The 72,089-nt window shown below is 41.6% G+C and overlaps 2 long non-coding RNA genes across 4 annotated transcripts; one reads left to right on the forward strand and one right to left on the reverse strand.

Moving 5' to 3' along the window:
* Positions 1 to 23,076: 23,076 nt before the first annotated feature.
* On the reverse strand, positions 23,077 to 35,730 carry LOC108404204 (uncharacterized). Of its 2 annotated transcripts, XR_012124781.1 has the most exons (4): positions 35,155 to 35,730; positions 27,273 to 27,486; positions 24,591 to 24,647; positions 23,077 to 23,414 (listed from the first exon to the last, which is right to left on the reverse strand). It is a non-coding gene; the product is annotated as an uncharacterized lncRNA (long non-coding RNA). The 2 variants fall into 2 exon arrangements; XR_001854883.3 differs by lacking the exon at positions 24,591 to 24,647.
* On the forward strand, positions 34,161 to 53,345 carry LOC108404205 (uncharacterized). Of its 2 annotated transcripts, none has more exons than XR_001854886.3 (4): positions 34,161 to 34,321; positions 40,691 to 40,747; positions 50,644 to 50,720; positions 51,267 to 53,345. It is a non-coding gene; the product is annotated as an uncharacterized lncRNA (long non-coding RNA). The 2 variants fall into 2 exon arrangements; XR_001854887.3 differs by having other exon boundaries at positions 51,746 to 53,345.
* Positions 53,346 to 72,089: the final 18,744 nt, after the last annotated feature.

Here is a 72,089-nt window from a genome sequence, read left to right on the forward strand (position 1 = left end):
TATTAAAAACCTTTTCAGTAATCTTGTGAAGTGACTCAATTATATTTCCTCATCTTTCAGCTGAGATAATCCAGGCAATATAAGTTAAAGGATCACTTCTAGGATCATGAGACTATCTGGCAGAAAGGTAACTGAAATTCAGAGTACGTCTGCCTATATATTCGTCTTCATGGTCACTCAGTGTGAAAACCAAAATGCGAGAAGAAGGTCATAACAGGAACAGCCACCTCTTCTCTCCTTTGGGACTAGGACTGGCTTAGATGAGCTACCACCAGCCCCTGTTGGATAAGCTACTTTCTGTGAAGACTTATTAGGCAAGTCCCTCTATGGGTCATAAAAAAAAAAAGTGGATGGTCCTGAATTGGTTTTTGTCTTCCTCTGACCTTCCTGAGCAGCTCTGGTGGCCCTTCTACTCAACAAACATTCTGGATTTCAACGTGACCAAAAGGGTCTGAGAGAAGGCATGTGGACTAACTCTGCTGCAAGTTTTAAAGTTATTTACTCAGTAACCCAGTGTCTGGCTAAGGCTGGGATCATGAATGAAAGGAATGTATCAAAGCCCAATGCCAAAGTTTGGTGAAAAGGAAAAAAGAAAAGAAAGGACTTTGCTTTACAAATTAAGGATAAGTCTAACTAAGCCAAATGAGGGTGCCTGACTGAAATCAGAAAGCCAAAATTCAGTTGATGCTTCCACAGCTCTGATGAAAACTGAACATGTATTTCAGATGCAGGCAAAGCCAGCTTTCACAGTCTCATCCACTTGGGTGGATGCAAGGATTTAGCACCACACGCTGCCTTAGAAAGTTTGAAATGTTCGGTTGTGCCTATTTAAGAATAAATTTGGGCATCGTGAATCTTAAAGGAACAGGCCTTGGTGACAAAAGACAGCAAACATCAAACAAATAAACGTTGCTTTCAAGACACTTAGGTCAACAAGTCATTTGATTATATTCTTCTTATCACCAACCAGCTTGATGCCACTTCACAGAGGGTTCAGTCTTCTCTCCTGCAACTCCAAAGCAAAACCTCCCACAAGATCAGAGAAGCCCTAGGAAGGAATCTGAGGCTCTAAGAACAATTGATCATTGATGATTCTTGCACCAGGTTTTCTGATTCTACTGGGGAACCTTATCATTCAGACTGTTGCCACATTCTTCACAGGAGTCAGACAATGACTGACCTATAACTCTGAGCTGAGGGCAGCTTTGTTGCCATGAAAAAAGTCTTTTGGAGCACAAAAATCTTTTTGGCCACTGAACTAATTTGAAAGCATGGTCTTCAACAGTCCACTCACTGGAAGTAAGAGATTCTGCCTCAGTCTTGCCCATGCCCTCAGCTTCCCATCCACAGGCCTGCTCAGTTTCCTAATTGTACTATACCCGCTCAAATCCTTATGGCTTTTCCCACACTGGTCCCTTTGCTTGTGACATCCCGCACTCGCCCACTCTTTACCCGGCTACTTCCCACTTGGGAAGTAACTCTCTGCTGTACACATCACTTTCTTCAGGGAAATTTTCTCCAACCACCTCCAGGGACCAGTGCAATGAGTCTCCCCTGAGCTGCCTACACCCCAGGCATACCTGTGCCATCGCATTTATCACACTGGATTATAATTCCTAAGGTATTTGAAAGCAGGTTCTATTTTTATCTGTGTTCACATAATGCCTAGCACAGTGCCAGCCATGTGATAGCCCATCGAAAGCCATCAGTGAGATGAATTAACCAAGGTCCAGGTGGTAGGAGGGCAGTGCGGCACGGCACAGTATAAATAGCACTGGGCTCATATCAGAAAACATGCCTCAGAAAACAGGGCTCTGTCACTTATTTATCAGATTACTTAGTCTCTTAGACTCAGTTGCCCCATCTGTAAAATGAGAATTATAATCCTAATTCCATTTTTGAAGGATTAAATAAGATAATATAGGTAAAAGCACTTAGCTAGATTTTCTAGTAACCACTTAGAAGATGTCATTTAAATGTTATTTTCCTCATTTGTAAAATAGGGAGTCAGACTAAACTATCACTGACCTGCCTTTGGTTTATGACCCATGCACTTCAAGGTTGCTATAAGTCAAGTCCTTAGGTGTTCTCTGCTGTATCCCCAGGACCTAGAACAGTGAGTGTGTGGCATATACACAGAGTAGGCCTTCCTAATAAATATGAATAAATCTTTCTTGAATGAATATATGCATGAATGGGTGAATTAAGGACGTTTAGAATAAGATAATGGACTTATTTTACCATGTCTTCTATAAATTAATTTATGCCACTCTGGAATAAATAATTTGCTCAGTATACTTTAAATAAGAATCCTTATTGTAATAGCTCTTCAAAAGCAGGAGTAGTTGTTTCATTTGCTCTGCTTAGCTGAGGATAAAATGACTTTAAAAACACGCAAAATTAACGGAAAGGGTCTCCTCACTAGGAACACTACTGCATTTGCCACACCACAGCGAGAAGGTGGACACCTGTTCCCTTGACCTCCTCTAACCACACCACAGAAGACCCAGCTGCCCACAACCTGGGCATGGCATAGTGTTTATGGTACTAAAACAGTCAGGGACCACCAGACATTAACCACTAAGTGACAATCCACAGTGGAGTTTTTGCCGGGCTTGTATGTTGCCTGCTCCCTAGAACAACCCAGATTTGAGAACAAAGAAGCCCGAACCTCCCACCAGAGGCAGGAGATACAGAAAGCAGGATTTCCTTTCCCTTCCTTTCCCTTGGGGTGGGAGGTGGGAGGAAATTTTGAACTCCAGGGAGAAATTGGTCTCTGCCTGCATTCATCAAAGGTGTTCTATAGTTTCAGCCTTGCAATTTAAGAGCCTTTTCTGTTTCATGTTTGTCAAACCCAGAGAAATGAGTTTGAATATAATTGAATAATGTTACACAATGTAATTTTCCTCAATTTTGTGTAGAAGAGTTGGGAATCTCTGAATCTAAGAGGCAAATGAGTATAGCAATGGGCCTCTGCTGCAGCCTAACCCTGTATTCGAGTCTGCATTCACTTCCCCAGAGAAGTGGGGAGCTGTATTTAAATGCTGGTTGATTGTGTTAGAGAATCAAAGTGTTTTAAGGTGCAGTGCTTGGATGAAAGACTATATAAATCCAAGTCCAGAGTCAATACCTCTGCTGGCTCCTTTTCCTGGGCTAAGAACTTGTAAAAGGCTTTTACACCCTCTGAATCATGAACGTACTCCAGTGTACCAATTCATTTCAATGAATGAGTCCTAATCACTCATGTTTCGAAGGGTGTAGCCAAGTCGTTAGATCTGGCTAATGAACCTTTCTAAATCATGCTCACCATTTACTGTAAGCCATGCTAGACCCACACAGTTAAATTACATGTCATTTCATCTCCCAAAGAAGCAGGGATCTTATAAATAGATGGGTTTCAGCTCTGAAGCAATCACTTACAGGTTTAGCCTATAATCTCGGTGTTTAGTTAACATTCTGGAAAGCAAATAGCCAAGCACGTCATTCAGGACTGCCCAGGAGCCTTCCAACTGGTAGGTGTGAATACAAAGCACATGACTTTCATAACTTTAACTGAAATAATTTGCATTTTTCCAACACTGTGACCATTGTGTCTAAATAAAACGCCTTTAATGGCTTCTGGTTATCAAGAATGTAGACAAAACTCTGCCATCTCTGCCTTCATTTTGAAAACAAGCCTACAAATGTATGCTATATGAAATTCATTCTTGTCCAAGTGCAAAGCTGTGGTCAGGCACTGTGGGGCGCACAAAGCTGTGTCCCTCACGGTCCCTTGCTTCTAGGAGTCCACACCCCAGTGGGAGCTGGGCGTGATACAAAGGCATAATGGAATGGGTGCCTACCAAAGAAACTATGTATTTCTGTGGAAAGTAGGAATAAGGAGACCTTAATTATGATTAGCTGATCAGGAAAGATGACAGAGAGGAAATGGACCTAACAGAGAGGGGAACAGTGGGGGATGAGGACTATTACATTCCAAGAGGAAGAAATGATAGTAACAATGGCACAGAGGCATGAAACCCTTACAACCACAGAAACTGTATAATCACATCAACTCCTAGATCCCACTTACATGTCTTGCCTACACTTTGCCCAGAGCACAGGGGTCTTGAGGAAAAATGCATGATACTGCTTGCCCTTCTGTACTCTAAAGGTATATTAAGTATCTCCAAGCACCTTTACCACAGTCACAGTCAGAAGAAACTAAATAATATCTTTATTACACCACACACAGACCCCAGTCAGAGCCCCTAATTGTCCTCCCAGCAATGGGTTCCCAGGTACCCATGTGTTCTTTCTACTTAGGCCTTATTGATCTTGCTAAAAATGTATCTCTACAATTAAGAGGAAAGTCCCAGAGTGGAAGAACCTATAATACTCTTCTAGGCCATCCTAACTTTCATAGCTAAAGCCTAAACTCCTCAGCCTAAACCTCAAATCTTTCCTGGATCTAGTTTTAAATGTTCATTCTGTCTGAATCTGCTCCTCACCATCATACGAAACCACGATGGCATTTCCTCACTAGGAAACTACACAGAACCCAGGGATTAAAAAGGAAGAAAGCTCTGCTATGATTGACCAGAGACAAGGAAGGGGTGAGACTGCTTCTAGTAACAGGACTCTGGATGGTGTGCCAGAGAGAGACAGAGACAGAGAGAGACACTTGCTAGGAAAGAGTTTCTGTTGAAAGAATTTTATCTCAGTGAAAACTGCATTTCAAATTTGAACTTTAAAAGTAAAAATTAAAAAAGAATTTTTAATAAAATGTTAACTCCCATAAATTTGTTTTAGTGAACCTCTTCCATGACTCTTTAAAATGATCACATTTCTTAGTTCAGCAAATGCTGACTGAGTGTCCACACTGTGCCAGGCACTGTTCTAGACTGTTGGGGATACAGGGTAAATGTGACAGAGTTGCCCTCCAGAGTTTAGTAAAAATGAAAATGGTCATACTGAAATGAAGTGGTTAGACTAGAAGATATGTCTATGATGTGCACTCACACACCCACATTGCAGTTCATCAGAGCAGTGACCAGGGACTTCTAGGTAAGAAGATAAAGTAATAAAAGACAGACATTCCTCAATTTCACTGGCAGATTACCCATCTACCATGTTTTGTGTGCCCTTGGAAACCAGTGGTGTCTATAACATGACTAAAATTTCAAATGGAGAACACTAGATCTCTTTATTAATGTACCTATTTTCAACTTTTTTCTGAGATATTTTTAATTGCACCTCTAAGCAAGAGTAACATGGCCAGCCTCCACAAGAACGTCAACTTTACAGACACTGGTTGCCTTAGTTAAGATCCGCTTGGTTGACAGTAGCAGAAGTCAACCTGAGCTAGCTTAACTGAAAGGAAAATTTTATCCTAAGGTTTCAAGGAAAATTCATGAAACCCAGAGGCATGAAGGCAGCCAAGCTTCAGAAGAGCCTGGAACGAAGACTTGGACAGCCATTGAGAACACAGATGGTATTCCTCTCCATTTCTCAGCCTTATTTTCTTCAGTACACCTGTTTCTTGTCCCTCTTCAGGCCATCTTTCCCTGGTGCTTCGCCACCAAAGAAGTTTTCACCACTTCAGTTCCAGCCATAAAGAGTTACTGGCTATCTTTGAATCCTAACACCAAATTCCTGGGAGTGAGAATCCACCTGACACACCTCCAGGGTACTCTGTTCCAGCCAACACCACCAGGGCTGCCAGGCCCCGTCACTATAAAAGGCATTGTGGGCAGGAAAGATCACCAGAAAGGTGTCTGCTACGCAAGGAAAGTGTGTGCAGGGAAAATAACACGGCCACATCATGATAAAAAATTTCTTTCAAGATTTAGTAAAGTACAAATTCCTCTGCTAGAGAGCAATAGAAAGAAAAAGAAAATGAATATGTTTAAAAATGAAATGCAACATTCCTTTCCATCTAAATTTTAAGTTACATTAGAGCAGGAGTTCTCAAACTTTTCGGTGTCAGAGCCCCTTCACTCCGTTTAAGATTATCAACAACCTCACAGATATTTTTGTTTATGTGGGTTCTATCTGCATACAGTAGTCATTTACCATATTAAACATTAAAACAGAAATTTTAAGATATTCACTTATTTAAAAAAATAATAAACCTATTAAATATTAACATAAGTATATTTATGCAAAACAATTACAATTTCCAGAACAAAAATTATTCACTGAGAAGAATGGCATTGTGTTATCTCTCTGTAAATCTCCTTTAATGTCCAGCTTTATAGACTAGATATAGCCTCACATCTCCTGCTTTCAGTCCATTGTGATGTCACACATCATGTACCATAGGATATACAATGGAAAACTCCACTGTGCACTCTTGAGAGAATGAAAAAGAAAGAAAGAAGGAAATAATGACTTGATCTTATTATGAAAATAGTTTCGACCATCATGCCACTGAAAAGGTCTGACCTCCGGGGGTCTCTAGGCCATACCTTGAGAACTGCTACACGACAGATTACCTGCCCTCTGTTTCTGGGGAGGCATTTAAATTAAACAAAGCAGCTTGGTTCATAGGAACAACTTATGTCTCCATATAAACTGACTCATCCAATTTGGCTACCTACATTAATTAAATGTTTTTGATTGTTGAATCCATGAGCCCATTGAATTTGATAGATATCATGGATAAATAAATAGTAGGATATGACAGTAACTAAAAAGGGTTTGGCAGAAAGGCAGACCTAGAATGAAAACCTGGGACCTCTACACATGAGCTATCTGACATTAGGCAAATTCTTCAAGCCTTAGTGTCCCCATTTTTAAATATGCATGATAAAGATATTTACTTCTGGGTGTAAGGATTGAATGTGAGAGTATAGCAAAGTGCTCAGCATAATGCACAATGTTCCATGAATGCTCAAAATGTTGGCTACAGATAAGTAGAAATGATCAAAGAATCAAATGGAAATACTAGAATTAAAAATATAATATATGAAATAAAGAATTCCCTGGTTGAGCTTAATAGTAGATTGGAAATGACAAAAGGCAGAGTTAGTAAATGTGAAGACAGATCAAGAATTATCCAATCTAAAAACAAAGAGAAAAAAAATTTTTTTAAGTAGACAGCTTCAGAGACTTGTGATAGAATTAGGCAATAATAGATACATACACGAAATTGTAGTCCCAGAGGGAGAGAAAACAGAAAGGGGCAGAAAAACTTTTGAAAAAATAGTGACAAAAAAATTTCTAAATTTGGTAAAAGACATACACTTATGGATTCAAGAATCTCAGTGAACCCCAAATAGGATAAATAAAACGAAAACTGTACCAATCTACATCTTAGCCAAAATGACAATATCCAAAGATAAAAAGAAAATCTTGCAAGCATCAGAGAAAAGCAGCACATTATATACAAGGAAATGATACAGATAACAGCTGATTTCTCATCAGAGGAAAAAAAGAGGTCAGAAGAAAGTGGAAAAATATTTTTTAAGTGCTTGAAGGAAGAAGAAGGAAGGAAGGAAGGAAGGAGGGAAGGAGGGAAGGAAAGAAGGACAGATAGTCGGACTAGGATTCTTTATCCCATGGAAATACCCTTTGAGACTGAAGGAAAAATAGACATTTTCATATAAATGAAAACTAAGAAAGTTTGTTTCAGTGTTTAAGAAAGTTCTTCACACCGAAGGGAAACAATGGCAGATAGAAACTTGGATCTACCAGAATGATCTTCAGAAATAGTAAATACATGGGTAAAGAAAAAAAACACTCTTTCTTTTCCTATTTTCTTTAAAATACACATCACTATTTAAAGAAGAAATTCTATAATTGTATGGTGGAGTTTCTTCCCTGAACTTGCCCTTCCTAATAACTCCATAGAATAAAAAAAAAACACCACTTCTTTTCCACTAAAACTCCACATTCCCCAAGAAGCCTGTAAACAGCCACTCTGCCTATGATGGTGTCTAAGGACTTCTAGTTCCAACTCTGTCTGATTTTACAGCCTCGGCAAGTGGGCTTCAAAGCTCTTCCCCAAAGCTACTCCAGCAGCGCTGAGTGCCTGCAGCAGCCAAGGACACCCTTGCTCCAAGTCCCAGAACTCGTTAATGATGATGGTGTTGGCTTTGAGTGGAGGGCTGCTCTGAGGAGATGGAAGGTGGGGGGCGCATCAAGCTCTGAAGATAAGTTAATTAATTATTGCAGTATGTGCAATTACACTAACATCAAAAGCCAGCAGCGTGAAGGGCTCTTTGATCTCTAGTTCAGTACCCTTTCAAGCTGTTCCCTTTATCCTGCCCAGAAAGTTCTTGCTTCTTCCCCCCTTGATTCCTAGAGAGAATTCTAATAAGAGTGACCTCCAGCTGCATCCCCCGGCCCAGTGGTGAGCAGGAGAGGGATTGGAGCACCTTTCTGAGTTAGCTTCCTGCAGCTCAGCATTACCAAAGGCTCCTGTCTCCGGCTACATAAAGTGAGATCACAGCTTTCCTTTTTTTTTTTTTAAGAGGAGCTCGTATGACAGGAGACCTATATAAGAATGTTCTCCGCAGCATTACTGATATGAGACAAAAATTAGACACACCTCAAATGTCCAGCAACAAGAGAATGAATGTATTGTTATGTATCCTAACAATGGAATATTATATATCCATGAAAACGAACAGACGGCAGCTCCCTGTAACCACATGGACACACTCATATAATAATGGGTGAAAAAAGAGTAGTGAAATAATACATACTGTATGATTCCATTTATGTAAATTTCAGAGAATACAACCATCAAGTGTAGTGTTTCTAGATGAATAGTTAGGGAGTGAAAGCAAGGAAACAATTAGCATTAAAATCAGGGAGGAGAGAGGAGTGTGCCTGGGAAGGGGCTATGGAGGAGGGATGTTTCTGGGAGCTAGAAATGGCCTACTTCTTAATCTGGGTGATCCTTACCTGTGTGTTGCCTGCATTATGCTGCACCTATTTTTCTCTGATCTTTTCAGTAACTTCACAGTTTTAACAAAAGGATTTTACAAAGAAAAGAAAAGCCTGTTTAAGTTTAAGACTAGCTGGGAACTGTGGTTTTAAAAAAAAAAGAGAAGAAAAGCCTGTGCAGCTGCTGCAATGCCTAATAAAGCTGCAGGTCCAGCCCAAACGCAGGCTGTCACATTCACGACGTGTGAGTGCAGTGTAGGCAGTGGGGATGGATCACTGAGTTGGTTTCACAAAAAAGAAACCTGTCCTTCAGGCTGCCCACCTTTCACCGAGTCAGCACCAGCCCCAGGCGTTGGCAGTGTGCCTCTCACAGAGGGACTGGGGGGAAGGCCCACCTGTCTCAGGGAAGCATGCCCGGCCCTGCTCCCTTCCCCTCTGGTAGTGCCTGGAACCCGGACAGAAGTAGCAGTCTCCCTGGTGCCAGAAGAGGCTGTAGCGCTGCCTGGAGACAAATCCTTGCAGAGTCTATGTTTCCAAAGGCAAAGTGTTGCCCTCAGAGCCTTCAGGCCCTACAGGGCAGGATGTGCCCCCTGATTCCCGGTGTGTGACAGCGGGGATTCTCCCAATTATCCTCAGGCCCCGAGCTGCGGTGTGTACTTTGTATCAGATCATCCAGCTGAGCTTTCGGCATCACCGATGAAAACAAATGAGATTTTAAGGTCACAGATCCCAAGAGCAGGGTTCCACCGCGCCTGGACCCCACTGGCTGGCCCCTGAGAGTCTCTGACTTCACGGTGAACACGGAGGGAGCCAGGAGTGTCCTCCCCCCAGGTCAGCAGTGTCACTGGGTCATTTGGGTAGACTGCCCTCCTTCTCATAGCAGCAGAAAGGTCGTCTCTGTTTCTTTTTCCTTTCAACACCCAAATGAAAGACTGCAACATGTTGTTAACAGGCGAAGCAGAATGTGCTTTAATCTAGTAACAGGCACAGCCTGCGGAGGCCAAAGTCAGTCCACACCCAGGTACCCGTGGCACACACGTGGCTCTCCTGCCCCACTTTCAGCTCCACCTCTCACAGTACCTCACACTCAGTCTCATGCTGTGACTCTTTGCACACTTATCAGGTATCTTATCTCCTCTGTTACTGGGTTGTAGGCTCCCAGAGGACACGGTCTTTGGGTTTGTCTTTGTTTCCCCCCTGCCTGGCACAGGGCCTTACAGTCATGAGTCCCTCTAAGTGTTTGCAGAGCAGAAGGAAGAGAATTAGCATTCATTAATCTCCAAGCTGTACCAGGTACTACATTAGTTGCTTAATGTATCTGATCATACTTACTCCCCACAACAGTCTCTAAGTGGTTATCACCTCTTAACAGATAAAGAAACTGAGGCTCAAAACTGTTACAGGACTCACCGAAGGTCACTCAGCCAGTGAGAGCCAGAGCCAGATTTGAGTCTGGAACTGTCCCTCTGCAAGGCCCCTGCTCTTCTCTCGCCTGGAACGGGTGGATGAGTGGAGCTGATGACGTCTATGACAGGACTCACCCCAGTCCTGCAGGAGCCACTAACACTGCTTCTCAGCAGCCAGCCCTCACTGAGGTCGCCTGGCTTTTTCAATATTTTGGCTAGTCCCTAGCAGGGCTGGAATTAACCCAAAAGCAATAAAGGAGTGATTTGGGGGCTATTTTGTGAGATACTTTCTCTGCCCTCATAACTATCAGGGCTAAAGTGAAAGCCACTGCATTAGTACACCTCCTCTGTCCCTAAACACAGCCACACCCACGAGCTAACCAGACTCCTGATGTCACCAGGTTCCTTGGCATGTCTGTCTGTCACCAGTCTGACAGATAACCTCTCATCTTTCAGGACCCATGTCCTTCAGGAGGCTCTTCCCGGCTTGCTCAGCAGAACTCCTTACCAGCTCTTCAGTTACTGAGGACTGAGGAGGGGCGTGGCCCTAGGAAGTCTCAGCTAATGACAAGTCCCTCCCCTCAAGGAACAGCCAGTCAAACTGGGCAGACCAGCAAACAGACATGGGAATACAGTATGACAGGACACTATGTGCTTCCTGGTGGGTTGTAGTTGAAGATAAACAACTGTGACATATTCTTGTCAGAAAAATAGAATCTCTAAGCTCCTAGCTCTAACTGCCAATTTAAAGGAATATGGAGGATAGAAGAGCATGGCAAAATACCACAGGGGTGGAATCAGCCAAAGCCTGGCTGTGGAAACAAACTAGTCACCTGATTTCTTCAACAAGTACATAGGAGTGGGGGTGGTGATAGGAACTGTTCATAGATTAAAAAAAAGTTAAAAAACATATCAATCAAATGAAACTATTGATCTGATATTGAGGCAGGTGATAGAGGGACACCTCTGTAAATTTCAAGGCCCTTGTAAGTTTCAAGAAACCTCAGGGCCCTTGTAAGTTTCAAAAAAAAAAACAAAAACTCCAATCCAACTCAACCATTCAATAGGACACTTAGATATACCTTAGCTCTGATTGGTTATGCCCTATGCAAATAAGCATTGTATTTTCAGCCAGTCAAGAGTGGGTTGTGTTGTCATTAATTCAGTTCTCTGTTTGGTCTGGGGAGGGTGGGACTTCCTCCTCTCAGGAGCCAATATAAACCCCCGGCTCCACAGCACAGAGGGCATTCTCTCTTGAGTAGCAAGAGGTTTCTCTTTTTGTTCATTAAAAGAGGTGTGCTTGTTGCTTTGTACTCTTGTCTGCTGGCCTCATTCTTCCAGACACGATCCTGGGAAAAACAGCAGCGTTCTCAGCTGGTAACAATATTAAAAGCAAAAACTAAAAAAAAGACATTTCTGAGACAACTACAGCGAAAATGAACATGAAAAAGATATTAGATGACATTAAGGAATTACTGTTAATTTTGTTAGGTATGATAACAGTTTTGCAGTTATGTTTTTCAAAAGGTCCTTATCTGTTAGAGATATATCCTGAAGTATTAATGAATGAAATGAAATAATTGTCTGGGATTTGCCTTGCATTTAACTGCCAAGAAAAATAACTGAAGGGAATAGATGAAACCGGAATGGCAAAATGTTGGTAATTACTGAAGTGGGGTGGGGAGATCATGATATGATACCCTTCTCTCTAATTGTGTTTATGTTTGAAATTTTCCATACAGAAGCACTAGATTGTTTAAAATACAGATTGCACACAAAGTGCATTAATGGGTAAATGCTGAAGAGACTTGGGAAGAGGAACAGCTCTGAGCTAGCCTGAGGTGGGCAGTGACAGCTGGGCAGTGGAGTCAGGCCCTCAACTATTAAGCTATTTATTCTAACGTCATCATTCTGCATTATCATGAACACAAAAGGGAGGTGGCTGATTCATCTCTGAGATTCCAGCACCCAGCAGAGTATGGCAAACAATAGATGCTAAGTAAAACTCAGAAATTACCCACAACCATCCAAAGACCCCTCTGGCATTTCCATGACAGTGGCAGTAGACACTGTATGTTGTGCTGGATGTGGGGGATACACAGAAACAGCAAAAATCTCTGTGCAAAGGAAGGCAAGCCATGTACGTGAAGAAATGATCTTCTGAAAGGAGCTAAGTACTAAATGAAAGGCATGATGTGCTGAACATTGCATCTCTGGAGGGTTCATCTGAGGATATGCATGCGAATGGCTCACTGAGGTAGGGAGGCCAGCTGGATCCAGAAATGCAGGTATGAGGGCCACCAGGGGTGGTAGCTGCGAGAATATAAAGAAGAAACAGGTGGTGGTAGAAGAATTGACAGCACTATGAGGAAGCGCGCAGGCCAGAATAAAGGTGTCCCCAAAACCCTTCTCAGGGCCATGGTTTCTTCCATCTTCACTGCCCCAGGCATAGTGAAGAGAGAGCTGAGGGGAACACATATGCTCACAGGCAAAAGAAAGCCCTGTGAAGACATTAGTTTGTGCAAATGAAAAGTATGGTCGAAAAGAGGGACACAGGGGGCCAACGCATTCCATTGTTCCTGGGCAACTGTGCCCTCTCTCCTACTCTAACTACTACGCAGTCAGAGTCCCAAAACTTCCATGCCCTCTACCAGTATCCCTAACAACCCTATTCCACCTGAATATTCCTTTGTTTTTCTCTGTATGACCAGAACAAGCCTCATCAAAACTGAGAAGGGACCACTAGCCTGCCTTCCTCAGGATGGCTGGGAGAAGCCACTCCAGGCTCATTACCACAGAGCATTTCTCTGGCCTACCTTTACAAGCTTCGTGGGAGCGGTTTTCCCAGAGTGAACTCCCTAATGCTTTGAAACAACCTTCAAATGGAGAGGGAAACCCCAAGAATAACTCTTACCAACCCAACAGGATGTAGGCCCAAGCACAAAATTAAGTTGATTCATAAAAAATTTTCAACGGTCAAATCTCTTGCACACCTAAATCTATGGACTGAGATTTATAACCACCACATAAGGAATAGATCTTTTATAAGTCAGCTTTAATAGAAAGGGGGCTTATTGGGAGAATACATGGATATCTAGGACTTTGATTTGAGCAGCATGCCCAGCTGTCAAGAGATTAAAACCAGGTACAGTCATCAGGTACCAAGACATCATCTCTGCCTCTGTCTCTGCCTCCATCTTCCTCTGTCTTCCTCTCTCTCCTATTTCTCATCTCTGCTTCTCTCTGCCTTCTCTCTCTTCCCTCTTGCTCTCTAAATACCAGCTTCCTCTATTCACCAGCACAAGCATGGGCCAAACATAGCTGCCTAAGTCTGCTTTGAATTTTTTGGTTTGTTTTCCTAAAAACAAGCCAGAAAATATTAGTGGCACAATAATATTGTTGGACATTTGTGCACATACTTTTAGTGGCTTGCTTAATAGAAGATAGCTGAATTCCTATATTTGCTTCTGCATTCAATCCGTTGCATTATGCTTTTTACTTGAAGGTTATGAAAAAAATTCAGCCTCCCAGAGACATTTAATTAAGAAAGAGTAGAGTATTTTAAGAGGCTTTTCAAATGATTGTGGATTATCTTTGATAATTACACCAAAACTCAACAAGTGGTAGTTTCTTAATGTTGAGATGCAATGTAGAATCTGAAATCATATCAATGAATGTTTCTTACTGTTACCTGAAAATCCATCAGTCTATCCACTTTGAAAAGATCTCTTACCCATGTATTTGTTATTTAGGAAATATGGGTTCAGTGAGTTATGCATATCTTACAAATGTTGGCACATTTCAAATAAATACATTTTTTTATTAAGGTATCCTTGATATACACTTTTTTGAAGGTTTCACATGAAAAACATTGTGGTTACTACATTCACCCCTATTATCAAGTCCTCAGCATACCCTATTGAAGTCACTGTCCATCAGTGTAGTAAGATGCCACAGAGTCACTACTTGTCTTCTCTGTGCTTCACTGTCTTCCCTGTGACACCCACACACACACCATGTGCACCAATCATAATGCCCCTCAATCGCCTTCTCCCTCCCTCCTCACCAACCTTTCCCTTTGGTATGTGCTAGTCCCTTCTTGGAGTCTGTGAGTCTGCTGCTGTTTCGTTCCTTCGATTTTTGCTTTGTTCTTATGCTCCACAAATGAGAGAAATCATTTGGTGCTTGTCTTTCTCCACCTGGCTTAGTTCACTGAGCATAATACCCTCTAGCTACGTCCATGTTGTTGCAAAGGATTTGTTTTCTTCTCATGGCTGAATAGTATACCACAACTTCTTTATCCATTCATCTATTGATGGACACTTAGGTTGTTCCCATATATTGGCTATTGTAAACACTGCTGGTGGGAATGTAAACTAGTTCAACCATTGTGGAAAGCAGTATGGAGGTTCCTCAAAAAACTAAAAATAGAGACACCATTTGACCCAGGAATTCCACTTCTGGGAATTTACCCAAAGAAAGCAAAATCTCAGATTCAAAAAGACCTATGTGTCCCTATTTTATTGCAGCAAATAAATGCATTTTTTTAAATCACACTTATTACCATCACCACTGATCCAATCAGAAAAACCTTTAAGTTTTGAAAAGCTGCCAAGCTCATGGTGGCAGATACAAGTTTTTCAAAATTCTAGTTTTCATTCAGAAACTCAAATTTTATAATTGGCCAAAAATACTGTTGGTTATATTCCTTGAAGTGACAGGAAAACTTCATTTTTTAAGAAAATGTCTGCCAAACGCCCAAGTCTAAGGAACCATCATTTGCTCTTTTCCAAAGCCACTCAAATAATCACATAAGTGGTTTCCCTCAAGACAGTTTCCCACTGCAGTACGCAGCAGAGGTACAGTATGCCTACTTCCCACTTCATCACACAGAATACTAAAAAGATGCGTACTCAGGGTCAAGAGTTAATGAAATTAACAATTTTTAGTGCTTCATCAAGAACATTCCTAAGTGAAATTGGCTTTTGGTTTTTCTTTCCTATTTCTTCTTTTTTTTACTGTGAGTACGTGGTGAAGAAAAATATAATGGCTACAGTGGGTGCCACTGCATGCTAACAAACTAGCTCTTTTTGCTAAAAGCACAGCAAAAAAGCACAGCAAAAGAAACAACCTCTTAGCATTATTATAAAAATGGTTTCAACTTTGTGGAGCCCTGGAAAGATTCTCAGGGACCCCGAGGGACCCAGGGACCACACTTTGAGAACAGTTATTCTAAGTCATTCAAAATTGAGCAACTAATAAACACTGTGTGTCCCAATTTCCAGGTCCAGGGAGAGAAAATATACATGGCCCAACCTGGATTAGTTACGTGCCGCTAGCCCTCAGTGTGGTCAGGCACGTGACCATGTGACCCATTGTCAACTTAGCAAGGATTGTAAGACCAGTCTCAAAAGAGGTAGACAAGGCTTGCAGAGCTGAGATTCAGGATGGGATGGGGTTAAGAGCCCCATAAATTTAAGAAACAGTTGGCATGGCCAGAGAATTCGGCAGGAATATATCTTGGAAGTTCAGCAGAACACTGTTAACAACTGAAGTGTGTACACTTTTACAAACTCCAAAGTGCTTTCACACACATTACGTCATTTAATCTTTCCAACAGCCCTGTAAACATTATTATCGCCACCTTTCAAATGAAGGAACCAAAGCTTAGAGAGGTCAAGTAATTTGCATGAAGTCACAAAAGAACAAATGACAAAACCTGTCACCTGACTTTAGGTGAAGGAGTCATTCGCCTACAGCACAGCTGCTTGCCAGCGCAATTACACTCTATGTGAACAGCAAGATGTGCCCAGCAGTGTGGCTAAGGATTTGGGAACCCGAACCTGCTAAGAGGACAGGTGAGAAAAGAAAGACTTAGAACCTCCTGTCCAGATTTTAAAGTGAAGGAAAGGGGATGGAGCTGGAGAGCAAGAGATTCCTGACTTTCTGGAACTCAGGACAATTGGGTACAGCAAAGACCCTGTGGGCCACCTCCCCTACTCTGTGCTGTTGACCCCCCCATAAACTCTCATGGAGATGAGCATCTACCCTGTGATTGCTGCCAGTGAAGTACTTCTTTATGGGGGGCAAGAACACTGCTTTTGAAAAAGTATAAAAGTCCGTATTATTTATTAAACTATCTGATGTGAATTCCCATGTCCAGACCAGGAATTAAAGTATGGATGTGGCTACATTATAAACATTGTTTTCCACAGTGGACCAGCTGGAGGACCTTCTACCTGGGAATGTAGCATAAGGTCTAAACAGAGTGCCATCCACTTAGGGAGGCTGGCTTTGATCCTTGCCCTGACACAACCCAGTTTTCCTAACCTTTTCACCTAGTATCAACTTTTAGGATATCATTCCCAGTGGGCTGAACCAAGAGGAAATGAAGATTAACGCTAAAAAAGGAAACCAACAGCAAGCTTTTAAAATACACAAAGCCTAAGAAGATCTGGGCTCTGAGTTCTAAAGCAAAGCCCGTGAGACGCCTCCATGGAGGGGAATTGCTGACAGCAGAGTCAGGGTGTCTAATGCGGTGGTCACTAGTAGCTTGCAGATCTGAAATTTGGCTACTCCAAAGTGAGGTTAGGCTGTGCATGGAAGACACACATCAAATTTCAGAGACCAAATATAAAAATAATGCAAAATATCTCATCAATAGTTTCTGTATCGATTACTAGTTGAAATATAATATTTCTGATATGTTGAGTTAAATAAGATATATTCTTCAACTCAATTTCACCTGTTTCTGTTTATATTTTTAATGTGGCTACTAGATACATTAGTTCTGTGTGTGGCTCACATTGCTGATAGCACATCATTGGTGCCTGGAGGGGCCAACCCACAGTGCTCATCACCCGACTGCTCTCAGCAGCTCAGTTTTATTCTGAACTGTGTCAGTTTGTTCTCTTTAATTCTTTAATTCCTTCTCACATTATAGTGATTAAATAAAAATTTGAAGGGCAATTTGGGCAGATCTAGTTGAGCAAGTTATGGTGATAAAGAATTTGAAGAGGAAGGAGGAAATGGTCCAAAGCCCAGCGTTTCCTGGTATATCAAGAACGTAATAAAAAAAAAAATTCTGCTCATCTATTTGCTTTTCTGGCTAAAGATAAGGATGTGTTCTACATGATTAACCGATGTCCCTCTTAGGGAAGAGAGACTAAACAGTATAATGAAAGATTAGTTCCTATTTGATAATAATTGAAAATGAGTCCATTGAATTTGAGGTCTTCCACCGCATATGAGCGCCATCCAATGAGATGCTCAAAAAGCTAGAACAAATTACCAGTTAAAAGCTATACTTTGTGAAAATAAATCTGAGCAAGTTCTGACCCAGAGGGTTAGGCTTCCAGGTGTGGGGATGGTGATGGGCGGGCACAGAGGGCTGCTGCCAAGTTCTCAGGAGAGCGCTACTGTGGGACTACATGGCCACACTTGAACAGTTTAGAAAAGCTGAAGGATATTTGGGACATCTAGGAATTTTGTGTCTTTGCCTCTAGGTATTCAACAAACCCTTACTTCAACAGAACCTAAAGCAGCTTTGAAGGCCAGGATAAAGGAAAAGAAAGACTAAGAAATAGTATGACCGAAAACAAAGGTTTGCAGTGGGGAATAACAACCCTTGCTGTTGTTCCCTAGAGGATCGTGACACTGCATTTCCCGGGATCCCCACTGCCACAGAGATGACCTTCACCGCAGCTCCCAGGAGTGACTCACTGCTTTTCCACGGGCCATCTCTACACTCATCAGAGGCTTGCTAAACAAGTGGTGCAGAAGCTGCAGGCAGCCCATCAAACCCAGCAGTGAGGTGCGACTTCGCCCTCCTCTGCCTCCCTTCCTGCTGATTGGTGCTCTCCGGAATGATCCTGGGGGCCTGGATGGGCTGCTGGGATACTTTACTGAACAAAGCAGTAAGAAAACAAGATTCCAAACAAACAAACAACAAAAAAAGAAAACAAGAATCCAGGCAGGGGTACAAATCTTCAGAAACCAATCCTCCTAGCCTGTTTCTATCCATCCTTCAGCCTATACCTAGAAGGGTTTCTTTCTTTTTTTAATCCTTTGCTAGTACCTACTGGATGTTCTCCAAGGGTGTGAATTGCTGTGAGGTTTGCCCACCTTGTCCATCTTTGGCGGCGCCCATCAGTTTCCCAAGGCCTGACGCTTCGCCTCCTGCCTGTGCCTGTACAGCCCTCCCGGCTGCTGGGAACGACCCTACTTTACAAGTCACCACATGAGAATGGGCTGGAGTTTTGCTAGGATGTTTTGAAATGGTGAAACTGATCCCTCCCCCACGGAGACTGACTCAGCAAAGATCATTACAAATGCTCCGCATCGTGCATAATCGTGGGAAAGGGAAATTCGAGTTGGGATTAGTTTGGAAGACTCCCCTTTTCCATATTATGCAACTGGCTCTAAGATATTCTAGAGACGCCGTTAGAAAAATAGAAAACATTCCTTAAATTTAAATGCATATGCAATGTAAAAATACTTGAGTCTGTACAGACACAAAAGCATAGTGCTTAATCATATGCCTTCAAATTATGCTACACACTTTATAGAATTCATCTTCCACACCCAGGTAGAGAAATCAATATTAGCAATCCTACTACATTTTAAAATAGAGAAACTTGGCCACAGTAAGATTTTAAAAACTGTCCAAAAGAATTAGCATGAATTAGCAGGTGTTTTTTACTGAGAGCTAACATCAGACAAAGGACTATGGAGAGGAAAAAAATGTGGGAAGATACATGGGGAAAAAATCATTCTGAAATCTAGACTGCTCTCTGGAAGTGAATATATGACCAGTTTTTTTTATGGAATATTCTTCCTTAAAATTATTACAGATAATGTATTCCTTCAAATGAAACAAATTGAGCCAGTGTTTTCTAGAAAACAAACTCTCTTGCTTGAGAATACCCTGTATTAGCCCCTATTGCCTTCCCTTCTTCTAAAATGCTCTGGTTTTCTCCTCCTCCTTGCAGTTCTTTGCTTGAACAGCCATGGGAGATATTATAAGCTGCTGGCTAAGAGCATGACTAGGAATTGGTAAAAGTGAGTTCATAAACTGGTTCCACTACTTATTGGTCATATTGAACATGTGAAAAATTCCTGACTTTCTAAAACTGTTTCTTCATCTGTAAGACAAGATGATAATGGTACCTACCTATTAGAATTTCTGGGAGGATTCAGCAACATAACACATACAAAGGATCTAGCATGGTTCCTGACATGTATGTTCTTAGTAAGTGGTAATAATTACTGTAAATCTGTTTTAAAGCAAGAAATTCCAGCTTCTCGGAAAAATCAATGCTAGCAGCTAAAATATACTAGTGAGAGACTTTGAGGGTCAATCTATAGCAGTTTATTTTCCTGTCCCACATTTGGAGCCATCTGAGATAGAGCCACAGAGGTCAAGCAGATGGAGATCAGAACATCAATATGATAACTGGTAAGAGCGGGGATAGAAGAATATGGCTTTGGTGTGTAGTCACAGTAGGCTTGTGTGACTTTACTGAGACTTAGACAAATGCGGCTGGACCACCATGGGCCTTGTTTGCCCTGAAGGGCAGGCCCCTTAAAACAAGGGGGAGCAGAATAGCCTGGGGGCTCTGTAAAAGGGAAAGGGAGAAGCCGCTCAGAGCGTGCTGAGTTTTTCCTGCAAGGGTGAGGAAAGGTCAGGAGCGTAGCTCTAGCTGCAGTTCTTCTGCGTATAAACACAGAAAATCAGGAGAACGTTCTCACCCAACCATGACCCCAGCAAGGCAGTATTTTCCTATGGGGGTTGCTCTACAAAAATATTTCGACCCCCTATTTGCTCCAAGACCTCCTTCCTCACTGACATCCTCTTCTTCAGCCTCTTCCTCCCTCTGTTCTGAGTTTGCTCCCCAGGCTCCGAAGTGCCCTCCTGAGCTCTGCTCCCTGCGTTCTGTCCTACAGCAAAGCCCAATATTGAAGAACGTGGTAGGAGTAAGAAGAGACAAAACAGGAAACTGGGAAAAAATACACTATTTAAGCATTCAGTCTTTATAGAGCACCCAGTGTGTACATTCAGGGTGCTCTGAATATGTTGTAAGACAAAGTCCCAGCTGCCTCCTGTGAGCCTCCACTTGATGTGGACACAGAAGGCCAGGCTGCCCAAAGAGTACCTCTGCATACGTGGAATAAACACCAAAGACCGGAGTTCACTCCCAGGCTCTTCCACTAACTGGCTGCAACAAAATTTTTCCAGGCCTCCTTCAAGTGAGGGGATATTATTAGAAATATAGGATGTTGGCTGAAATTCTCAGAAGTTTCCCACACCCTTGGGTCTTCCTTAAAGAGATCCTTTCACCATCCAGGTGAAATCAAATGCAATCACATCTCACTTGACAGCTGCCTAGGCAGACAGCAATGGGAGGCAAAGAATCCACAAGTCAAATACCATTTACTTTAATTTTAGGCAGAATTCCTTAAAGCTCAGTGATCCTTTTCCTAAAGCCACTGCAGCTACGAAGACGCAATGTGAGAAGATCCACAGATGCCAGCGCAGCAGCACTGGTGATAGACCACAGTTGATTGCCTTCCGTCAATATCCCTAAGATCCTCCCGCAAACGATGGGAAACAAGACAGTTATTCTCATGCCCCATATTTCAGAGATGTGTTTAAATTATGTTCAGTAGACTTTGGGATATACATTAGAAAGATTTCTATTGAAAAGAAGATTAGAAATGCTTGGAGCTTGGAGAAATAGATTTATTCTGAAAAATTAATGTGTATTCCCTTATATGCAATTTACCCACTTAGAGTGGATAAATGCCTATTTCTTTCCAAGTACTTGCAAGCCAAAATGCTTCAGCGATCAAATAAATAACAAATGTGTCAAGTGGCCATAGAGACTTTAGCTCAAAAAGTCCAAACTCAGAATACAATAAAGATTCAAACTTAAAACTATTTGAGAATTGTGACTCTTATCTTAATCAATGTTTAGAGGGAAAGAAAAGTATCCCCTTGAACTTAAAAGTAATGTCACCCTCTGAGAGTTACCCTAGTAAAAATCAGCACGTAATGGGTAAGATGAAAATACGAAAAAAGGAAATGTAATTGCTAGGTTGCCCTTCCAACAGCTATTCCTTTCCACTTCTTCACCTGGTCAGGACTTTCCTCCTAGAATAGACTGTGGAAATGCCAGATACTAACTGTCTAGCCTCTCTTGCTGCTATGGGTGAAAATGTGATAGTCTTCTAGCCGAGAAGGCAACAGTGGGGAAAATTGCTGAAAGTCTGGGCTAAGTTCTTTCTCTGATAATAACAGTAATGATAAAAAAACATCAGAAGAAATCTTATCTCTTTCCTGGGCCTAGAGACTAAAGGGGAACATGGAAACTCTTAAAAGTTAAGTGGCAAAAGTTATCGTAATCTGAACTTCAGAAGGGTTGATATTACAAATCTCTGTTTATTCTTGGAGAACACTTTACAGATCAAAGGGCTGTATCTATCTCTTCAGACATTCTCCAGATCAAACTCAGTTTTGGTTTCTTTAAATAAGAAACCATGTTTTGAAAAAATTCAGATGCTGAGAGTAAACTGTCATGATCACTCAGAACAGAATGGAGAGTGAATAGTTTGCTCTGGGACATCAAAGTTCCCCAGAAAGGTCTAGAACAATTTTTATGGAGAGGCTCCAGCAGGGTTAGACGTCCTGTTTACAACAAACATTTTGATGGATTATGCAACAGCAGTTAGTGGTCTCTGCAAAGAAAGTATTAGGTCAGGGCAAAGTATAATAAAACTTTAACCACCTCTTCAACTTTCTCCACATAAAAGACACCAAGAGATTTCTCCTACTCTGTCATGCACCTCTTACATGTCATTTCAGATTCCATCTCTCAGCCCTTCCTCTGTGGCCTTTGACCTCTTGTTCCAGCTCAAAAGCAACCAACTGTACGTAAACTCAACCAGCTCCACTTGGGCAGACCAATAGCACCTCGCTTCACCCTTGTCTCTCACTTCCTGGCCTGTGACTTTCCTGTTGATGCTGAGGTGTGAGACTCCACAGGACACAGTCTGTGCCTAACATGCACACGCAGGAAGTACAGAAGAATGAATGCCCAGTGGGGCAAAGCTTTGGCCAAAGGATGATGGGAGCTGAGAAATAATTCAAAAATTCTCTTTCTTGTCTAGGAGGACTGTCCTGAGAAGCAACTGTTTGTATGTTTCTCCATAAACAGTGTCTCCAGATGAAGGACTCAGACACTCTTAATAAATACTCTCATGGTGTATTCCCTTTGCCTCACTCCACTTTTCCTTTATTCCTGCTTGCTACCTGGGAATTGCATTCTGTGATGAAATTGTAGCACGTTGTGGAGACAGTGAAGGTTCCTGTGGCCAGGATTCTCACCTGGCCTTGGTCAGCTTGCTCACTACACACGTGTGGGCAATACATCTCTATTGACTCTATGTGAAGAGGTCCACCCAGTGCTCTGGATGGCTGCATGGCTGCATGGCTGCACGGCTGCACGGCTGCAGGAGAGCAGAGAATGGAGTGGTGGCAGCACTGGGGACAGAGACTGAGATGGCTGCGGGGGCGGGGACAAAGGAGGATTACAGGCCTGCAGACTGTTGGATGCAGACGGAATTCTAGTGCTTGACCTATTGCCCAGAGAACAAGCTGGGTAATAAACCTTTTTAATCCAAAAACATTCCATTGCCATTCCTCAGTCTCACTGAATCCATAGTGAACTTGCCAGGGGCTGAAACCCACTGGCAAGACACACATAAACCTCAGGCTCTGCTTTCCAAGCAACACAAGTTCTGTAACTGTTTTTATTACTGTGTAACAAATTACCACAAATTGAGTGACTTAAAACAACACCTATTTCTCAGGACACAAGGCTGTAGGTCAGAAGTCCACCCTGGTATGGCTGGGTTCATTGTTCAGGTTCTCAAAAGACTGAAGAAATCAAGATGCAGACCAAGTTGCATTCTCATTAGGAGCTCAGAGTCCTCTTCCAGGCTTAACTGGTTATAGTAGAATTTAATTCCGCACAATTGTAGGTCTCAGGCTCCATTTCTTTGCTGGCTGTAGGCTGGGGGCTGTTCCCAGCAACTGCAGGCCATCTGCATTCCTTGCCATGTGGCGCTCTCCCTCTGCAAAGCCAGCAACAGCATGTCAGATGATTCTGCTTCAAATCTCTCTGACCCCTGATTCTGATCTCTATACCCAGACTTAGAAGGTTCATATAATTAGGTCAGGCACACCTGGATAATCTTCCTATCTTAAGGTCAACTGATTTGGAACCTTAATTAGCTCTGCAAAATCCCTCTGGCCGTATAACATGACCTGTTCTCAGGTTTTCCCCCAACTCTCAAAGGAATGTGGGTTATACAAAGACAAGGGTTACTAGGAATCATCTTAGAATTCTGCGTGTCACACCGTTGGCTCCAAGAGTGACCCTAGAAAGCAGCCCCTCAGGATGAGATTTTAGTGCAAGATTACTCACTAATCTGAAAGCAAGAGAGCATAAATTATTGGTGGTAGGTGGAGTAGAAATCCCTTGCACTTGGTGGCATCACAAGTACTAAGGATTTCACCTGAATTTAATTGATGTTAGGTGGAGATGGAAGGTAAGGTAATGTATCTGCAGTCACTGTGGCACTTGAAAAACCTGGGAGCAATTATGACCATAAAATTGTGAATTGGCCATATTGCTATTATCATAAATGAAAGCCTTGCAAAAAGAAAATTATAAGACTCCTGTATTTTGAAATACAGAGGGCCTCTGATGTAACTTTTAAGATCCATCTCATCTGTCACCAGAAGGCAGAACTGCTAGGGACACAATTACTCTGCCTCACTCTTAGTAGTAGGAGGTGTGAAGTGCAACATTTTGTTTTTTATCTTAGAAGACCACTGGATCTATAAAAACGTCACCACTGTGGCAAGTCCCTGAATCTTCATGGGATTTTTCTCCCTTTCTTGGCATACATATTTTTACTAGGACATATACAGTACTTGCTACGTTCTGCTCACCATGTTCATTTAGCAAGATGCCATGTGGTGATCTGATAATTGCCAACATGACAGAAGTGCCTGTGATAAAAAGCAGAAGTACTTAGATAGTCCTGGAGCAGGAGCCTGAATGTATACTGCTGTCCTGCTCATGTGAAGGCGAGCAGGATCACCTTTTGATCTCCCCTTTTAATGGGGATTGAGAAGTGTGCATTTACCAGATAAGTAACTGCTTCACAAGTGCAAGAAGCTGTATTGACCTGAACCAGTAAAGATACCACATAAAGGAGAGCAGATGTAATTGGGATTAATACCTGGTTAAGTATATAAGAGTCCACAATTGGCCAGGATCTATCCAGATTTTGCAGGAACTATTCAGGGACAAAGAAAGGGAAAATGATAGCAACCATAACACCTATATCTTTTAAGTCTTTCACAGTGATGTCAGTCTCTGCAATTCCTGACAGCATGCCTTACACTTCTGATTTAATGACTTGACAGAGGGGGTAGAACAGTGGGGGAAGAATAGATTTAGGAGCTTCCAATTGGCCTTTCCTGGTTAGGGAAACAATGTTAGGATTCAGTGCAAAGTATATTTACTTTACCCTCAGGCACTGGGAAATCACAAAGTGATGGGTTTGCAGACCCATTGGATTCATTTGTGAGATAGACTTGGTACAGAAGTCTAACACATGGCTTCCAAAAGCACCCCCTCTTTCTGGAGGTCCATGACAGTGTCTGGGTATCATTGTTAACTGGGATCCCATATCTAAAATTCATTGGCTCTAAGTATTCCATTTTTTCCAAATATAGAGTTACCCTAGCAAATGTCTACAGGTCCCTCCAGGGGAGGAAAGAGAGAAATATTTACCTATACTGCATTGTAAGAGCCTTCCTCAAAAGGACCTGGCCTCCCCTTCAAACAAAGCAATCTGGATATGTGAATTGACTTATATCTGGAAACATAATTTTCTCTTGCAGTGACTAAAATTAGCCTTTGCTTTATCAGCCTTTGCTTTATCAGCTCTCAATTCTTTTTTATATTAGCAAGTTGAATGACATCTTAATCAACTTTCTAACTCTGTCAACTCTTAATAATACCATGATCTATTAGGCTATCACCAGAGATATCTTCAGGTCAAGGCACACTGATTGCCACTCTGGTCTTGCTCTACTATGATAATTAAATGCCCTTTTTCCTCTCACAGTCAAGTATACCATCTGGCCTCCCCCATTCTGGAATACCGTCATCCCCACTGATATTATAAGATACAATTACATGGCAATATGTCCTACAAGGATGATGATCACTGAGTGTCTTAAAATTAGAAACTGTTCCCAGTGAATTCCCTATTACCTTAACAAAGGAGTCTTCACAGGACCCTCTGGACAACATAATCAGGTGATGGATTTCCCAAGTCTTCCCAAGCTTCTGATCCATTCCCCAGTATCATGCCAACGCAGTTCAGTGTCTTCACCTCATTTACTTTTTGTCACTGTGATATCTAACCTTGGTTCAGACTAGTTAGACAGATTTATGGATCCTTCATAGAACATTGAAATCCCATGCTTATAATCCCAGTAAACTTTCTCCTATCTAGATGTCTGTTCTTCTCTCCATGGTCTGATTCCCTCAAGATTTACTCCTTCCTGTGTTCCCCCATTTCCTGCTCATACATGTTAATCAGGTCCAGCAATTTCTCCAGTGCATAAACTGTTTTCTCCTGGAACAAGGATTGTGCTTCCCTGTTTGGGCTGTCCTGACACATAACCCTTATTACGGGCCTCCAGGATTAGATCTTGATGAGAATGGAGGCCCCTGCCTCAGGTAAGGCAAATGTATGTCTCCAAGTAAGTGAAGACTCCTCTCCTCAGCAAGAAGAATGGAACTTTTTTTTTCTTGCTAACCCAGAAGTTGAAGAGGGTTTGAAAGAGTCAAGATTATCAAGCTTGTTCACCTCTCTGAGATCGCAGAGTCACACTTGTTTCATATCAGTATCCTGACTTTGACATAGGAGACCTACCAGAGCTGCACATTCAGTCTCCTTTGTAATTTTGACTCCCTTATAATTACGTTCTGGTCCTAATTTTTAGCACAGTCTTCCCTGCAACTATATTAGATAAACTCTCCTTAAATTATTTCATGGAGGCCTTCTGCCTTGAGTTAATAGTTGGTTGACCCAAACCTATATTATTCTTTTCTTGACACCTCCAAAGCAATCCATAAAAGCTATACAACACCACAATCTTTATTATCATTTTCCTGTACCATTCAAGTGTATAGCCACTACTTAATTTAGTGCTGCCCCCTCCCCTGGTACCTCAACCCAGTCCACCAAGGATGAGTCCCGGTAATTGTGATGCTATCACATGCCGTGGCTTATCACCTTCCACCCACTACTAGCAATGAATGGGGTTCTTATTACCATGTCACTGATGAGTGACCCAGCTCTATAATCTCATGATAAGGAGCTACTTTCTAGTGTCATTTCTAATACATATGTCTTATCCTAGGTCCCTCTGAGAGTTGAAGCCAAAACAGAGTCTATGTGCAAGATGTTATTTGGGGAGCAATCCCAATGACCAGGATTGAGGAACAGGAGTAGTAAAATCTCCTGAGAGGCATCTGTAGAAAAAATGTAAGTTCCTATCACCAGGATTCTCACCTGACCCTGGTCGGCTTAACCACTGCACACAGTGAGTAGTACATTATTATTGACTCTCTAAAAAGAGCTCCACCCAGTGCTCTGGGCTGCATGGCTGCAGGAGAGCAGAGGCTGGCATGGTGGCAGCACCGAAGACAAAAACTGAGAAAACTGCAGGCAAAAGAGAGGCCCGGAAGCAGAGACTGGCTTGCTGCATGCAGACTTGCCCAGGGTGGACTGGATTATAGTGCTTGACCTGCCACCATGAGAATAAACCTGGATGTAACCCCTTTCACCCCAAGAATGTTCCATTATCATGTTTTGGTCTCACTGAATCCACAGTGAACTTACCTGGGGCTGAAACCCACTGACGAGACAGCATCTCAGAACTGTTGGCCAAATACAAAAGAAAGAAGCATTTTTTCATTGGCTACCATCCCACTCGGTCAAGAATGACCCCATGGATATTAACTCCCTGGACTTCCTGTTTTCCCACGCGTGAGTGTCCAGAGAATCCGTGGGTCACTCTTCAGTATCAGAGAAGTTCTAGGGCAGGAACCAGAAGCTGAAATAAAACACTGTCTGTCAGAATAAAACTGCATGCAGCTCAGCTAAACCTGCAAGGAGCTAGTCAACACAGCAGTAGCAGAGAAAGTGGGGGGGTGGGTGCGGAAAAGGATGGGAGGTGTGCACAAGAAATATTGAAAACTATTATGTTTGATAAATCCAAGACCAAGTGATTCACACCAGAGATACTTCTTTATGGAAAGAGGCTGAATCCTAGAACTTAGCATTTTTTGTGACCCAATGAAATAGTTCTGTTATCTGATTGGACACATGTATTTGGCTCTTCTTCCTGCTAAAATCTCACTTAATGAATGTTAAAAAAAAAAAAAATATATATATATATATATATATATATATATATATATATATATAAAAGGCCCCTTGGAACAAAGAGAATGAGAGAGAAAATGAAAGCAGACACCAGATCACAAATTCTGAAAGCTAAAATACAAATGGATAAGTAGCGACTAATTTAGCAAAGTGGAAAAAACTTAATTCTATACTTTTAAGAGGGCACAGAAGGAGTTGACAATGAACATCCCTGATTGCCTTAGAAATTGAAAATACCAGGAACTACCAAAGGCAAGTGGAGAGATAGGGCAGCAAACACAATCAGCATAGTCTGTTTAAGGAATATTTAGAACATCTGACCCCTCTCCCCATTATTCCCTCCTCCCTGTGCAGCCAAACATCACTCTCTCTACCCAGGCAAAAGACAGTTGTTTACTTCTTGCAGAGGTGGAGGCCGACAGAATCTAAGGGTAGAAACTGACAGAATACAGGAGTAACTTTAATTTCTGTCAGCAAGTTTCTGGATGAATTACTGATAGGTAAAGTCAAAGGAAGACTTAGAGACAGAGATATTTGAAAGACAAATGTTATAGCAAATGTTACATTTTATGTCAGACCCAAAAGAACTGGCTCCCAAAATTAAAAACATAAGTCTTTAAAGGAAAAAAACCCACAGAATTACCAAGCTACCAACTTTACATCCATCTGTTCAGGATGGGAAAAATTTTCTCACATCATCAACTGATTCACAAACAAAAATAATGATTTATCTTGGACATCCACATAGTGAAAACCAAGGATAAAATTGCTTTTGTTAGGGAGTCCAGGTTTACGAGAAATATTCAAGGTTGTCTTATTTGGGGGACTAGAAGCAGATGGACCCTATTATTTTTAGATTGTCAATGGGTGAAAAGTGTTTAGTCTTATTGGAATCAGGGCAAAATATCTGTTTTGTTTCTATAGTAGAATAGAAAACTTAGCAAACAAACAGCAACAAAAAAAAGTGAAGCAATTATTAACTTCAGGGAAAACAAAAAAATCATATGTGCTAGCTTTCCTCTGCTCTCTATTATTCTTGGCTTCTGGCAACTGAGCTCTGTAGACTGCCTGACTCTTTCATCTCTGGGCTTCTAGTTGGGTCCAGGCAGGGAGATGTCTCCCTCTCGATTACTGTCTAGAGCAAGAAATCAAAGGGCAGGAGAGCTTGAAATATTGATTCCACCTTCACCCTCATCCATGCCACCAACCCGTGGCATTTAGCGGCAGCTATGTTCTTTGACCTTTGGCCGCAGCTCCTGTCTGGTGACCTCTTCACAACCATGCTCTCTGTAGGTCCCATGTGTGCACTGGGGTAGAATAGGTGGAAAGAAAGCTAACTCCTCATCTTGCAAAGAAGTTTATAGATAGGATCTGAAACTGAAAAAACTAATAGCGATGTATTATTTAGAAATAAATACCAGAAAGTTGCCAGCTTCTTTTAGCTATTTCTGAAGGTGTTTGAAAGTTTCTGCCTCTTAAAAAAGAGAATTAGGAGATGCAGAGAGATGGAATCCAGTAAAAATTATCATACTTTTAAAACTATATACAGGTATTTACTTTTTTTTAATGTTAACATTTCATTTTACCCAGTATACCTAAAATGTTATCATCTCAGGTACATGTATTTACTTTTTAAAAGACAAAAATCCCATTTTGAACAGACTTCCTAAACAGCCAGAAAGAAGTCAGTGCTGGATTCCCCTTTTTTACTCTTTGACCAATACAGAGCAGAAAATCAGTAAATGATGTGAGAAAATTTTTCCCATCCTGAACAGATAGATAAATGTAAAGTTGGTAGCTTGGTAATTCTGTGGGTCTAGATATATTCTAGAGTCATTTTAGACTTAAATACAGGGCCCCACTTGCAATGGCCCCGTTGTCGGATCATTTCCCAAGGCCTTGGCAACTGTGGTTAGGTAGCTGAATGCTTTATCTCAGCATCAAATTCCAGTTGGCTTCCAAATGTTTGTTCATCTTTGAGAGGCCCCAGTATATATGAAACTAAATCCACAAGGCAGTCTTTTTCCTCTAACATTAGTACATTGTTACGAGACGATATTAAACTCTCACATTTGAACTTAATTCAGGGTGATCACCGCAATATTTTGAGAAAGATAAACATTAATGTAACTTGGCCTGGGAAGTTATTAAAGAAAAATTAACCTACCAACATAAAGCCACTGTACGCTGTTTAAAAGCAGCATTTTGAGAGCCACTCTCTGGATGTTCAGACAAAAATTTGGATGTACAATGAAGTCTTACTTTAAGGTTAAGTTCAAATGGTAGCACATATAGAGAAAAGCTCATATAGGCGAATTCCCCTTGACAATCCCTTTGGAAGGCTTGCTGTGGAAGGACCATTACGTGCTCTCAGTAAATTCCACAGAGACAGTCTTTGCTCCATTGTTGGAACAGATTGTTGTCTCTTGAGTTGAGTACCAGATGAAATAACTGACATACATTTGGGGTTGTAAAAGTTAAGTATCTTCAGCAATAGAATCATGGTAAGATTTTCATTCTATGAGAAGCCCTTGGGTATTGAGCAGAGCTTGGGAATGGCTTCTTCGCATGTCTCAGCTCATTCACTCAGGGACATACGCTCACTGAGTGGAATAGTGGATGGACTCTCCTGCACTTAAGAACATTTCTCTCTCTTTTTAATTTTTACAGAGTATTTAATTTACACAATTAAATGCATATATAATGCAAAAGATGTGTAATTTTGGATTAAATGAAGAGTGATCTAAATAGGTATAGTGGTAATAACATCTGCACAAGAAGAGTCCAGATGTGTAAGGGTATTATTTTGTCTACAGCTGAAATTAAATTTAGCTCTCAAGATCCAATCTCCTGAAGCAACAGAACACTTAACTGCTCCAATTCTAGAAACTTAAGTACTTTCATCTTAAAATGTAGTCTCCTTAACTTTCCATTCTTTTCCATTTTCCTTCTCCTCTTCTTCCCAGAATAATCTACATTCCAGTGGGGGAGGAAGGGGAGATTGCATATCATTCTAGCACCAGAGAAAGACATTGGCCCATGTGTCATCTCTGTCCTCACTGGCCTTCCTGAGATGTAGCTTGTCTCACCAAGTCTTGGGCAGCAGCCTCTGTTTCCACTGTGATCAGGCTGAAGTAATCTGTCCTCTTAGCCACTTTGGTGCTCTAGGAAAGCCTGGGGGTGTGGTGGTCTTTTCCACACTGGCTCTCAATGGCACTGCAGATCCTCTGCCACTTGGTCCCATCTTTCATTCCATCCCTTAATGAGCTGTTCTCCCATGACCTCTACTCTAGGTCCCCTTGTTTCACACCATGGTGACTCTTTGGCAGATATATCAACCCTCAGTTATGAACTTCATTTAGGGTCTCACTAAGACATGCAAAATGATTTTTAGATCTTTTCCAGCCCCATGAACCTTGGGACATAGAGAGGGAGAGGGTAAGCAAATCAACTCTTTTACACCCTCTCCATCTAAATGTACTTTGCTTCCCTTTCTTTTGCAACCCACCAATTGGCCCAGAGCACACTTCCCAGAGCTCCAGATGCACTGAGGAATCCTTAGACTTATCTGAGATTTCCATCTACGTGCAACCAGAATTTTCATCTTGAGAGAGAAAGGGTGCAAAGTGCAAAGCCCCACACTAACATCTCAACTCTAATTCTCCTCCTCAAACACTCTGAGCTCCTCCAGCTGCCCCGAAAGGGGTCCTATCTCCTCTCTGTCTCACTCAAAACATCTGAGATCATTATGCATGTTTTCTTATACCATGTGCAAATGGTATGCCTTAAATTAAAATGGAGGGGGGATTTCCTTCCCCTCAATCCCTGACTCCTACAACCTAAAGCTCTTTAATTCACTGTTATCAAATCTGTTATAGACTTTACATTAAATTTAGAATTTTCAAAGATTTCACCAAATATTCTTTCTGCCCCTTTTTCTCTCTTCCTTTTCTTCTCTCCTGGGACTCCCATTATACATATGCATGGTTGACGGTGTCCCACAGGGCTCTGATGTACTGCTCATTTTTCCTCATTTTTTTCTCTTTCTATTCCTCAAACTGAATAATTTCAATTGATTTATTTCCAAGTTTGCCGATTCTTTCTTCTACCTGCTACTGTCTATTGTTGAATCCCTCAAAAAATTTTTCATTTTAGTTATTATACTTTTAAAATCCAGAATTTCTATTTGGTTCTTTTTTATAATTTCTATCTCTTTATTGATTCTCTACTTGGTGAGATATTCTCCTACCTTCCTTTTGTTCTGTAGACATGATTCCCAATTGTTCTCTGCATGTATTGTAAAGCGCTGACAAAGTCTTTATCTGATAAGTCTGAGCTTCTTCGTTTCTGTTGACTTTTTTCTATATATGGGCCATACTTTCTTTTTTTCTTTGAAATCTTGAATTTTTGTTGAAAACTAGACATTTAAAATAATATAATATCTGGAAATCAAATTCTGTCCCCTTCTCAGGGTTTGTTGTCATTGCTACTTGCTGTTGTTTATTTGGTGGCTTTTCTGAACTAATTTTGAAAAGCCTATATTATTTTCATGTGTGGCTGCTGAAGTCCCTGATTGCTTAGCTCAGTGCTCAGCTAGTGATTGAATATCTGGGACCTTAAATATCTGGAATCAATAAGTTCTCAGTCTTTGCTGAAGGGTGCTGTGTGTGTATTGGAACATATGTTCAATATTTAGCCAGACAGTTGACAGCTTTCTCTCAGCCCTCAATTTCTTTGAAGCCTCAAGGTCAGTCAGAGGTGAGAGTAAGACTTTCTCATGTTTTTTCTAGACATATACACAAGTCTTGGCATGCACAGAGCCCTACACATGCACGTGGCCTTCTAAACTCCCAGGAACATGTCAGAGCTTATCAAAAACCCTGTAAATATCTCATCCCTTAGTTTTTCCTTTTAAGCTTTTTGGTTAGCCTATTGTTTGTCCTAACTGTTATCCACCACCTCAGACAGTCACAAAGTTAAACAATTGCCTCTAAATGTTTTCAACAAACACCCTTTCCTAGGGGAAAAGGCCTTTGCAATGGCAGTGGGTGAGATCCAAGTTAAAGTTCTCTAAAGGTCAGATAATGACTGTCCTCTGGGAATGAGTCTTTGAAGGGGCCACAACTCTATTCTACCTTCTCCAGTGGCTACTATACCCCTGGCTTTCACCTGCCTGTGGTCCATTGGTTTGCAGGCTACCATGGAGCTGCAGAGAGGGGTATGGGAATGGAGCAAGTTAAAATGCCATAAACCTCAGTGTTCTTGTTGAGTTTCAGCTGCTTTCTTGAATAAATTCTCCCTGGAGTGCTGCAAGCCTTTGATTCATTTCCAGAGTTTCAAAAAAAGTTGATTCCATCTCTTGCCAGTTTTCTGGCTGCTTTCAAAGAACTTTCTGAGGTCCTTTCTCTCCATTTTTGCTAATGGCAATCAATTATAGATTTTTTTAAGTGTTTTAAAATGCAGTGCTAAGCAGTGACTACTTTGTTTTCAGCTGCGCCTGCTCTCTGGATGATGATGATAGCAATAGTAAAAATAATATAACATCTATTTGAGCCAGTGCCAAGCATATTCTAATAACTTTACATGTATTACCTCAGTTAATCTTCGAAATTATCCTATTAAACAGAGAGTATTATTATCCCAGTCACAGACAAAGAAAGTGTAGCATAGAGAGGTTAAGTAACTTGCCTACCATCAGTAAGAGCTAAATGGTGGAAACTGGATTTGAGACTGTCTAGCTCTAGAATCAAGGGCTCTGAGGCAACATGGAACAATTAGGAATTACCAGAATGAAAAATGTCTCAGTATTTCAAAAACATTAACCCACTACATAAGCTTTTATTTTACTGAACTCTAGATTACTTTAGGTGGAAGAAGCATTCATACTACATATTTCTTGATCATCATAATGTCAAGTAATTTTACTATTTTTTATAAAAGCAAATTATTAATACACAATGGAAGATTCTTTAATTTGTAGTTTCATTACATTTTTTGTATACACAGTTTAACAAATCAAAACCGAAATCTGTTACCAGACATAATTTTTGCCACTTGTTTGAGAAAATATGATCACTATACCTTTGAGATCCCTTCTGGTGTTGAAATCTTTTTGAGGCATTAGTTTCATTTGTTCACTTTCAATTCAAGAAAAATTCTCAAGTGTTTACTTTGTGCCAGACACTGAGCTGATGGTGAACTAAGCAGATTCTGCCATTATGAGGCTCAAAGTAAAGTGGGAAAGAGCCATTAATTAGTAACAGGTGTGATGACTGTTACGAAAGAGGAAGCACAGATATGGGAACATATAAGAGACCTGAGCTACTCTGCAAGATTAGAAAAGGCATTTTTGAGGATGTGACATTTAAAATGAGACCTAAAAGACCAGATGGAGTAATGGGAAGTCTCAACAGAGGAAGCAGACATGTGAAGGCAGAGGCCCAGAAAGAATGTAGTTTATTCAAGAACTGAGAGCAACTTAGAGTGGCCAGAAAACAGAAACTGTAAGTAGAGGCAGACATGGAGATAAAAGAACTTAAATGAAGGATCCTATTTGTTCAAAGCATTTGCTTAGATGGCTAAAAGTCCCCAAAGAACAACTTACTATATTTATATGTAAATAGTCTTCGAGCACGTCATTAAGAAGGTGCCTGACGGCAGCATATATGGCAGGCTTCTGCTTTCTGGTTGATAGTTTTTGGTGAAAGATTGCCTGCACTCTCTAACAGAGCTAAAATCTATCTGAAAGTTGTACAAGGAGAGAGGGATAAAGGGTTTCATGAGCAAACTGGTAAGAGCAAGCCAAAATTTAAAATTAGAGAGAGAGAGAAAAACAGGAAAAAATCGTGCCTGGAGGCAACAGTGCAACTGAAGTTATTCCAAGGTTCTCTAGCCTGACTGTCTTCTCCGGCCAGGCATTTTACAAGCTCTGTGAGGTATTCCATTTTCCTCGTTAATAGGAGGAAACCAAGGTTCAGAAATACAGATGACTTCCTTCAGTTAGCAAGTACTTATTGAGTACCTACTACATGCTGGTTTATCATGAACCCAAGCTAATGGAATTTATATTCGAACAGGACCTTGTTCAAGATCACACACTGATAAACCTAAATCAAGATTTTTCTAACGAGAAAGACTAGAGTCTCCTTTTATTATACCACACTGAATAAGAAAAGGCTTTTTTCTTAGAAGTGAATGGAAGACCCCTGAATGGTTCACTAACAGTAAATTATCTCTTAATGTTAGTTCAACTAAGCTCTCCATTATTTGTTAGCAGTTACAGCAGGCACATTGTTTTCTAGCTAAAGAAAAGATACCCAGGGCAAGGCTGGCTTACCTCCTCCATCAGGTAGTTAGAACCACTCAGACCGCTGGAGACCGAGAAAAACGGATACACCGCAGCTGTGAATTGATGTTGCTTGCTTCTCCGCGGACCCATCTCCCATTTTCCTCCTTCAGTCTCTCTTCTCTCCTTTTCTATTTGGAGCCCTTGGGAAAGAGACTGCAAAACCCAGATCCTGCCTGTCTTGTAGGGACATTAAATATTCTCCAGGGTCCTGTTCCTCATTCTGATGTGTTTGCACCTGTGTCCTAGTTCCAGATCCCTGACTCCAGTCTCAAAAGGACAAGGCAGAGATACTTAACTTTCCTAGATTTTTAGAATTCTTGTGAACTTCCCTTTGCTGCCATCCCAATGCTCTGAATGAGGAGACTGTGAAATGTGACCCCATACAGCCTATCCAGAGAGGCCCCCACCGGACTGCTCCTCTAGCAGTGCCTTCATTTTGAAGACACTGAATCTTTGAGAGAGTAAAGGAGGAAGGGAGCATCAGAAGGATACAGAGAAGGCAGGGTTGCCCTGCAGTTCTTCCTTTTGAAATGTTTTCCTGGATTGTGGGTGGGTTGGGGAGAGGTGACTAGAAAGAAAAAAAGGGGGGGCAGGGTTTGTTGTTTCTTTCTGTTTTTTCTATTCAAAAATATAGCCTCAACCCAACATATATTTTTAAAAAATGACTTCACCCATGCGGCTTCTCTGTTCATATTTAACAAGTTGAAATTCTTTATAGATCTCTCATTTATATCCTTACTTTCAGACCCTTTGAAATCTAAGGTCATCTAAAGCATTGTATTTTTATGTTATTACTAGCTAAATTTTCAAATAAATACCAGCAACCTACTTTGCCAGAAAGAAAGAGTATTTTTTTCTAAGGAGATGCTCTTCTCAAAACACAGGCAGATTCATGAAACATCAGGCAACCCTGGGCAGCCTCTTTCTGGGCTGTTGGTGGGATGTTGGTGCTGTGTGTTGTCTTGATATCAGCTCACATAACATCCCCACTGTCCCTTTGTGACCCTCACACCAAGGAGACACATATCTAGTGAAATTAATCCAGCCTGCGGTTTTATATACAAACAAGTATAACTGGAACTGACAAAAGACTAATGACCGAAACTGAAAGAACATTAGTAAAGCACAAACCTCCTCCAGATTTGACTGCTTACAACTTAATGCACAAACTTGCTGGGATCAGCAAGAGAACACATATAATTTGCTTTCTTTCTTGGTAGATGTTGGCAAGAATTATGAGCATCTTCAGCATCTTTATTGAAACTTTGGCATCAAAACAAAGTTTAAAGTTATAGATTCTCCTCACATTTCATGTCATTTTCAAGTCATTTTCAGAGATGATAGGATGTCATGAAGTCCTGGTGATTCTACCTTGAAATTACTGGATACCCCACATCTACTGCCATCTCTTCACTGTCCTGCCACTTCTCTTTCTGGATGTTATATCTTGCCTGGACTTCTGCAGTAGCCTCTGAACTGGTCGTCCCACTTTCACCTCTCCAATCCACTCTCCGCACAGCAGTCAGAGCTAAAACATCCATTCATTGTGTCATTCTCCTGTTTAACTCTTAATAGCTGCCCTTCCTCCCTTTGAACAGCAGGTAAAATTTGAAATCCCTAACCTGCTTCTTGGCTCAACTGAATCCCAAAAACATACTGGCTTTGCTGATTTCTCTTGAAGCTGCAAGTTCTCTCCTACGTCAAAGATTTCGTATACACTATTCTCCTGGCCTGGAGCACGGTTTCCTTGTGCTTTGCCTGGTTAACTCGTGCTCATCCATCAGACCTCAGCTTAAATATAGTTCCTCAGAGAGGTCTCTCCATTCATCTTAATCTGAATCAGAGCTTTCTATCATCTCTTTCACAGCCCTTGCTTTCCAAATTACATCTTAATTCATGTGTTTATTTTTTCAATGTTTGTCCTTCACTATAATAAATCTCCATGTGTACAGGGATGTTGGTGCCTTGGGCCCTACTCTTCCCAGTGCCCAAAGGGGTACCTAGCAAGTGTTATGTGCTCAGCAGACAATTAGTCAGTGAATGAACAGATAAATGTTTATGGAAGGAAGGGAATCACAAGGCTCCAAAATATCCCCCAGCCTCCATGCCGAAGCCCTCCCACAGACAACATGGGACTTCCAGAGAACCCAGTGCAGCACTCCTAGACACATTTAACTCCATAGCAACCGAGACATTTGGGTGGTAGAACATTCTACCCATATCTCTGCTGCACCCAGTGAATCAGCTCTACAGAGGCCCTTCATGATTCTGCCACCAACAGTCCAGCTCCCTACCTCCACTGTCTCCCACTCTTGACAACTTATTCTGAGGTCAGAGGGATGAGAGATCTTTTTAAAGACCCTGCCCCTTAATAGGATCAAATAAGGCCCTTCATTATCTTCTCCTTCCAGATCCTGTTCTAGTGCGCCACAAAGGTCTGCTATTGCCCCTTGTAGCTGTTTCAGACAAGCCTCAGCCCACCAGCTCAATTCATCCGATGTGCTTGGGCCCAGCTCTGCCGCCACAGTTAGTCTTGACCCTCCTGCATTCCAGTACCCACCTGCTTGCCGAAACTCAGCCTTGTTGCCAGTTCTGGCCCCACTCTCAGTGCCCGCATTCAGTGACTGAAGGAGCAACTCAGTTTGGCCTTCTCCTCAGCTAAGGGCAAAGCCTTAATTCACCCTTTAGATCTCTCACTTTGCTGTCTAGGGAGCCCTCACCCTGGCAGCAGGTCTCCGGCCAGCACTCAGGCCAGGCTGCGACAAGTCTCCCCACAAGACAGGTCAGGGAGCTGTGGCCCTTGCCCACCTCTGAGGCCCCATTTCCCTCCTGTTCTTCCATGAGCATTCCATTTGGTCTGCCGTTCCTGTGATCCTTGGCCCTGAAAATTCCTCCCACCTACCCTACAAACCCATTCTGATTCCTCTGTCAAGCTCCTCTCCAGAACTTCTATGAAGACCTTCCCAGTCCTCCCACCTACTCACCATGACTTGTTCACATCAGCATGAGATTCTCCACAGAACGGTAGAAAAAGAACAGACTCAAATTCAAATTCCATCCTTGTCAGTTACGAGTTGCAGGGCCTTGAGCAAATGACATCTTAAAATCTCATGTTTTAAAAATCTATGAAATGGGAATAATATCCACTCACAACCTTTGGCTGCTAGCACAGATATGTCACATCACAGATATTCAGTAAATGTGCACTGAGGGACATAAAGAATGTATTAATCAGTCACAGCAGCATGGTGCTATGGCTATAGTAAAGAGAGAGAACTCATATTTTTGGCTATATAATTCTCCTAGCTGCTGAGAGAAATCATGAAAGCAGCAGAGTCAGGGAGAGATGTTTGGAAAGGACAGCTTGTGCAATAGGTCTTAAGAATGAGTGCAATATGGATAAGAGAATGAGAAAGGGAAGCTTCCCGAGAGAACCGACATGAGTAAAAGTCTGAGTGCGGGATGGCCATGCAACCCAGGGAGGCAGAGCTGAAGAGAGGAAACAGCGTATGTTGAGGAGAAGCAGAAAATCAGCCTGAATAGACGGAGAAGGGTCAGCTCAGGAAAAATGGGAGCAAAATGAGACCTAGGTTTCCCCTGGCCTCTTGCTTATCTCCATAGCTTTGGTTTTCCATTTTCGGTAAGTGAATGTTTTGGGGTGCACCATCTCTAAACATTTGTTTATTTGTAACTCAATTAACCCAGCTCCCAGGGAGTGACATGGTGCACACCTCAACCAAGTAACTGATGTTTGTAAAATCCAAATGGCACCTAAAGTAATTGTGAGGAGGATGTTGCTGGAGATGTTGCAAATGCCCGGACTTAGCCCTCGACATGGTAATAGAGGCAGCGGCCTCCCACTCTTCTCCTTGACCCGGCATCACTCGGCTTGCTCCTTAAATAGTTGTGAAATGTCCTCACTGAATCCACATTTGCAAAAACTCTTGAAATCTTGACTCTTATATAAAGTGACTCGGTTAGAAAAATAGATTCCGGTAAACTATTTGTACTTACTTTGGGCCTCGTATCTGTAGTTAGGTTATAATAATAACAATAATAATAATACCCATACTAGGTCCAGATAAATAAAATAACTCTCATATTAATGCTGATGGGGTACTACATGCCAAGGATTTTATGTATATCGTGACGTGTATTCCTCACAACAATCCTCAAAAGGAGGTACTCTTACTATCATCATTTTATAGATGTGGAAACTGAGGCACAGAGAGGTGTCAAATAACTTTCCCAAGTCATACAGTTAGGAGTGGTAGGGTTAGAATTCAGACAAGGCAATCCACCTCAGAGCCCATGCTACCAACCCTCTTGCCCCACCACCTGCATAACGTCGGCTTCCTGATTTTACAGAGAGAAACTGAGTTGGGCGACGATGGAGAGAATTGCCTCGGGTCACTGAACAAGCGAATCAGTGGCAAAGTCGGAACACCCAAGAATCCTGGCTCTTTCTCAGCCCAATTATTCCATCAACCAATCCGTATAAAGAGGTTCTTTTTCTCATCATTCTTTTCTTCCATTTTTAATGGCTCCCAAGGCAATGGGACTTGAGCAAGAAGAAACAAAACTCCATTTCAAAAGCAAAGCTGCCCTCTGGCTAAAATTCCATTTTCTAAAGTTCAGGATTTCTAATAAAAATAGAAATCAGTCAACCCCAACCATTCTGGCACACCGTAAAGTGACCTTTCTGTGGTCCAAAGTCCAGAGCAATGGATGGATATTTCTTTCCGCTTAGGAGGCAAGGGATGCGAACATCGACAAGCAAAGACCACAGCCTCTCGGGGTTGTTCAGTGCTAAGGTTACAACATATAAAGATATACAAACTGTTACTTTCAAACATTTGAAGCTTCATGGAATTCTGTTGAAATTCCATGGAGATCCTTTGAACTTCCCCATTCTTCCTCCTTAACTAAGGAGGAGAAAAAGGTTTGTGGAACCAGACTAAGCTTGCCACGTGGGAGCTGCCAAGGGAACTGATTACATTCTTCCTGGTTCTTGAATACATGTTAAAAATACTCAGAAATCTTAAATGCTGCAGTCCTATAAAATGTCATCTAGTTTCTGACTTAAGAGTTCATTGATGCGAATTTTGACACAATTAATTGTAACACAGTTTTGGGAAAGAAAAATTGGGTTGGGCTTGATCTTCCTCCAGAAACAGCGGCTGTTTGGAAGACTATCCTGGGGCCGGTCTCACCCCTCAGAGGTAACGATCCGAGATAGGCGCGGGGGAGGCCCCCAAGTATGAAAGCTACACTCAGTATGACGCGCTGAACGGTGAGGGACAGAAAGCCACCCGTTCTGGGCACTAGCACCAGCCAAGATGGAAGTGATAATAGAAACTTCATGTGGCCTGTTCTGTCTGTGGAAAATAGTCCAAAAGTTTTCCTTCAGCAGCCAACCAGAAGTCCTACTCAGAGCCAAAGGCAACAACTGCAAACAAAGTTGCCAAGCCCTGATTTCCCACTCTGTGTCTTACTATTTTCTGTTTTTTATTTTTCTCTCTAGATGTCAGCTGTGCTTGATAAAAAAGAGCAACGCTTTCCTGTGGCTACCTGTTCAAAGGTAATGTCATTGAAGCCAATGACCCTCTGTATGGGGCAGGGGATGTAATGGGGAAAACAAAGCTTTCCACGTGGGCATAGAGGTTTTTTCAGAAGGATGAAATAATCACTTTGAATTTAGTTTTCAGTTCATGAACAATCTGGTTTAACTTTCCCATTTTGAGGCTATACCAATGGTGTTAGTTTTTACTATGTGCTTGCCACTGCAGACGGGCAGGCCTAATTTAGGTTAATGACCCTTTTAGCAGGGAACAGCTACATGGAAATTAATTAAGTGGAACACCATGTCTTTAGGAAAACTGTCCTGCTATGAAAAATTGGCTACTGGGGAGACTTCCTTTTAAATACAAAACTGTCTTTCACAAATACTTAGGAAACTGAAGCTCAGCTCCTCTTAGATAAGTTTTATGATAAAAAGAGATGCCTTGTTCAAACAAATAAATCATCAGAGTTAACAGTAGAATATAAACATGATTTTGCTCATAAATATTTAACATTTTCTGACCTTCCCATAATTCAGTTTTTACATGGGTTTTTAATTCTAATACAGAGAGTCCAGGCACATGGGAAGTGCACAAAAAAATAGTGAAACGGATGACTTCATCTATATCAAACCAAGCATATTATTATGTATATAATTAATAATAGCATGAGTTGAATTAATAAGACAAGCAGAGAAATGGCCAAAAAATACTAGTACCATAAATGTACTTCATTCCTGAAAGGAAAGATCACCTCTGATTTGAAGAGTCGCTGGGCTTATGATCTCAGTTTTCTTAGCTCATCGCACATATGCAGTGTTTGCCTGCCCTGTGCATTAACTAGCCTTGATGTAACATCCCTATGAGATAAGTGGGGGGTATCATTAGCTCCATATGGTGGATAGGGCAGACCAAACATGTGGAAATCAAATGACTTGCCTAAAGTTACCCAGAAGCCAGCGGAGATTAGAACCCACAAGCCACTGCTCCCCTGCACTGTGAAGCCAAGCACAACCCCAGATTACCACCAAGAAACTGGTCCACCCTAGTCACTGCCAGAGGGCGTCCCTGCTCTGGGTGCCAGGCTAAAGAGAGAAAACACCCACAGCAAGCTGCCATCCCCTCAAAAGAAAGGAATCCAAACACCTTTAAACTTTAGTCTATTTTTGAAGTGCCCTTCTCAGTAGGTAGATATACAACTAGCAATTTGAGGAGCTTTATCTTAAAGAAAAATGAGGTATTAAAAGGGCAATTTCGATGGGCTTTTTCCAGATTAAAAGGATCTAAAACATTTCTGTTCAATGAGGTTGGAATGAAGTTCAAATTCAGTTCATAAGCTTATCTCCAAATTTCATTTTTCAAAGTACCTCAAACATAAACTCCCACTCAACTTGATCAAAAGCCTCTTCTGCTTCAAGAGACAGAGCAACAATCAGCTCTCTTGTTCATTTAGCCAAGTCAGTGTTCTTAATCAACATAAAAAACATCAGGAGCCAAAGAGTGGTTTTTTAATAAAAAGTGGTTTGATGAGGCTCCAGGCTGGTGGCAGCATTCTCAGCCCAGAAAAATATCAGTCGCCTCCTCAAATACGCAAACAGGCCCCAGAACAGGGGCCAGTTGCGGCCAGGAGCATTTCCTGCCAGTCCAAGCCCTCAGCCGTGTTCTCCCCCTTACCCCTCCTCCCCTGCAGCGTGCCACACTGGCCACCCTTGTTTGGGTCGAGGTTTCAGTGCCCCCTCCCTCCTAAGACTAGGTCATTTGGGCTTTTCTTTCCCTTCTCTTCCCTCTCTCAACAATTTGCTCCTAAATCCATTAAGTGGGACAAAGCACTAAGGGGTGCTCAGAGCTGGCCCCTGTTGGATAAGGAGGGTGTCCAGGAGGAGGCCGCTCAGGGTGGGGTGTCAGAGCCTGAGCCGCCGAGGACAGTGTTCCCGCAGGGGGCGGCCTGCTTCGGTGGCGGAGTCTGAGGCGGGTGAGCAGGGCAGCCCTGTGGGCGGGCAGCCAGGCGTAAAGTATCAGAGTCCAGGCAGAGGGGGAGGACATTCCTCCATGGGTAAGAGGAGGAACGTGGAATAGGAAATTGGTTATATAAAGGCAAGAAAAGGAATTAGTAACTTAGTAAGGACAGTGGGAGCCAGGATTCTTACTGTTGGTGAAGGGAATCACAAATACGGGAACAGACGAGCCTGGAATGAGCCCTCTAGTTGGTGGATTGGAATTGGAGGTGTCCAGGTGAATACACGGTTTCCAATATATTTACATAGATAATGAAATAAATGTGTGTATACCTACACACACTGTGGAAGGTAGAATAATGGACCCCCCCCCAAAAAAAAAACTGTCCACATCCTAATGCCTCAAAACTGTGAATTTGTTACCGTCCATGACTAAGGGAACTTTGCAGGTGTGATCGGGTTAAGTATCTTGAGATGGAAAGGTTGTCCTGGATTACCTGGGTGGGTGGGCCCGGTGTAACCACAGGGGCTCTTGTGATTATAAGTATTGGAAGGCAAAAGGATCAGAGTCAGAGACAGAGAGAGGACAGCAGAGGCAGAGGTCAGAAAGAGAGAGACATTTGAGGATGCTATGCTGATGGTTCTGAAAATGGAATGGACCACAAACTAACAAATGCAGGCAGCTTCTAGAAGCTAGAAAAGGTAAGGGAATGGTACTCCTACAGCCTCCAGAAGGAATGTAGCCCTGCGGACATTTTAGGACTTCTGATCTCTAGAACTGAAAGATGATGGGTTCATGTTGTTTTAAAGCCACTATGTTTGTGGTAACCTGTTACAGCAACAGTAGGAAAGTAATACACATATATACTGGTTAGTTCTGTCCAGTGAGAGACCCTGGGATCAGCAATATCACAGTAACAAGGAGCACACCTAGCTCTTAAGTACCACTCTCCACTGAAAGGAAGCAGGTCTCCTTGGAGAAATGACTGATTCAGAGCTGGAGCTGGGAAAGTACAAGATAATTCTGGAATATATTTTGCATCAGAAATCAAGGAAGTGTTCAAAGAATGGTGGGACCCTGTCAAAAGCACACAGGAGTCAGCTTGAAGGGGCTGCTGTTGAACAGGTCTGGGACAATCTGAGCATCAGAATAATGATAGTAACAGATTATAAACCACTGAACAAAATAGAAACATGAGGATAGGAATAAATTAACTAAAAGTTTGGTTAGGAATGGGATATTTGCATCATTTCAAAACACTTCCCTACAAAATCCGAATTAGTTTTTACAGCAGGGAAAAGAGTAGCTTTATGTCAAAGCACCTTGGCAGATAACAGCTTAATCAAATGATCAGAGGGAATGCTATCGATAATGAGACTGATCCAAATAGCTCACCACTTAATAGGATGCAAGAACACAGCATCACCTCTGTGACATTCCTGCTAAAGATGCACAATCTGAATCACATCACAAGGAAACAACTGACAAAACCAAACTAACATACGTTCTACAAAACAACTGGCCCAGATTCTTCAATAATTTTAAGACCATAAAAGTCAACTAGAGACTTGTTTTTCTATAAGGGAACTTGGTAACATTTGAATAGGATCTGAATGTTAGATGCTAGTAATGCATCAGGGTTAATCTCCTAATTTTGATAGCTGTGTTGTGGTTATGTAGGAGAATAAAGTATCATGGAATTATGGGATGCTATTTTAGCAAATTACTCTCACGTGCTGGAACAAAATTCTTTGTGCTGTACTTGTAACCTTTCTGTAAATGAGAGATCATTTCAAAAACTGTAAATGTATATCTGTTGGTCCCTAGTTCTTTTCTTATACTATAATTAAGTCTTCTCCTTCCAACCATTGCTTCAGTACTCTGGGTACCAATGGATATTTCTCATTTTCTCGAGAGTCAGAGCACCTTGAGGCCACACCCGCTAAGAGAGGATGGCCTGCGTCTGGGATGTGGGGTCTGGCAGGACTTGTTGCAAAACTTATTGAATCCAGCTTGGTGAGAGATGGTGAGAAAAGGTGTGGAAAGATGATTTTTGAAAAACAGAATGTTCTTGGTTCTTTTTTTCCCCCCCCTGGCATTTGATTAAAATGCCCAAGTTCACTGTGGGACAGTCAACAAGTTGAGTATCTCTGTTAGCATTTTCATTTTATCATCCATTTCTCCTCTCTGTTCAAAAAAAAGCAGACCAACCTTTCTGAGACACTTGGCCTGAAGGGACGAGGTTCTTAGAATGCCACTGGTCTCTAAATCCCTGCTCCTCTTTTCCTTAGCTTTCCTTAGCAGATGAATCCCATTTCACTTGCACATTCATGTGTACCTATACAAGCCTAAGTGATGTTTCAGACTTTGAAGAAACCAGATAAGGTGCAAAATACATTTAAAGCAGAAATTAGATATGTCCATGTCCAAGAAGTCCAAGATTCTTATGCCATCCATTAAAAAAATATATTTGCCTTATTACAAAAAAAAAGAGCTAGGAAAGATAATTTGGGACAACCAGGAAAAAATAAATACGTATTCAGTACTAGAAATTAGGGAATTATTGTTTATTCTGTTAGGTGTGATACCGGTGTTTGTTTACATAGGAAAATGTTCTTGATTTGGGGGTATGTGTGCAGAGGCATTTCAGTATAAAATATTATGATGTTGGTAGTTATCTTTAAAATAGTTCCAAAAAATACATATATACACACCTATACATACATATGTACATGTAAATCAAATATGGGGAAGTGGAAAAACATTAACACTTGTCCTAGGTGGTAAATATATGTGTGTGCATTATACTGATTATGTGAGCTTCTAAAATTCTTGGGTTAGTTTATCTTCTGTATTCTAACAGCTGTTCTCTGTACCTTACTCCTAAGACTGCCTCACAAAAGACTTTGGGAACTGTGAATGGAATCCCATACTACATACATTTAAGGTCTGAATTTAGCTGTTTTGTAGCTATACCAGGTCCTTTTGGGGGACTCAAAATCATTATGCATCTACTTTTAAGTTCAACATATAATGTTTAAACACCCTACGGAGATATTCCCTTTGTCAGGATATCTGATAGAAATCCGTTCATCTTTGGAGGAAGGTGGGATGTCAAATGAGGTTGTTCCCCATCTCTTTTCCCCCACTGAAAACTTGCTTATCTCTCCCTAGGGACATAGATTGTGCATCCAGACAGGCCAGCACCCTTCATAAAGCCTTTGCTCTTGCCTCTCCCTGCAAAGCCCACACAGATAAACAAATACACAATTGCACACCTTTCTATTTGCCATTCAAGGCCTAGTTCAGTTGTCACTTCCTGGCTCCTCCAGGCACAGTTCGTGCTCTGGGTTCCCACAGTATCTTGTTCAGGTCCTTGCAACAGAACTTACCACTTGGTGATTTATAAATGTGCTTATCTGCTTTCCCATAGGCTTTGAGCTCTTCAAGAGGAGGAACCACATTTTAGTTATTTCTCTTGTACAGTGACTGACACACAGTAAGTGCACAAGAAAAGCCTGTGAGTGAAGGAATGAATGAGTGCATGAAAATGCCTTTGAGTTGGGGTCTAGGCAAGGCCTAATGACTGGTAGCATCATGGGAATCAGCAGCAGCATTTCCATATCACTCATCAGGTCCTGATACCTAATCTTCAGGTCTTGATATTTAATGCCACACAGGCATTAACCAGCCGCCACTGCATGTGAGATTAAAATGAAAGAGCATTAGAGGTATTTAAAGCTTAAGGCTTTTTTCCCTAACAAGTTTCACTTTTTTTCACAGCTTGGAAGTTAGAGCTCTAACAGCCATGCAGAACACCCATCAAACATTTCCACAAGATAAGAAAAGTCACAAAATATTCCCAGGGGAAATACGGATCTGCGGACAGTTGTGGGTGGTGCCCGGGCAACATCACTGAGCTAAGGAAATCCCTCTGAAAAGGGAAAGATCATTAAAATCAAATGTCAGCTAACATTTACACCAGACTCTATTCTAAGGGCTTGAGGTGTATTATTACATTTAGACCTAAACAGCCCTAAAACGGCCATAACACATCCGCATTTTATAGATGAGGATTGGGGCAGTCAGCTTGCCCACCTAAGAGTCACTTTGCACTAAAACAGTCTTGTTCTGGACTCTGTGCTCTATGTCACATTGGACATCATGCTACCCTGTCATGAACAGATGTACAAGACTTGTTAAATAATAGCTACATATCATGAGCCATCTAGTCAACCCACGGAAGGTACAGAGAAGGAGATTGAGACCGTGAGGGTGAATGGCCTGTCCAGGCTTACGAAGAGTGCTTCCAGCAGAGCTGGGCCAGAACTGAGGGCTGGCAGCCTGGTGTGCCTTCTTCCCTGACCCAGGGCCTCTCCTCCTTTCATAGCGCCGCATCTGGTAAACCACATGATGCTTGTCAGATACATTTTCCTGGTTGGCTTCGGGGTAATTGGTGAACTTAGCATTTATTAGCAAACAAACCTCGGGTGCTGGTCTCACACAGACAATTACGTTTACTATGCTCAGGTTAAGTTAATCCACACCAGCAATAACCACTGTGAAGAGACACACAAAAGGAAGTGATATTTAAGGCTGTTTACCCTCTCAGCAAGGTTCAGTTTTTTAAGAACTTGAAACAAAATGGGAGTCTCTGTCAGAAATGTATGTTATCCAGTTTTCTAGCAACCAAACCACTGGACACTTGTCTAAGTGTCACAAAGTCCACTTTGTGCTTCTCTGTGGGTGCAGAGCTTTAATTAAAGGCATGTGATTAAACATTTTCAGTTGACTTAGAAAAGAGAACCACGAGGGAGTGTATGAACTGAAATGATTTTCTTTTTAAACTCTTGATTTTTCTGCATTTACTTTTAAATTCATTTATCATTTCATTTGTTGTCATCAAGGTTTTAGATTTCCTAGATTTAACATTAAATGTGACATTAAATATAACAGTAGCATAAATTCCAGATTTGTCAAAACTCAAGTACTGGGAAACCGGCAACTTGCAGTTTTATTCTCTGCCCTCCACCCTTTCAGGCAACACTCCGACGAGGGAGGTACTAACATGTTTCAGAAATCCGTTTAACAAAGAAAACAGTAATTTGTGCCATCTGCTCCTATGTGAAACACCCTTCTGTCTTCTGTCCCCTCTTAGAAGGGTGTAGGTGTCCTCCCTCAAGAGGGCCCCTGCCACACTCCCCTGGGGAGAAGAGGTTTGCACCTCTTCCAAGCATCTTAAAAGCCTATTCTTTCTTTCAAGTTTGCTGTACTATGTAATTGAGGTGCGCAGAGTGTGAATATGCCTAGGCCTAACGAACACCACCTAGGGAATCCACATTCTCTGACTCTTCTTTCAGAGCCTCTTTGCTCTCCTGCTGGAGAAGTCGTCCAGGATTTTCTTAGTTTAGTTGTCGCCACAGCAGCCAGCCCAGCCAGCATGAGTGCTGTAACCGTGAGAGCAAACCGCCACGGGCTGAGAGCCTACTGTGTGCCAGATGCCATGTACAGGACTTACCGTCTTATCTGACTGAGCATGAATGCATCCCCTTCTCAGAACCAGGAGAGTCCAGTAAAAGCAGGCATTTTTGTCCCATCAAGGCAGTTCTGTCTTCTCAGGTCAGACAGAAAGGAAAGGAGTTGATAAGCATTTACTTTTTCCTTTTGAGATAAATGTGGCCCTTTTCTGTACTGCGCTGGCTATTTTGCTGGTAGCCCTTCCATTATTTTTGTTTAATTTTAATGTGCTGTAATCTTGATTCTTTAATGAGGAACCTCGAGAAAGAACATCCTTGTCAAAGAGAAGGAGGCAGGAGTGTAACCCACATTCCAGACTGCTCGCCTCTTCTCACCCTGCCCCAACCCTGGGCCTATCCCAGGCCCTGGGCGAGTCAAAGCTCTTCTCTCAAACCCAAAGAAATCTGCCCCAGAACACTGCTCAGACATCACAAGAGTTCTGTTCGTGAGAACCAAGGCCACCCAGGACTCCAACTCAATCCGGATAAAACTACTTGAATTGCTACCATTCTATAAATTAAGACCAAGGACAGGATGACACTTTGTAACTATGGGAAGGAATATGGCCTTCCTTATTTAGAGAAAAAATACAAACAGGATCTTCTCAAGTTTCCACTGACTGGGAAGAAAGCCTCACAGGATTAGGTCTTGATTCTCCCTAACAGAAAGGCAGCAAACGAAGCAGAATAGAAGATCCCCTGTGCTTCAGGGCCTTTCACGGTGCTGAATGTTTGATGCATTATGAACTGTGGTCATTTTTCTTTACTATAGTTCACATAGAACTGAGGTTGCCAGTAGATATTCCAATTGCCAAAGAAGCCAGAAAGATTTTTCAACTCTGCAGGACCTTTTTACTTAATTATTTTAAAAATATAATTATTAGTATAATCCAAAGCAATGCCTTTGATGCTATTAAGAATTTAGAAAGAGAGATAACTAAGATAGTCACATGTTTGGAGTTTATCATCTAGTTGAGAAGACATGTCTTTTATAATACAATGAGTAGATCAAGAAAAAAGAAAGGCAAGAAAGGCCCTAAGTGTGAGGGGTCTTTTAAAAATCCTTTCTCTGGAGTAGTGGCTGGTTGTATCCTCTGGTGTTCAGAGAATTTCATTAATGAGCAGATTGAGGATGCAAATGATTAATAAGACATGTTCCCTTGGTCAGAAAGAGCTTCCAGTCTAGTGAGAAGGATAGACATGTAAGTAAATTGATCATAATAAACAAGGCAAGAGCTGTGAGAGGTAGAAATGAAATGCTGTGAAGCTGAGAGATGAGAGTGACCAGCCCCACTCAGGCGCATCAAGGAAGGCTTCACGCTGACGAAGACAGTTGAGTGAGCCACTGAATGTGGTGGTTTTAAAATATGTCCACATGTTTCTGGAAACTCCTCCTTTCAAGATGTGGAACTCAGTTCCCCACCTGAGTGTGGGCTGGGCTTAGTGGCTCATCTCTTAGTGATACTAATAGAAGATGGCAGAAGTGACAGCATGTGCGACCTCCAGGACTAGGTTATCAGTAGCACTGTGGCTTCCTCCTTACTCTCTTGCTTGGATCACTAGAGGGAAGTCAGTTGTCACATCATGAGGACACTCAAGTCAGTCTAAGAGGAGAACCGCATGGCAAGGAGGTAAGACCTCTTGCCAACAGCCATGTGGGTGAGCCCTCCAGTCCCCAACAAGCCTTCCGGTGACCACAACCCTAGCAAACATCTTGACTGTGACTGCGTGAGAGACCCCCAAACCAGTCCATGTGGCTAAGCTTCTTCTGAATTCCTTACCCCACAAAACTGTCAGATAACAGATGTCCGTTATTGATTTAAGTCACCACATTTGGGGATAATTTGTTATCTGGCAAGATTCCTAATACACCAAATGAGTATCAGCTTGCTATACTGGCACCTGGGACACACCCAGCTGGAGGAACAGAAAGGGGGATACTGAGTGGCTGAGCGTGGCTGGAGGTAGGACCTGTGGTGTGGTCCCGAAGCTTTCAGTGTGTAAGCAATTTCCCCGAATCTTCTAAAAATGGGATATTTTCAAATCAATGAATATTAGTGAATATGGCTTCCCATTGCCCTTAGGCAACAAAATCTAAATTCCTTGTCATGGCTTATAAGCTATTTCTCGTAAAACCTCACCTTCTGCCACAGTTCTCCTTTCTCACTATACCACTGTCCCACTGGGTTTCTTCAGTTCCTTTTCCCCAATGAGGACCTCTCCACACAGTTCCTTCTGCCCCAGAATGCTCTTCTTTTTACCATCCTCTGCCTGACTCCTCCTCCTCTTAAAGGGCCCAGCCTGAGGGTGCCCCCAGGGAGACCCTTTGCCTGACCATCACTCCTGCTGTTCTCATGCGCAGCCCTTGTGTGTTCCACCACAAGACAAATTGCTCCTGTTATGTTTTTGTCAGTTGGCGTGTTTTTGTTTGTCTTCCCCTCCAGCGAATACATTCCACTGTGGCTGGGACCACACTGGACTTGTGCCATCCAGCTGGACTTGGCACAGTGCCTGGCATATGGTAGGTGCTCAGTAAGTATGGGCTAGGGTTATCTTCTCTGTCCTCCTGTGTACCAGAATTTTTGTACTATATATTCACATTTTAAGAATGTTTTCCTGTGTTATCCCCATCTCAGAGAGAAGCACATGAAATTAAATTTTATAACAAACTTTGAAAACATAGTCTGTTTAATCTTGTGCAACTTTGTATTTATATTATTTGACTATCTTACCTCATGTCTTGACCAACAACTCATTTATTACAATGCAAAGCAAGAGAAACATCCCATCCTGTTCCTAGTGAAAGCAGCCCCCTCCCCTGCCTCCACTCCATTTCCAGACCTTTTTAATGATGAAATATTTAAAATATATTGCAAAATAGAAGGAATAGCACAATGGACATTCTTCTGCAATAAGTAAAATCATTCTCCTATGTAGCAAACCTAACAAAATATCAATAATTTCTGTTATCACCTAATACCCAGTCCCTCCACCCCAATTTTTTTTATATCTGGTTGTTCAAACCAGGATCAAAACAAGGAATACACATTGCATTTTGTTGTTATAGATCTCAAGACTCCTCCCATCTGAACCAGCCTTCCTCCCTTCTTTCTACGTGGCTTTGACTTGTTGAGAAGTCTGAGCCAGTTGCCTTGAGGAATGTCCCAACTTCTGGATTTGTGTGATTGCTTCCTCACAATACCACTTACTGTTGTTAATTCCTTCCATTAACCTAAGTCCTCTGTGTTTCCTGTAAACTGGAATGTAGACATAGAAGGCTTGATTTAATAGCAGACTAAACATTTTGCAGGAATAGTTCAGAGATAAAGATCTGTACTTCATATTGCATCATATAGGAGGTACATAATGTATGTCTAGTGTCTCACCACTGGTAACACTGAAATTGGTCACTGGGTTTGAGGGGTGACCTCCAGATTTCATCATTATAAAGTTCTGTGTTCCCCTTATAACTGGCAAGCCATCTGTGAAGTAATCCTTTGGGACCATGCAAGGATATAATGGACTTTTTTTCTCATTTGGTGGAAGGAGACCTGCAGGCTGCGCCTATGCTGTGCAGGGTGATCCCAGGCTTCAACATGCTGTGCTTCACCTCTCGGTCTGGGCAGCAGTGCTTCACTGGCCGTGAAACCACCCACATGCGTTCAGCAAATGGTCACCTGGGCCTGACTGGCTGTGAGACAGACAGCAGGGACAGGCAACGGGTGTAGGGAAGTTAACAATAGCTTGCCCTTGAGCAGCACTGAAGGTAGACTCAAGACACAATGCTAGGGAAACCACACAGAAGGTTCCTATGCTCTGATCAAAGTTAAGAAAAGATACAATTCAGAAAAGAACTGAAAGAAAATACAACTCCTAATGATATTTGGCATGGGGAAGTGGAATTCAGAATTTTTTAGCTTTTTGTAATTTCACCTTACTTTTACAGTAAAAATAAGAAATGTGTGAATAAATCAGAATGTGATAGGTAAGATGTTCTGAGAAGAAAAATCATGAATAAAAATGTGAACAGAGAACATGATAAAATGAAATAAATTGTAATTTTTTAACTCACTTTACTTTTTATGTCAAAGTTTATAAGGCAAATTTGAGACATAGTGACATCCTACTTATAAGTACATAAGCACACATTGTGAAATAGTAAGAATGTTTTCCATTACAGCTAAATTAAGATTGTCTTCATGAGCAAAGTTAATATTAAATCCTTAACATCACTGAACATGCTGTCAATTTTCAGATTTTTCTTCCAATTATCCCAAAAAAATGTCTTTTATAGCTGGTTTCCAAACCAGGATCTAAAAACTGAGAAACACGTTTTTAAATGACCATACAAAAATTTTTTAAATAGTATATCACTGAGATACAGACTTTTCCTTTTAGTTTACTTTACCCATTAATTTAAAAAAGGAATATTTTATTGCTACCATTTCAGTAAATGGATGCCACATGCATCTGGTTAAGGTATTTACAAGTTCTTTCAGTTCCAAAATTTACCATCACTGATAACATTTATATCCTAATGATTTGCAAGTCCTTACTAGCAATGAAGAAATCTTAAAATCAGTATGAAACTAAAATATGCCGGTTTATATGTTGGGCTTCAGAAGTAAATTGTGCCCATTGATGCAGATGTGCTGTACCATCTCAGCAGGAGGAAGCCAGCCTTGGCCAGGTTCAGGCTAAGACACGGGGAGTAGGGAAGCAATACATTTGTATGTCAGTCAAGAAAATGTGGATCTTAAGGCTTACAGAATCCCCTTTCTCTTTAAAATGGCACTTTAAACTTTCCCTGTCTTTGCTCAAGATCTTTTCATTTCCTAAAAGAACAAAGAGCATTCATTTTTCAAACACTCTCTGCCCAAGTGGGGAAATTAGCAAGACAAAGATGATATATTCAAGATATGAAATCATGGTATCTTTCATCCCTCTGTACTTTGGAGTACTTGAGCTGTTTTGAAATGATAAACTGTTCCTTTGTTTTTCTATTAAATGCTTGTGATGAATAGGGAAAAAAAAACGTCTACATTTCAAATTAGACTTTTCATTAAGTACTAAGACCTATTTTGTTCAAAAGAAGTAATGAAATGTGTTTGGGATTTTTTTTCTGTTTTTTGGTCTGAATGTTGGTTACTTGCTTAATTAGTAACATTAAAACATGTAATAATCATAATCATCTTTTAATACAGAATCTTTAATCCAGAGACCTCAAAGTTCTTTATAAGCAGTATATGTTTGCAAATAATATTGGTCACTTTGAGAGTAGGAAAATAAAGGAGAGAAAATTACCTGCACACTCAAAATTACATAAGTCAAGAGTCAAATCAGGATTAAATCTTGACCCTAATCAATATCAGCTTGGCCTGAACAAAGTCTCAAGGACTGACTGACAATTTTAAAGATCGATGCTCTTCGTAGACCATGGTACCGACCTAAAGCACTTTGGGTGCTCTGACACTAAGGTAGTGAGTCCTCAGTCAGTATGTAGGCCATTTTTCTGTAGCTGTATGAAATACATACATATGAATCAGTGGCCTAGCTTATCTGTGTATTTGTTTTGCCTATTTCTTTTTAGTGACTAGCACACCCAAGAGACAGAATAATCTATAAATCAGGATACGGAGAAATAGATACTGATAATTTATTATTCTTTTCTCAGATTACAGAGTCAACACATATTTGTTGCAGAAATCTTGAAAATCCAGAAAAAGCTCACAGAAGTACAAGTTACTCATTTTCCCACTTTCGTCTCCTAAATAGCCGCCTGTATCATTTCGATTTATCTTAAGAAACTTCTTGTCATGCATGTACATCTCACTCATCAACTGGAATCTCCCTATCCCTAAAGATATGAACAAACTAGACTCAAATATCTTTCTAGGCCTGCAGAAAGTCCAACAACCTCCTGAATATTTCTGCAAATTTCTTGAGGTCTGATTGGGGGTGAAGAGAATTTGGAGAGGCCTATCACAAGGCCCCTCTAGCTGATTTCTTGCTCTGCCAATTCCTGTTCTCTGCAGACCCTTTGTGGATTCTCCAAATACTGAGTGTTAGGCCCTTCTGTGATAAACCTTACTGAAGGTCTTTTTTCCTCAAAAATAACGTTTGAGAAGGTGGAGAGAGTGATAGAGGTTTACTTCACTGCAGTGTAAACAACTTACCAATTGAATATTTAACTCCTGTTCTTAAACTCTTTTAAGCTTTTTGACAACTTGGACTATAGCCTCCTGCCATTTTGCTGGGCTATCTAAATATAGAATTTTCATTAACTTACCCTGAACCCACTCTACAATTCTACTAAAAAAAAAAAAAAATTTCCATTTAATAATGATCAGCTGTTCAGGTTTATCTAAACTTACAATTTAGGGTCAGAGTGCCTAATTTAAAACCTTAGGGCAACTAAACTCTCTAAGCCTCAGCTTTCTCATTTGTAAAATAAGGGTATTGATAGAACCTCTTTCATCAGCAAAGCACTTGGCTCATCACATGGCGTTTTGAATATACATGAACTACTTTCCATTCTTATTGAGAAATATTTCATCCAGGCTGCACAGAGCCTGGAGAATCTGCCTGGACCTCTCTGAATACCCCTCTCTAGTGACCAGAACAGTTTTACAAAGCAGTGTGAGGCTTAGAGATCAAGAACGCACAGTCTGATGCTGGACTGCTCATTGCCTGTGATGTAGTAATCAGGGCTCTGCCACGGGGGGCTCTCAGGAAGCAGACAGTGAGACGGAGTCTGCAGTACAAGAAGAGTATTAGGGAAGGAAGGGGAAGGAATACCTATGGAAGGAAGCAGGATTGGGCTGGAGGGAGCAACCATGCTAGTTTTCCCAGGATGGAGATTTCTTGGGACACAGAACTTTCAGCGCTAAAACCAGGACAGTCCTGGGCAAACTGAGATGGTTGGTCACCCCTCCTGAGGCAGAAACTGAAATGTGATACAGGTCAACTTCATCAGAAGTTCTGCCAACCAGGCAGGGAGCTCTGCTGTGACTATTAACCACCAGCATCGTTCCGTGTCGGGCTGAGACCTTTACCCCTTGCCCCTCTGTCAGCCATTGTAGGCTGCCCTGGCAAGGCCATGGCAGACCCTGGAAGGCGTGACAGGTGGAGACAGCTGGGTGGTAAGTGCTTTGAAGGACAGTGCCTCTCCATGTCTACCACTGGCACCATTTTGTGCCTGTTTCCTTTATCTACAAAATGGGCCTAATAGTGGTAAATACCTAGTAGCTTTCTTCTGAGGATTAAATAAATAAATATATGTAAAGTGATTAGAACAGTCCCAGCACACAGTAAGCTCCTAAGTACTGACTATTTCACCGGCTCACATGTCCTCCTAGTGTTTCTTGGTCTTTGGGTCTCCTTTGTCCAATCTCCATACTCGTAGTTTTCATTATTACCTCAGTCTGGTTGTAATGCCCATGACCAATCTATAGTTTTCTTCATTTAATCTAATTGGATTTGGCCACGTGTTGGTTTCTTGATTACAGCCAAGGGGACATGAGGGTCTTCCATTTCTGGTCTTACTCCTTGGTTCGGGGATAAGTTAGGAAACTTCCTTAACTCCTTATGGTATCTTATTTCTATTAGACAATGGAGAGGATTAAACAGAGAAAAATGACAACAAAGTAAGGACGGAAGGAAGACTTTCTCAGTTAAAAGAATCTTTCACAAAAAGAGAATTTAGCCATGAGAATTTGGAAGCTAGAGGAAGAATATAATTGGCAGTCTGACTAACGACCATTTTTAGCCTGGCTAACTTTTGTGATCATGAGTCTGATGAAATAAATGATCCTCACCCTGACTTCCCTTTTCCCCAAAAATAAGCCATGTTGTGTAATTCCACTGGGTGGTCACTGGCTTGCTGGTTCCTCTCTTCTGAAGAAGTGAAGCTGCTGAAAGTCATGTGCATCACTTCACTTCACTTCATGAGTAAGGGCAGGAAAAAACACTAGGTTAAAATTTGGAGCATGACATTCGCAGTGTGGAAACACTTCCCTCCCCCCAAGAGCGGGACACAAATTACTTTTTATAGTAACCCTTGGCTTTTCACTGACGCAGGACGGAGGCATGAGGTAGCAGGGCGCCACACCCTCTTCCACTTGGATGGCGTCCCTCTGTGTCATCTAAACAGATACCACGCAGAACAGGAAGGCGGGTTATTTGCTCCCTCACCTCATCACCTGAGCTGAAGCAGCACACAGACTAAGCAAAAGAGCGATCTTAGAGGCCATTAAAAAAAAAAATGCCTACAGGATCTTTTGGCTTGTTCTTCCATTGAATTCCAAGCATTACTTGTGTAGGTTACCTTGCCTGAACTGTTGGCACGAGAGGTGCAATTTTATCCTCGAAGCAGGGTGTTCCTCGGGCACCGGGCCAACGCAGTTGGCTCATTCACTTCCTTCTCTGCTGCATTTCTTCAGAGATCCCTGCATGTCAGAAGCCGATTATACGATGACTTAGGAGGGGACACAGGAAGTATTGTTCCTACTCTGCCATTGGCTACTCACCTCGTTCTGGTCAAAACTGGTTTACTTCACCAAGGAAGGGACAGAGTTTCCTTCAACTGAGTTCCTTTCTGATTGTGTAATTAACACACGTAAATTCAAAGTAGAAAGAAGGACTTCCCTCTCCCCTCTGCAAAGGAAAGTGACTGGGACTCGCACTCCTGGTGAGTTGCTGGGCTGTCATACTCCCAGACTCTTCCATTGAATTCCAAGTTCTGCTACTCGTCCAGCTGAGCTTCTCGTGTGCAGGTGACGCAGCTGAGCTAGGTGACCCAGCTAAGGACACACACCTTCACACATCTCCCTATTGGAAGTGTTCACTGGACCTTCCTCACTTGCCTGGTCCTGCTCAGGACCCACAGCACACATTTCCTAGTCTAAAATTTTATGATTTGAGATACCTGGCCCAGACAAGGGACGCCATTCTACATCTCTTTCCAGGAATCACACAGATGTCCTTGATCTCAGGGCCCAGCCAAATGCAGGAACCATTCCTAGGGAACCTATAACCTTTGTGTCATAAAATGAAGCTAAGCCAGCCCTCCCTGCTTTTACATCTCCACGGAGGCTCAGGGTTCTGATCCTCGCGGTAGTGGGTCAAGGGGCAATGGCACTAGAAACTTGGATGCAGAATCACATGGAAGATGATCCGCGTGCAGAAAGGCTTCAGGAAACCAGAGAGAGGAGAAAGGGAGGTTCAGCCCTCACCTTTTCATGATGCGGCTCGGAGATCCTCTTACCAACCGGAGGTGTGCCCAGGTGAGGCTTCTTCCTCCAAGATGCATGAGATAAAATTTCTGGGCTGGTGTTTGAGTAAATGACTCACCACCTTTTGTCATCAGAAAGACACAAGAAAGTTTTAGCTTTTCCACGCATTTTGTATTTTACCCTTACCCTTTTCTGAGAAAAAAAAAACTGAAAATGAAAGCACAAATCTGGGAAAGTTGCTTCATGTGCCCCAGACACAAATTTTATTTTTTGGACATAACCCAAAATCATATCATATCTCAGAACTACTTGAGCTTTATAATTAATGCATTTTAAGGTTTCAGGCTGATCATACATGTACCGTGAGACGTTTTATAGCCTATGATTGAGTATACTCAGCATCTTCTTCCCTCACGATCTTTTTTACTCTACACTTTCAATATAACCACTGCTAAGATGACCTGGGAATCTATTTCATACACATAAGAAGTGATGCTTAGTTCATGAGTGGTTAGATACTTTAAATTAGTGTTTGTATATATGCCTATAACTGTTTTGAAAAATGCATTGTCAGAAAATCTCAGACAGGGTTCATACTGCATTATAGTGGTATCAGGAAACAGGCACTGGTGGAAGAATTGCTTCTCCCTGAAAGTCACACTATCCCCACATACATCTTGAGTCACGTTTCTCTTCTGTATCTCCTGCTATCCCTTCTCAGGTAGCTTGCCCACCTTCCTACCACAGTCTCCACATATGTCTCCCTTCTCCTCTAGGATTCAACTAGAGACAGGAGGTATAAACCGACATCCCGAGATACTTTTTCAACAGTCAGATCTCCCCAGAGTGCATCTTCAGCTTGAAACCAACCAGAAAGACTTATGCCTGCTGTAGAGTGTCTCTTCCCCTAAAATCCCTTTAAATCCCATTGGCAGCTTGTGAAGTCCCCCCTTCAGGACATGGCTAGATGTCCCTCCTCACATCCACCAGTCTTTCCTTTCTTTGCCCTTTGGTGAATTTGGAAAAGATTATAAGAGTTCACCATACGGAGAAAACTGTGAATCCCAAAGGAATCTAACACAGATTAAAAAAAGGAATGGAAATCTTGTACCTCTAGAATTCTGAAGCATTCTTTGTAACATTTCCTATAGTAGAGATGTTTTAATGCTATTTGCAGGCATCAATCTGTGGGCATAATGTTGCTTTATGATCTTTTATGAGCCACAAGCTGGGGTTGTTAAAAGAGCCATGGTGGACAAATGCCAAATGGCAAAGCTGGGGTGGAAAATAGTGGTAAGAGGGGATTTTTACTCCTCCATTTACTCACAGAGAAACCCCACCCAATAATTTCTGCAAAGCAAGACTATGATACATTGAATCCCCTGTTGATTTCCAAAATCTTGAGCCTCTGAGTTAGTATGAATAAAATATCCTGACTGAAGTCATTAAAATAAACAGGGATACAACTGCCCAGAGAAAACTGGCCATGGTTCTGCTGAGAAATCCCTAATTGTTCCATTTTCCTAAGACTCATCACTTGTGCTGACATTCTGGATCTTCTTGCCAGAGAAGTTGCCTGTATCCTGTTAATAGACAAATACCCGAGAGTATAGGGGAAGAAGACAACTGTAAGAAAATATCCTGGCAGAGAAAGGCTGGCTCTGAGAGCATAAATTTCACAGGACAAATGGACTGTTTCATGCCATACTTTTCTACTTGTTGCAAAATAGCATCAGAGTAACAACTTGGAAATGTTGAAAAATAAAAATAATGCTTCAGAAATCCACCAGCTTGGTCTTAAACGGTTCCCACTTTGAAGACACAGACAGAACAAGACTTGAATGGTGAACGGTAATGTTACAGCCAGTAATACCTATTAGCAGATGTCTATTTGCATGAGTTGATTTGCTTGAGGAGGGTGGGGAGGAAAACCTATGTGTTGCAGGAAAAATAAGGAAGTGGAATAAATAAACAGCAACCAATTTGATCCCTTGGCTCAGTTCCAGATACTCACATCTCAGCCTTACAGAGAAGGGCTGTATGCAGTTGCCAAGGGAAGTATTTTTATAAGGGACACCTATGAAACCAGAGGACATAGGCTGTGATGCTTTCGGCCCAGGGCTGATGCAGAATGAAAGTATTAGAGGCAGCACACATTTGATCATGGGTAGCAATCTTGTCATGCTTGGCACCGATATAGGTACTGATCCAACACCAGCAAGTAGCTTCTTAGGCCCAGTGATAACATGAGCACTGTTTGTGAGCACACAGGGGACAATCCTGGGGATTCTGGAAGAGACTTCAGGTGAGGCCAGAAAATCTACATTATGCAAGGGGCATCAAGAGCCGGTAGAATTTAGGGCTTGTCATTAATGGGACCCTGTTGGTATCTATCAACTAGTGAAATGTGATGAATAAGAAAAACATAACACTTCTAAGTCCTTCAGCCTAATATAAATCATGAAACTCAGTATATTATTCAAGATTTTTAGTTGCAAACAACAGAACCCACTCTTGCTAGTTTTAAAATAAAAATAATGTATTAAGGAATGTTAGATAACATGTAGACTTCTGGAAGAGCCCAGAGAATCAAGTTCTGAGGCTACTTTGTAAGAAGGTATATTCAAATTACAGTGGGACGGCCCCAGGCGCAGGCTTTGTGGCTGCAGTGATGCCCCTGGGGGATGCCAGCACTGGGGCAGCCACCATTTCTGCCTGGGTGCCTCAACCGAACTCCACAGCCCTCCCCAGAAAACTGATTTCTGCATGACACCTGCTTTCTCACGGTTTTCTCTTCTGTACTGCAGTCTTGCATGGCTGCATCTGCTTGCAGAAACTAGATCACATGCTTACACCCTGGTTGCGAAGGTTGTAAGAGTGAGTTCTAGTTTTACCTTGAGAAAGCAGGACTCACAATGTGCAAGGTTCCTCGAAATGGGGGTTTTCAAGAGATGATGCATGGTCACAAACATAACAAATTTCTACTGGGGTATGAGTATGAGCACTTGGCATGAGAAGATTAGGCCCAAATCCCTGTAAAGCAGCAAGAGGCCAGTGTTTAACTCCTGCTCATCAAGGGCACTTGCCGTGATTGATTCAGCCATAGGAAAAAACTATAGAAAAAACAGCAACGGAACTTTCCTGTAGCAAAAGAAAGTTTTTCAGATGGGAACTGGTCTTTAAATTGCTTTTTTTCTCCCTACCAAAGGCAGGAAAAGATACAGTGTCTCTCCTTCTCAACTCAGCTTTAGAGGGTATTCTCAGAATATTTGCAGAAGTTATTAGCACACCAGAGGAAAGTTGTATCTCCACCTTGTCACAGATTTGAGAAGTACTAGATAGGTAAAAGCTAATGAAAGCAATCTAAATACATGTGTTGAAATCTGTGTGCTGCAAAACAAAAGGTCTCCATAGATCACTCCAAGTATCTACAGACAAAAAGACAGAGCTCCTTATCAGCAGGCCAGGTCAACTGGGAGTGCTACAGGCAGACCCAGACATAGATCATCTAAGGGCACAGAGGTAGGCTAATAAAGAAAAAATTCAGGACCTGAACCAGGTCAGCAACTCTCCCTAGCCAAAATCATCTATGGCAGAAATGCTCAATAGGTTTTATCCCACATACCAGTGTCTATGGGCTGGTTGTGCCTACCTCAATAACCTTGTTGAGGATTATCAAGAAAAATATCCTATGTGAATCCATTTTCACGTGGTTGGTACTTACAAGTTCATATTCTTCTTTTTTCCTCACTCATTGAATCATAAATATCTTTCCATCTTTAATCTTGGTATGTCTATATAGTATTCCATTTGCTGATTTAGTAAATTTAGTAAGTGCAAAAATTTACTCAATCATTTTTCCATTATTTTATACTTAGATTAGTTCTAAGAATTTTAGAAGGGTAAGTGGGACTTTTCAAAAGACTCTTTCCTTCAGATAATACAAAGAGTTGCAAAGAAAATTAAGTCATCCATAATCTTACCACTATTAACATTTGATCAAGGTATCTGTATACAGTAACAGCTATTCTTTTTGCAGAAATGAGATCATGCTATAGCTATTTTATAATTTGATTTTTTAATTTAACTTTATATTATGAATAACTTTACATGCATTAGACAAGTTTATTTTTTATTTTTTTAAATGGTTCTTTCCATTATTTGAAAGAGATTAGCACCAGAATAGTGCCTGAACTTCCCTTAGCTATGGCCACCTCCCTAGCTGGGTCAAGAATGGGGCTATGGAGATTCCACAAGTACATCTAAAGAAACAGAGGCTTTGTGAGAAAACAGGCTCAACCCTTGGAAATTAAATGCAAAGACTCTAAGAAGTCCTGGCATTTATTCCAAGGTGGCAGCTACATACCTCATTAAGATCCCTATCTCTGGACAGAATATCTCTAGCATACTTTAGGGGAAGATCCAAAGTACTAGACTAGATTCTATCTGAAATTCTGGAAACTATTCACCTGGAACGTTTGGTGTCCAAGGTCTGGATAGTTGGTGAGGAGAGTGCAGAAAAACGCTCCTCCTGTGGTAGGTTTTGAGGTAAGACTTCAATTTCCATAATCTTCATAAAAAACAGAGTAGTCTTTCCACCGCAAAATATAATCAGTTACGAATTGTGGATTGTCTTAGGCAGGAAGAATGTAGATGCAAAGAACAGAACTCCACTCAGCTCAAATAAAAAGAGGGTTGACTGAGAGTCAGAGATTGGGTTTACCATAAGCCAGTATAAGAGATAAAGCTGGGCATTATGGGACCAAGAAGGGGCTTGGGCAGATGGCTTCTTTCTCTGTCTCTGTCCCTTCTCTGCTTTGAGGTACATGGTCTCTGTCTCTGGGCATCTGCTCCTCTGTTTGCAGACCTCCTTTTCTGCTGACTGATCTGTTTCTAAGTTTCCCCTCATGCACTAGCATGAGGCTTTGGCCTGCCGTGGCAGGCCAGCTGGGCATGACCTTGCAGCTTGGCCCCACACAGCTAAATGACTCAGCCCCTTTGTCCCTCTTCCAAATTCTTGGGAGAGTATCTGATCAGCTCAGCCTCAGTCAGATGTCTACCCTCGGGTCAGTCACTGAGACTGGTGGGGCACAGTCACATGGTAATAGTGCTGTCCCTCCCAGGGTTCTGAGTGGGGCCGCCTCCAAGGTGGAATGTGGGTTGGGAGAAGGGAATGTTTGCCATCTCAGAGACAAAACTGGGTCTGGGAGAGGCACACTGAGTTGTATAAAGAAAAAAGCATTGGATTTGCAGTAAAGAAAAACCTTACTAGTCATGAAAGTAGACAACACATTAGTCATACAAGTAGACAATTCTCCTCATCTCTTGGAGACTCACTTCCTCACATTCAACCTGAGGGAGCTGAAAAGATGACCTTCCAGCTCTTGCTGTCTATGATTATTATTTTCATCTGCAGAATTTTATAACATAAGGAATGACCAACTCTAACTATTTGGCAGGTTATATGTGAACAATCATTCAAAAAGCTGTCTTTGCAATCAGTCCAGTCCACTATCCCCAACATTACCATTACTAGAAACAGTTTTACAAGGCCATTATATGAGCTTGCAATGTTGAAGTCCCTAGGTTGGCATTCAGCAAATGTTTCTTGCTTAGAGTGGAATTTGAAAAGAAGTGGAGAAACAGACCTAATAATAAGAGTTTGCCTGTCAAGGTGTTAAGGCTTGAAAAAGTAATATGGTGAAATTCACTCAGTTCTAATGCTGTTGATGAACGATGTTCTAAAATGCATTATTGGAGAAGTGCCTTTTGCAAATTAAGACAAAAGACTGTGCTAACTGAAATTGCTTGTTCTCTCTGCCAAATTAATACAGCTACCTGCAATATGTGAAACTGAAACTGAGGCATTCTTGTAAAGTTGCCTACACAATGAGATTAATGTTTCCCCCACTGAAAATCCACTGCAGTATTGAAAGAAACTACAACTGGCTGTCTTAGTATTTAGTATGTTCCTATCAAGAACAGAAGGATCCAAAGGGAAATACTTAAAAAATAATAATAATCCCCATGAGAATTTCAATTTCCCAAACTATTCAACTCCCTTTAAAAAAAAATGCCTCAACAGTGACTGCATTGGGGTATGGGTGGGGACTTGGTAATATGGGTAAATGTAGTAAACACATTGTTTTTTCATGTGAAACCTTCATAAGAGTATCTATCAATCATATCTTAATAAAAATTTTTTTTAAAAAAAGAAAAAAATGCCTTCAATATTCACACAAACCCATGATTGACAGGAGGTAAATATGTCTCTGGGTCTGATCCAGGCCACCTCTATTTTTCCCAGTTAGGCCTTCCTATATCCAATCCCTCACTTGGCTGCTCTCAGCTCTAATCATTTACCTGTCTCTTCTTTTCATATGTAAATATATTCTCTAGGTTTGAACTGAAGGGTTCAACTCAGTTGAGTTCAACTCATTAATTCATCTGTGGGAGAAGGGAAAGCCCTTTCAGTGTGGGTAAGCCAAATTCTTCCAGCAGGATAGCCTTAACATACCCTGTGGTTCTGGGAGAAGTGGAATTTTCTCCTTCCAATTTTCAAGAGCAAGTAGAAAGCTTTTGCCCAATAACCCAGACCCTGGGCCGGAGCAGCCTATGTTGCCACTTCTTATGCCTGTTTGCCACTGGGAAAATGGATTTTTGTTGTCCCTCTTTAATTTTAAGATATCAAATGTTTCTCTTTTACATACAAAATCTGCACTCTCTTTTTCCCCAAAAATGGAATATCTTACTGCTTTTCTATTGGTCTGATTGTAAAAGTGATTCATGCTCAGTTTTAAAAATTTCAACAATATAGAAATTGATAAAGCAAGAACTGAAAACTTTCCATAATGCTGTTTATTCCCAGAGATGGCCACAATTATATCTATCCTTATATATATATGATTATTATATATATTTATATACACACAGATGAAAGATATAGTATGTACAGCACATATTTATACTACATGTTTAACAAATACAGAATCATCTTATTTACTCTTTTCTATGGTTTGCTTTTTTTTTTTACCGTAAACAGCTTTCTGTGTATATCTTACATATAAATCTACCTTATCCTTCATAATGGCCTCCAAATATTCCTTTATACTGTAATGTCGACCCTCCACTGAAAGGCAGTTATGATGTTCTGAGTTTTTCTTAAATATTGAAAATACTGGAATAACATCTACCTACATATATGCCTGTGTATGTTCTAATTATTTCCCTAGGGATAAATTCCTAGGGCTAAAATTACTGGGTTAAAGCTTATGCATACTTTATTACATATTTATGCATAAAATATTACAACATAATACCCAATAGCACACCACAAAAGTACTATTACCTTATACTCTTAAGTTTCTTGCAGTTACCTTTATTTTTCTTTATTGCTGATCTGATGGTCCAAAAGAAAAAATGAGCACCTCACAATATTGTGCTCATCTGCATTTCTTTGAATATTCATGAACGTGAGTATCTTTTCAGGTGTTGTTTAGCCATTTGGTTTTCTTCTTCTATTAATTGTTTTAACCTGTGTGCCTACACCACTCACTTCGATTTCCTCCCTGTCCCCACCTGCCTATACACACTTTTGGTAGACTGTAGCAGGCATGTGACAGAAGCTGACCAATAACTTTTATCTCATGGGAATTTGGATTGGAGAACAAGACACTTCTACTCTTGTATGTAAGTCAGAAAATGATGCAAAGCTGGGCTGCATCAGCCATTTTTGGTCACATGCATCATAAAGAAGAGACAGTAGATCTGCAGAGAGAAAAGAAAGCAGCAGACGTACCTTGGGTGCAGAAGTGAGGCCTGTGCCTTAAGTACTTCCCATCCTCCAGACCAGAAAGAAAGCTCTGTCTTTGGAAGCTAGTTTGAATGGATTCCTGTTAAGATAAGTAGTATCACAAATTCTTCACCTTGGCAGGGAGGAGATGATTTGAAAGAATATTATTCTCATTTTAATTTTCCCTCTTTGTGTGTCCTAAGAAACCTAATGGAGCCCCAAGATATCTGATTCTCAAGCTTTAAGGGAAACAGAAGCAAAAATTGTACAATGGGCAAAATGTGTCTTCATTTAGTGATCTTTTGATTTGTTCTTGAAGGATTCCCCAGCCAATTAGACACCCAGAGCCCTCAGCTCCTCAACTCCCTGTGACCTCCATCCACTCTTAGTACTGCACACATTCCCGGAATGACGGCTCTGCTTACCAAGCATCTACTATGTGTACCTGCTTAGTGTTTTACACATGTTGTGGTAATTGTAACTGGTATTGTAGGTATATTATTACTGAATTTTACAAAAGAGGAAACCATGGCTTAGGGAGATTTATTAAGTTGCTCAAGAACACTCAGCCAGAAGGTGATGGAACAGGATTGTAGTTTCTGCTGTCCAACTTTGTTATATCTTCTGCTCCCCAGGCTGGTCCAGCTTGGTGTCTAAAGCCTAGAACTAAGCTGACATTGGTTTATAGGGAAGAACTGTGGTCTCCAAGATCATGGCTCCAGAGCGTCTCCAGATGCCACCTTCAGATGCTTGTCTTTCTCAGAACAAGCAGCACACATATCCCAGCTATGGGCAGCCTTTGGGACCACATGCAGAGAAGCCTGGCATCCATTACCAGTGTCTCTGAGGACTGCTCAGCCTTCGTCCTGAAGATGGCTGGAGTCACCAGAGGTGACTCACTCACCTCTCTGCCCTGCTGGCCCCTCTGACACGGGCTTCCCCCACCCCACCCCACCCTCCCAACCCCACAGTCTAAATGATAGTCGACACTTATGAAGAGTTTGCTATTCAAGTGCTTTAATTATATTAACTCATTTGCTCCTCCCATCAGCCCTTCAAGTTAAATAATATTAACAGCCCCAATTTCACAGCTGAGGAAATAGAGGCACAGACTGGTTAATAGACATGCTCAAGGTCACACGACCTGTGAACAGCAGCCAGGATTCCAACCCAGGTGTCAGGGGCTTCTTCGCATAGCTCCAGCTGACTTTCTCCTCAGAAAAACACACAGACTTGTGATTCTGTAGAGTCTCAGGGTTTCCTCCTGAGGAGTCTTCCTACTGTAGGCCTCGCACTCTGCATGTGGAGCTCAGATAACTCAGATGCCCTCAGGGGAGAGGCAGGGCATGTTGAGGAGGGAAGGGGCTGGATGGAGAAGGGACAGTGGGTGCTCGGGAGAGCACGGGCATCTCCCAAAAGCATTGCCATGAAACAACCAACCAAGGGAACCAGGGACACTCACCTGTGGGCTGGACGCAATGGCTGCAGGCAGCTTGTAACTTCTGCTATAATGCAGCGTGGTTCCATATTTGCTTATTTGCCAACAGGTATGTTTGGTGCAACAGGTATTTGAGAGAAGATGTGTTGAATGGCTGTCCAGTGCACGGTGGACCTGCAGCTGATTCCAGCCAGACTTCCAATCACAGGGGCTAGAGCTGTTATTTCTTGGCCCCCACTCCCCCTCCAGTATCCTGGCCCAGCCATACTCTCGTGGGCTTCTGATGGGCAAGGGATGCTTTGAGGGCACAGTTATTTGTCAAGGTTGGGTGAATCAGATGGTGGCACTCCTGCAGATGGTCGTGGGGATGGAGAGGGGGAGCTGGCTCTCAGAGACACCAGATTCAGGCAGTGGCACACCCCAGTTCTACATAGCTCCTGGACAGTGGAAGATGCCCCTCTGTGGCCGAGCAGTATCTTGTTTTTGACTTCCTGGGCCCTTCAGCCCAGTCCTCTCCTTCCCATGCTCCTGATTTCTCTTCTGTCTTTGTTCTTGCCCACACCCACGCTCAGGAGGTGAGAAATGCTTTTCTAGTCCTGGGAAAGCTGCCCTCTCTCAGTGTTGCTATTCTTTTTCCTTGGTAGTACTTGCTGTATTTTAATATTACTGCTTCAAAGCACCTAGCATAACGTCCTTAATGGGTTTAGGCTTTTTGGAAAAACAAAAGCTGAGGCTGTTTTTGCTTTCCACTTAGTAATGTCTCTCCCCTGAAGCCATGAATCACAGAGGTTGTCTGCTTAAATGGAGGGGTCAGAGTGTGGGAGGAGGAAGGAAGGGTGGAAAGAGTGGGAGAAAAAAATGTCCTTTAATATTAGAAAGTATTACACCACCACTTATTTTCTGTCTTAAGACTTCTTTACACTCTTGATGACCCCAAAGAACTTATGTATGTGGGTTATATATATTGATGTTTAATGCATCAGAAATTAAGATGGGTAAATGTGTAAAATATTTATTCATTCAAAGGCAATTTGCCCATTACACGTTAGCATAAATCACATACTTCTTATTCAACTATATTTTCCAAAACAAGCAAACAAAAAGGATCCAATGAGAAGAATGATACTGTTTATAAATTTTTGGACATCTTTTTAATGTCCAGCTGAATCGAAAGTTCTCATATTTGCTTCTGCTTTCAATGTGTTATGATGTCACATGTCACGGAGCATCTGAGAAACTTTCCTGTACTCGTGAGCAAATGAGAGTTAATGAGACAAATAACATCCTAGTTTTAAGATGAAAATACATAGAGGACCTTTCTGGAGGGCTGCCAGAAAGGATCACACTTTGAGAACTGTTTTAGATCATAGAGTACAATCAGAGTGCTTGAGTGCTAGTTCTGGACAGAAACAAGCATGGCTGTCATTTAAGGGAGGCAGTAAATGCAGAGGGTAAGAGCACACATTTTGGAGGCAGACACTTACGGGTTTGAATGCCAGCTCCTCATTTTCCTAGAGTGGCTTTGGGAAGGTTACTGAACTTTTTAAACCTCAGATCTGCTGCCTATAGAGAACAAAGGTGCCTACCTTATTGGATTGTTGAATGTTAACATTTTCCAAACTTCATTAGTCGCAACTTTTGAAAAATCCACATAAGACCTACACTTATTATCCTTGTTATATTGTCCCACAGCTCCCTTTTTAAATATAAGTACATTTTGAGGGACATGTTTATCTTTATTATAAGTGGGGAACAATTGAAAGTGCAGTGAAAATACAGAAGACCTTGTCGCCAGAGGAAGTGTCCACCTGAGGCCTGCTCTCGTTTGTAACAAAAGGAAATAAGTTGATGTTAGAGCCCTTCATGACCTGCACCAAAAGACACACCCAGATACAATCAGGAGTCAGAGACTTGAAGGAGAAATAGCTTTCTCATTACATGATGCACTTTGGCCTCTGCCTTGCCCATACAACTCTAAATCATCTCGCCTACTACCTGAAGCCATTTCCTGTATCACCGGCACCTGGGGATACTGAGCTCATGCCGGTAAAGCGTTTACCGCAATACCTGGCACATGAGAAGGACTTGCACCTTAGCTGTTGTTATCTTTTCTCATTCTCCCTTTTTGTTCCGCACACAAGTTAATGACTCACACAGTCCATAGTTATTTGTTGGAGGACTATGACTATAAGGCCTGTCCTACGTCCCCTTGTCCGTAAGAGCATGGGCTCTGGAACTGGGTTCTGCCACTTTAGAGCTGCATGACCTGGAGCAGAGGACGCAACCTCTCTGAGCCTCAGTTTGCTCATCCGTAATGTGGTGATACAAGGGCACCTAATTCATAAGATAAGAGCAAGTGAGTTAATACATGTGAAGCACACAGACATGCCTGCCAGGTAGTCAACACTATATTCCTATTAGCTAATAGTGTTCTTTCTTTTTCACCAGCTGAGTTTGACGGTCATTAACAGGCAGGTTACTACACAGGAGTCTACCTCTGACTATGTGAGGTGAAGGCCCAGCTCTTCTCACCCAAAATCCATGTGGGCCAATACTTTTGTAAACAGAACAAAATGAATTACTAGAGAAAAGAAATAAAAAAGAGAAAATATAAAGTACAAGCCCACATTTTTTTTGATTCAATAGACATATACTTCAAGAAAGATAATTAGAAAAAAAACCCACAGGAAAAAATAAATTACAAAAATGTATACATTGTTCCTTGAAAGCCAGAATACAGACCATGAATAGTCTTGCTTGAGTACTTTTTGTCATTTCACACGTGACAAAGCAAAGTTATGAAGGAAATAGCAACACTCTCCATTGAATACTGATATGCATACGTGATACTGACACTGTATATTAATAGTTTCTCATGTGATAAGTGACTTGTTTTTGCTAATTAATTTATATAATTTATTTAATTTATCTAATCTAAGTTGGATACATGATAGCTACAAAGAGGGGATGATGTATATCTAAATAGTTTGTGTTTGAATAACATTTATAGTAGAGAAACCAGTCTTGCAGAGGTAGGTTCGTGCAAAAGGGAAAAAGGAATTTAAGGCAATTTCTGCAAGCTCTGGGTATTCCTTTTGTAACTTTTATCTAAATGAAGCACGTGCTGTTGTATATTCAACTTCCATTTTCAATCCTTCATCAGTTATCAGTTCTAAAATTGATCCTTTAAAGTTATAGTTAAATTTAAATTATCTTTGATAAACAAATGAACAAATGAATTCTGGACTTTATACACTTTTGGGTTATGGTTGACAAGTGAACCTTAAAATATCACATGTACTTCTATTGGGGATGGCTAGCACAAAGCCGGTGCCACGTGTGACTCACCCATTCCAGTTCAACACCCAAACTACACACTGTATCTTAGTCAGTTCAGGTTGCCATAGCAAAATTCTGAGCTAGTGGCTTAAAAACAATGAACATTTATTTCTCACCATTTTGGAGGTTGGGAAGTCCAACATGAAAGACTGGGGGCTTACTTCTGTTTTATAGACAGCATCTTTTCACTGTGTCCTCACATGGTGGAAAGGGAATGGGAACTCGCTGGGCTCTCTTTTATAAGGGCACTAATCCCATTCATAAGGGCTCCACCCTCATAACCTAATCACCTCCCAAAGGCCCCACCTCCAAACACTATCACACTGGGGATTAAGTTTCAACATATGAATTTTGGGGGATACACATACTCACTCTACAGCATCCTGTTTAATGAGATTGGTCCTCTGGTGATGCCTTTGCATGTTGTGACAATGTCACTTTGCTATAAAAGTTTCTAAACCATCATTGTTGATTTCTAACTTCTCTTGTTCTGGCTGAGGACAAAACCCACAGGCCACACTTTCAGTGGCAGTGGTATGTATGAAGTACAGAGCTGGAATGATGAGTTGATAGTTTTAGGAGAAATAGTGTTGGATGGCAGATGATGCTTCTGTTTTTTATCAAGACCATTTCTACTTTTGAAGGAAGTAGCTGTCCCCTATTTATACACATGCATTTCAGGTTAATTAAATTCTTGAGAGAAACATGAAAGTAATGTTACAAAGTTTACCAAGGAAAAAACTGGGGCAGAATGGGTTCTTTCCTCTCAAACTGCAAGCCACAGCCTTCTGTTCGTATGCACAGACTGGAGTAGTGATTGCTTCCACACACCTATGAGCTCCATGAGGGCTGGGACCTTATAGTTGGTGTCTGCGACTTAAGCAGCTGGCACAGAGATGGGTGGATAGCAATCACTCAAAAGCATTTGGTGAGTGAGTAGTTTCTGAGAAGCTTGGCCGTCTTCCATCTTTGCTGGAGTGCTGTGGATGGGCAGTTCCTAGGGATGAAGGCATGGTTTGGCAATATGGGAGATGTGTGAGTCTTTCCTTTCTCCTGTTATTGTTTTCCTGGGTTATCATCTCTTGAAAAGCAGATACAACATTCAGGTGTGTTGTCTCCATTGCAAGACTTTCTGAACTCCTCTTTCACAAAGCAGACAAATATTTAGATACAGCAAATCTCATTGACCTGGGTGAGCCTTTGTAGACTGACAGGCTCTTTCCTTTGTTCCACTTTCTCTTTCTTACAGAGGCCATGTTTTAGGTATCATAGTATCACTGTGGCCTCACAGGGGGCACACACCTGAGGCCCATGTCATAATGTTATTAACATATCTGCCCAGAGAGGCTAAGTGAACTAGAGCAGGGCTTCTCCAATTTAATGTTGTGGGTGAAATTGTAATATTTCCAAAATATCTTGCCTGGCTTTAATACACCTGCACATCAATAGGTGTTCAGAGGTGGACAGTATGGCTTTAGTGCATTTGCATCATTCCTCAGGGGTGGAGAGAAGTTCATCTCCATATCAATGGGTAATTACCTGGGCAAGGAGGGCTTATCTGTACCCCAGAGGTGAGGGGAGGGCCGGTTTTGCTTCTGTTGAAGCAGGAAAGAGAGAAACGCCCCCAGACTGCAGTTTGTAAGCAATAAATGGATTTTAAACTTTATTTCTCCCTTTGACTGATTTCTGTTTTTAGAGATATTTTGCCCCGGGATTTCCTCTCCCGGGACTTACAAATTTGTACGTGCATCACCTGGCAGACCTTGTGAAAAGCTCCAATTGTGCTCCCAGTGATACCAGTGCTTCTGGGCCATGGGCTATATTTTGAGTAGTAAGCAACAAAGAAGACTAAAAGAAGACTTCTATTTAGCCACTTGTTAGCAGATGAAGTAAAATATGTGATTGTGATTTTTGAATGATTTTTAGTGATCTGTAGGTAGCTGTTTTGGAGATACAATGAAAGACCTTTTTAGGAAAGGAAAATAGGTCGCGTGGGTTACATGTGATTCCCCAGTACTCCCTGGGAGCTCACAATTGCCTTAGAATAGAAATGTGATACCACAACAGTCATTCATCTTTTAAAGCTTG

Source organism: Manis javanica, chromosome 13, assembly GCF_040802235.1.
Source record: "Manis javanica isolate MJ-LG chromosome 13, MJ_LKY, whole genome shotgun sequence".
Lineage (NCBI taxonomy): Eukaryota > Metazoa > Chordata > Mammalia > Pholidota > Manidae > Manis > Manis javanica.